The sequence below is a fragment of the Hyla sarda genome, chromosome 3, assembly GCF_029499605.1.
Source record: "Hyla sarda isolate aHylSar1 chromosome 3, aHylSar1.hap1, whole genome shotgun sequence".
Classification (NCBI taxonomy): Eukaryota; Metazoa; Chordata; class Amphibia; order Anura; family Hylidae; genus Hyla; species Hyla sarda.
In genome coordinates this window covers 280,813,867-280,885,955 of record NC_079191.1, presented here as the reverse complement: position 1 = coordinate 280,885,955, position 72,089 = coordinate 280,813,867, and positions in this window count along the sequence as shown.

Genomic DNA, 72,089 nt, shown 5'->3' with positions numbered 1-72,089 from the left:
CGTGATGATGGGGTGATACAGGGGCTGGACCACCGTGACATCACGGCTTTGGTCCCTACTGGTGTCAAGCCCCTCCCCCTTAATGTAAGTCTGAGGGAGGGGGCATTATGGCACGAAGGGCTGGAACCGTGAGGTCACGGTGATCCGGCCCCTGTATTGCCCCATCATCATGCACAGAGATTTTCCTCTGTGCTGTGATGACGGCGGGGTTCCGCTACTGAGAACGTGGGGGTCCCCAGCAGCGGGACCCCTGCGATCAGACATCTTATCCCCTATCCTTTGGATAGGAGATAAGATGTCTAGGGGTGGAGTACCCCTTTAACGTGCTCCCCATATATATAATAAGTGTCTTTCAGCCGGTAATGTGTCTTTCTGTGGTGCCAGTGATCCTGTCTGTCTTCAGGTAGACATCAGTAGAGGATCAGTTGTGGTAGTCCAATATTAGAAAAACACTGCTTCTTCATTTTTCCCAAAAACAGAACCACTTTGTTCACATTTTTTTACAAATTTTTTTCTGTGCATTTTACTTAAAAAAAAAAAGAATGTTGAAAATTTATAATGTGAACACAGGCTTTGTGGCAGTGTTTCCCAAACAGAAAGCCTCCAGTTAAATGCTTAAATGGGCACTGTCATTAAAATTATTTTTAGCAATTGATACAGCAGGTAAAATAAATAAGATTTGTAATTTAGTCCCTTTAAAAAAAAAAAATTAATGGCCTTATAAATCTGGCCACTAGGTGTCTCCCTTCTGGTCAAGACCACATTCTGTCTGCTCAAAAGCACAGACTTTGGTCTCCTGCTTGACTGGCAGGAGACAAGACTCAGGAAGTGTGGTCTGGCCATAGTCAGTGAATAGCACTCACTCTCTGCCTGTGTATGAAACAGGGATATTGAGTGCTATTCACTGTTTATGGCCAGACAGCACTTCCTGGGTTTGGTCTCCAGTAGGAGACCAAAGTCTGTGTTTTTGAGCAGACGGAATGTGGTCTGGACTGCCCAAAATCAGGGGAAAAAACTCCAAACACCAAAACTTAAAGGAGTACTCCCATGGAAAACTTTTTTTTTTTAATCAACTGGTGCCAGAAAGTTAAACAGATTTGAAAATTACTTCCATTAAAAAATATTAATCCTTCCAGTACTTTTTAGGGGCTATATACTACAGACGAAATTCTTTACTTTTTAGATTTCTCTGATGTCATGACCACAGTGCTCTCTGTTGACCTCTGGTGTCCATTTTAGGAACTGTCCAGAGCAGGAGAAAATCCCCATAGCAAACATATGCTGCTCTGGACAGTTCCTAAAATGGACAGCAGAGGTCAGCAGAGAGCACTGTGGTCATGACATCAGAGAAATCTAAAAAGTAAAGCATTTCCTCTGTAGGATACAGCCCCTAAAAAGTACTGAAAGGATTAAGATTTTTTAATAGAAGTAATTTACAAATCTGTTTAACTTTCTGGCACCAGTTGATTTAAACAAAATAAAATAAAAAGCTTTCCATGGGAGTACCCATTTAAAGGGGGTTTGGCATTTTCTAATTACCTACTGACTCCTTGCCAATATTTGTCCACAGCGTATTTGACGCAAAAAAATGCTGTGCTGCAGTTGTGGGATTTTTGGGACATTTTTTCCCACTGAATTTTGCACCAATATTTGTAAGCCAAAACCAGGACTGATCCTAAAAGGATGGGGGTGAATATACTGGGATGATTTCCACTTCTTACCTCAAGCCTTATACTTTCTGTTTACTCATGTTTTTGGCTTCAAAACAGGAATGCAAAATCCTGATTATATCTGCTTCCTCTGCTACCTCTATAGCTACGCCCCTGAATGGAATCGGTATATCCATTAAAACTAAGACTGGCAAATTTCAAAGGCAGTAGAGGAATCCTATGCAGAGAATGGAAAATTTAGAAATTTACAGCCTATTCGCCGTTTAATGGCAGACATTGTAGATATTTCCACAGAAAGGTCAGGTATCTTTTATGAAGGGACAAGTACACAGAGCTGCGCTGAATACGGTTTAGACGCAGTAAGTGCTGAGAGAGCTGTAAAATGGGAATCATTAGGAATAATTGCAAGTACGAATTTTGTTTTCTTCCTTCAAAATCAATTTCCCTATAAAGAGAATACGTGAGCGGACTGACATGACACAGCTTTATCAATTAGTTTTTTTTCAAGGTTTTATTTATTATTTTTCAGAAAAACCAATAAACATTAGAAAAAAGACATAAAGATTTTGCCAGAGTTCTTATTTCATGGCATCAGTGTACTGAGTCCACAGACAGGAGTAAGTACAACAGATTCAAGCATAGTAGATAAGAATACAATAAAAAGATTATCTATCAAAAAAAACAGAGAACCTCCAAAGGATCAATGCATAATACAAAGTCCAGCAGGAAAATCAAATTCAAGCCATGACACACACAGTCTCCTTCCCAAGACTCTGTAAAAACTAGAATAAAACAATATACAGTAGGATAATACTCAGCAGTATTTGAAAGGCAGCTCATGGTGCCTAAACCTTATCAAGTTTTTGCAGGCACAAAGGTACGTAAGAATTAACAGGTTAAATCCAGCCATTCAAGGAAGGAGTAGCATTAGCCTTCCAATAAAGAATAATAACCTTTCTAGTACAGTACAGAAGGAAACTGCACGAATTGCAGATCAAAGACCAAAACAGCACAAGATTATGGCAGGATCATACAGAATGAAGGAAGGTCCCCACCTCCAGATCACAGCTTAAAGGGGTACTCCGGCGCTTAGACATCTAATCCCCTATCTAAAGGATTGGGGATAAGATGCCTGATCGCGGGAGTCCCGCTCCCGCCCCCCTCAATGCAAGCCTTTGGGAGGGGGCGTGACAGCTGTCACGCCCCTCCCATAGGCTTGCATTGAGGGGGGCAGAGCGTGACGTCACACGGGGCGGAGCCTTGACATCACAACGCTCCTGCCCCGTGATCGACATTAATCAGACCCGGAGCAAACACGCTCCGGGGAATGATTTTAAACGGGGTGCGGCGTGCAAGATCATGGGGATCCCCAGCGGCGGGACCCCTGCGATCAGTCATCTTATCCCCTTTCCTTTGGCTAGGGGATAAGATATCTAAGCGCCGGAGTACCCCTTTAAAGATCAGTTTCCCCAGCCAAAATTTCCTAAATCTAACTGGTGCGTTAAATATCCTATTCAAACCTATTTTCCTTAAATCATGAGCAGTGACAATAGTCTCATATTAGGAATTTTCCACCTCCTTCTTTCCATTAATAGACACAGTAGGAATATCCACAACCACTGATCATAGCCTCTATCAAAGGGTTTAATATGGGAAGGAAAAAACAGAGTGTAGTTCTGTGGGATGTACAGGAATGAGGAAAGACCTTATGAGCAAGAGACCATACCCGCACCACTGTACATAAAGGGTAACCACTCAGAAGGAGGGCATACAGTATATCTATATTATTAAGGGTTTGATAAGATCCCAACAGGGCACCAATACCGTCCGTCCTCCTGACCATCAGTTTTCTGGGAGAAATTGCTCACATAGGAGATATGTTTTATATATATATATATATATATATATATATATATATATATATATATATTACAATGCTAAAATCAAATGAAAATCAATGGACAACCAAAGCCTCAATAAAACAAATGCAAGTGTCTTATCTTGATGGGACAACCCTGTGGAATACATACTATAGAGCTGTATTGAGCTTTATTTGGTGCTGGACAAAGCTCTGCAATGTGACATTTATATTGAGCTTTTCTTCATTAGCAGCTGTTCAGTTAGAAACCTCTGATATCTCTATATGAAATTGCAAACTTTTTGAGGTAGAGTAAAGACCCCATATATCTATAGGAGGTCTCTTACAGCTTGGTAGAAAACAGTATGTCTAATACCCGAAACTGTGATGCCTGGGCCCAAAGTGGTATCGTGGCCCAGAGTGTCACACTGTCCCCTAGCCAATTACAGGCCGAGGCATCGCTGTGGCCAGTTACTGGCTGAGAGGCAATGTGAGTGTGACACTCTGGGCACCGATGTCACTTCAGGCCCAAGCGTTACGATTTCTGACAGAATGAGGATCGCAGCCAGGGACTACAGCCCCAATACCCAAGCAGAATACAATCTACATGACAACTTTTAGGGTCAGTTAACATGTCCTTATTTTTGCTGCAGATGTGCTGGGGATTTGCTGTAGCAGATTCTGCTGCCCATTAACAGTTTAGTTTGCACCCTGTGCAAAATGTCTTTTTATCACCCCCTCTGGATAGGTGAAAAGATTTCATCTTGGGATAACCCAATTAAAGGGAATCTGACAGCAGGGTCTCTCACACTAACCTGAATACACAGGAAAATAGTGCAGGTGACCCTGATTTTAATGCTCCTTACTGGCCGTTCAGAAGAAATCCATCTTGTTGCTAATGTGTTAACTTCTAAGTGGGGCACCTGGTGCAATATGTGCAATGCTCTCTCCTACCTGCTCCAGATGATAACTCCGCCCCTTCGGTCAATAACTCCGCCCCTTCACAAATACTCATTGTCTCTTCCTCAGCATGTCCATGAAGGGAGAAATATTGGCAGAAGGGACAGAGTTATTGGACAGAGCAGAAAGCATTGCATATACTGCAGCAGCCCACCTCCATTGTACAAGGAATTCACAATTATGAGTATCTCCTGAACGGCTGTGGAGATCTTCCCCCTGAAAAAGTGTTAGTAGCAGGGTCACTCGCCCTATTCATCTGTATGTTCAGGTTACTGTGGGTGACCTTGCTGTCATTTTTCCTTGAAAAGGAGATTTCCATGTCAGGAACTGTCCAGAGCAGGAGCAAATCCCCATAGGAAACCTAACCTGCTCTGGACAGTTCCCGACACAGACAGAGGTGTCAGCAGAGAGCACTGTGAGAGCACTGTACAGCAGCTGATAAGTACTGGAAGGATTATGATTTTTAAATAGAAGTAATTTACAAATCTGTTTAACCCGACAGGGATAATGTCACAGTGCCCGGGAAAGAAAGTGGAGCTCCGCCTGTGCCCTCAAGCAGCTAATTTGCATACCACTAAAAAGGTGGATAATGGTGGAATGCAGTGAAGGATGGGGACCAGGTAAGTATCATTTTAATCAGTGTCGCCTGCACTATAAGCCTGTATAACAGGTTAGTGCGGGTGATACTGATGACAAATTCCCTTTAACCCCTTAAGGACCCAGGACGTATGGGTACGTCCTGGGTCCCGGTCCTGCGATATAACGCGGGGTCACACGGACCCCGCATCATATCGCGGCGGGCCCGGCGTCATAGTGAAGCCGGGACCCGCCTCTAATAGCGCGCGGCACTGATCGCGGTGCCGCACGATATTAACCCTTTAGCCGCGCTCAAAGCTGAGCCGCGCGGCTAAAAACGAAAGTGAAAGTTGCCGGTTAGCTCAGGGAGCTGTTCGAGATCGCCGCGATACAGCTGTAGCACAGGAGGAGGTCTTCTTACCTTCCTTCCTGCAGTTCGATCGCCGATTGAATGCTTCAAGCCTGAGATCTTGAGCATTCAATCACCGAAAACACTGATTGATCCATTCCTATGGAGATGGATCAATCAGTGTAAAAGATCAGTTAATGCAATGTTATAGCCCCCTATAGGAGCTATAATATTGCATAAGAAAAGTGTAAAAAAATCATTAACCCTTTCAATTATCCCTTCCCCTAATAAAAGTTGGAATCACCCGGCATTTCAAGAATAAAAAAAACAGTGTAAATAAAAATAAAAATAAACATATGTGGTATCGCCGCGTGTGGAAATATCCGAATTATAAAAATATACTGCTTTTTAAACCGCACGTTCAATGGCGTACGCGCAAAAAAATTCCAAAATCCAAAATAGCGCATTTATGAATAAAAAAGTGAATAAAAAGTGATCAAAAAGTCTGATCAGAACAAAAATGGTACCGCTAAAAACTTCAGATCACGGCGCAAAAAATTAGCCCTCATAGCGCCCTGAACACAGAAAAATAAAAAAGTTATAGGGGTCAGAAGATGACCATTTTAAACATATAAATTTTCCTGCATGTATTCGTGATTTTTTTCTGAAGTGATACAAAATCAAACCTATATAAGTAGGGTATCATTTTAACCGTATGGACCTACAGAATAAAGATAAGGTATCATTTTTGCTGAACAATGATTTTTTTTCCCGTTTCACCGTAGATTTTTGGGTAAAATGACTAATGTCAGTACAAAGTAGAATTAGTGACGCAAAAAATAAGCCATCATATAGAATTTTAGGTGAAAATTTTAAAGAGTTATGATTTTTTAGTTAAGGAGGAAAAATTGAAAATGAATAAACGGAAAAAGCCCGAGTCCTTAAGGGGTTAAAGGTTAGACAATTGCTATAGGATGCCTGTGTAACCCATAATCTCTCAGTGTTGCAGGATAAACTTAAAGGATGTGAAAAATGTTTTAAACTTAAAAATCAACATAAAAGTCATCAGGTCTATAATGTGAAACTAAGATATGTCTAATATGCTAATAATATAACTTTTATATAATGGATCTATTATATGTTACAGAAAAATGTGTGTCTTTTCTAATAAGATTGTCCACCCAGGATTAGCGATGTCTGCCAATACTGTGCCAATACTTTTATAACCTGCATCTGGACATAATCAAAGATATTGATTGTTGGTCAATAGTCTACTCCCCATACATATCAACTCGATCACCTTACTTTGGATATAGACATCCAGAACCAAGGACATAGCACAACAAAGGCTGTATCAAAACAATAGCTTAATATATGCAATTAGCTAAATGCTCATCTCTGAAATTATTGCACTTGATGCTTCACTCATTGCACCCATGCAGAAATCCATACAATAAATGAATTATCATACATGGCTCATGACTCAAGACAAATATTTGACCTGTCTCATTAATGTGCTAAAACCTTTATAATGGTTTAATTAATCCAAGTGCTTCTGAATTTTTTTCTGTGACACATTGTATTCTATGTTAGTGGTAAATTTTGGTTAAAAATTTGGAAATAATAGAATTTTTTTGGACTTAAAAATTCTCTGCTTTTAACCTGTTAAAGGGGTACTCTGCCCCTAGACATCTTATCCCCTATACAAAGGACAGGGGATAAGATGTCTGATTACGGGGGGTCCCACCACTGGGGACCCCCGCAATCTCCCTGCGGCACCTCCCTGCGGCGTTCATTTAGAGCGTCGGGTGCAGCGCCGGATGCTTGTGGCATCACGGCCGTGCCCCACTCATGACAGTATGGCCACACCCCCTCAATGCAAGTCTACGGGAGGGGGCACTCCCATAGACTTGCATTGAAGGGATGTGGTCGTGATGTCACAAGCGGGCGTGATCATGACATCATGAGCCTCTGCCCCACATAGCCAGTCATCCGGCATGGAGCGAAGTTTACTCTACGTGCACTAGATGTCTGGGGTGCCACAGCAGAGATCGTGGGGGTCCCCAGCGGTGGGACCCCTGCTATCAGACATCTTATCCCCTATCCTTTGGATAGGGGATAAGATGTCTAGGGGCGGAGTACCCCTTTAAGGATGCAGGGCATGTCTCTACCTGTCTCTGATTGCTGGTTTCGTATTCTTATGGGATCTTTTCTCTGGATGTTCATTTTTAATAGCATACGAAATGACTCCTGTCTCGGGTATTTCCCAGGATGCAGTGCAACCGAGACCTGACATCACTAGTCAGGTGATGACAGGGAGCCTGTTCTGCTTCAATAGGTGGAGTGATCACAGGGAATTAGCAAAAGCTGGAGGCACCCTGGTTAGAAAGCACTGACCTTTTTCATTGAATCTAGCTTGTTTGTTGTTCAATGTGTGGGAGGTAGGAAAGTGGAGTTCAGGGATTTGTAGTAAAAAAGAAAACTACGACAGGAATTACTTAGGTTCACAAAAAGAAAGTCACAGCTTTATGGTAATCTCACAACATAGCCATTTAACCCAGAGACAAGAACAGATCCTTCCTAAGCTTGTCCATTGCTGTCTGGCAGGTAGGTGCTAAAATCATGCCCCCTTCCATAGACTTGCATTAAGGGGGCGGGCTGTGATGTCACAAGGGGCGGGGCTGTGACATCACGATGCTCCGGCCCCTGTATCGCCAGTCATTACACACAGAGCAAGTTTGCTCTGTGCAGTAATGGCAGAGGGGTGCTGCAGCCGGGATCCCCGGTGTCCCCATCAGCGGGACCCCTTTGGATAGGGGATAAGATGTCTAGTGGCAGAGTACCCCTTTAAGGGCAAAATGGCCCTTAAGCGGTTAAGAAATATAGTCATATCATATAAGTTAGTTAATAATTTACAATATGTAAATTTCTGACCATTACCACATGCTCCTGCAAGGTATGTGTTCCACTCCTGCCCACTTGTGCTACATGTGGGTCCAATCCCGCTGCCCCCACAAAAAAGTTGTCACAGCTTTAAGAGATAGTACCCCCATACTATTTAATTACTCCACATGTTATTTCATTATCCCTTGTGCCATTTCATTACCCTCTTGTTCTATTTCATCAGCCCCCTGTGGCATTTCAGAGGTTAGCGGGACTGTGCGGGATTTCACAGGACCCACTTTATGTTTTGTGTGCACAGCTTCCACCCACAATAACTTCATTACCGCCTGCAAGTTTTTTATTGAGTCTTGCAGGACCTGCAGGACCTGATGCAGGGCTCAACTTTGGACTGCCAAATATAGAAGTATCATTCATACATCATTCCAGAGTACATTTCCTTTGCTCCAGTGACTCCAACGAAAGAATGAACCTGTTCATTCCTTCAGCAGATTTGCTTATAAATGTTTTTCTGGCAAAGGGGATGCCTCATATCCTAGAGCCAACAGAGTTGGTCAGTATTGCTGTGCACGGAATGTCCGCTTTAATATCTAATATCTACTGTTCCATATTGAGTATATTAATATTAAAATCTTGTTTATTTTACCTACTTTCTAAGGAATTCTTCTGTGATTATTTTGTACTCCTAACTCAACGAGGAATGCTAAAAAGCAAAGCAATGATTTTTGCAGATACGTCGACCAACGTGTTGAACTATTTGGTTATTTGTATGTTTTCACGGGTGTACTTATTTCCCCATTTAACAGTGGGTGGTTAATGGGACTGTTATGTGCTACAGTCACAATCCAATTCTGTGGGGAGAGGAAACAGAAATGTGTTTACACTTGAAAATGTCACATAAACCAGCAGGTGGTCCTTACCCTTAACTAACGCAAACAAGTTCCTTGGAGATCTCATCTATGTTCTCACATGCTTCCCTATGCTCACGTCTATTAATTTACAATTAGTTATATTGATTTTCTTGGGACAAATAGTATTTTCACTGATAACAAGTACCAAACGATTCATTTTACTCTCCTGGAGAGATAAGCAGCACTTTTATGGACTACCTAATGCCTTCCACGTTTCTTCCCACTTTTATAATCTATTCACAGCATGAATGGGGATTTCCCCAATATTTCTTGAATAATGTGATTTCTAATAGATGGCAGCTGTAGTCAATAGAAGTCAGATTTGAGAGTGTTTAAAGACCTAGAATGAAAGGAGCTTCGTTATAAAAATAGAAAGAAATAGATTAACATCTATGGTTAAAATATCTCTCTATCTATCTATCTATCTATTTTAATAAATACCTAAACACTAGAACAAGGAGGCAGAATCTCAGGTTAGCTGCAAGGAAGATCAGAAGCAAAATAAGGGTAGGGTCACACGTGCCATATTTTGATGCATTATATTGCTGCTGCGTATTTTCCTACCCATTGAAGTCAATGGGTTGCAAAATCAGCTGCGTATTTTGGTACACTTTAACTTCAAAATATGCAGCATCAAATACGCAGCAAAATATGGCACATGTGACCCTACTCAAAGAGAATATTATTTTGCTGACAGAGTAGCAAACTCTTAAAACAAACATCCAGGGTTGGTAAATCCACAGTAAGGCTAGGTTTCCACACAGATTTTTTTCTGGTGTTTTTGGAAAGCTGCCCTTGAAGTTTTTTTTTACCCACAGTCAGAAGGGGATCCAGTAGGAAAGAGAAGTAAAAAAGTCCTTCCTTGATATTTCCCATACCTTCTGAATCCACTTCTGGCTTTGGCATAAAAACGGCAGTGGCAGTTTAACCTCTTGGGGACGAAGGGCGTACGGATACACCCTTGCTCCCTGGTACTTAAGGACCAAGGGCATACCTGTACGCCCGTGTACGCCCGTGCAAATGCCTAGGGGAGGGGGTCCTGAGAACCCCCATGTCGGTGATCACTGCAAATCAGCAATCAATTCAAATTGGTGATTTGCGGCTATTCCGTGCTGATCAGGTCTCTGATGACCAGATAGCCCAGAAAATAGGGATGATCGGAGCTGTCAAAATTCCTTTATAATCAGAAATTGTCAGAATACCACCTGACATTCAAAATAATAAAATTATACATACGTTCTCTGAAGAAAAGGATCCTTCATTACATGACAATATTGGTATTGTGTGTTCCAGTGACATTAGCTCATCGGAGGAACAGGAAAACATGATACAACTTAATTCTGCAACTGAAGAACCAAGAAAGAATGAACGACTTAAAGCCTACTGGAACTGAGGAACTGGAAAATGGTAAATCTACCACCTGGGATAATCAGTCAGTTCCAACAGCCGGTGGTCAGTATCCACAGTTCCCTGTTTCTGCTAGTCCTTGGCAATATTCCTTTTATTAGTGGTCTGGTATCAACATGGCAAAAATGCTGGGAGAGTAACTCAAGGATACCCACATGTTTCCTACAATACACAGTCGACATATGGAGACCATATAGTGGCTGAATGACACACCCTGGAGGTGGCTGAAGCATGAGGAGACCATATAGTGCATATATTGTCTGAATGGCACAGCCTGGAGTTGGCTGAAGCATGAGAAGAGACCATATAGTGGATGAATGGCACATCTAGGAGTTGGCTGAAGCATGAGGAGACCATATAGTGGCTGATGGGCACAGCCTGGAGGTGGCTGAAGCATGGGGAGACCATATAGTGTCTGAATGGCACGGCCAGGAGTTGGCGGCAGATGAGGAGACAATAGGGCCTCACAATCTCTAAAAAGAAAAGATGAATTTTGAAATTTCCATTGAAGATGTATGTTACCTAGAGTTACCATAAACATATTTAGGTAATAGGCCCAGCAGCATCACTAAACCATGTAGTTGTTGAATGACACAGAATGGAGTTGGCTGAAGCATCAGCAAACCATGTATTGGATGAATGGCACAGCCTGGAGGTGGCTGAAGCATCAGCAAAACATCTATTGGATGAATGGCACAGCCTGGAGGTGGCTGAAGCATGAGGATACCATGTAGTGTTTGAATGGCACTGCCTGGAGTTGGCAGAAGCATGAGGAGACCATTGAAATTTAAGATTTTGAAATTTAAATCTAAGATTTTGAAATTTAAATTGAGGATTTTGAAATTTTAATTTTAACTCCCAAATTTTAGTGTCCCAGACCCGGCATGTGGGTAGAAAGGACCAAATCTAACAATGAGTCACATGTCACATGGCAGCACAATGACAGAGCCTGGAGGTGGCATCAGTATGAGGAGACCATATAGTGGCTGAATGACTGCTTAGAGTTTGTGGCAGTATGAGAAGACCATATGGTGTCTGAATGGCACAGCTTGGAGGGGGCTGAAGCATGAGGAAACCATATAGTGACTGAATGGCACTACAGTACACTTAATAAAGTATCTGAGTACACCAACAGCCGGTGAGTACTTTTGCCTGGACTTTCACAGTATCTAGGCCCTTGACAGTTTAACAGGTTTAAAATAGTACACTACTTAGACGTAGGTTTGTGGTATGCACTTATGAGGGCAGAAAATGCGGTACAGTACGCTTAAAAAAATTTATTTTAGTAAAACACCAACTGGTAATTACTTTGCCCTGGACTTTCACAGTATCAAGGCCCTTGATAGATTAACAGGTACAAAATAGTACACTACTTAGATGTAGGTGTGGTGACCCATGGTGTATGGCAGGACTACGGGGTGTAGCGGTGTAGGTGGTGGGGCCAGATGGTATTAACCCCTGGGGCAAGATGTTGTTAATCCCTATTGTTCGTGATGCCAGGATGTGGTTGTATGGTGTAGGGAACTGCCGACAATCAACCAAAAACGGCATATATTAAAAGAGAGTCCAAAGTAGGTTTTGGAGCAACTGGAACTTTACTGAAGAAGGCAGTATAACAGTCTTTACATATAGCCAATTTCCACAGAGGTGACCAGGACACAGGGAACCTCTCAGGCTTGCTTGGACTTGTAGTGATAATAATGATGATGCAGGCCACTGTGCTACTGTGATGGCTTTGGTAGGGACAGTAGAGACTTGACTTGTAGACATTGAAGACTTACAGATTAGATGCGGCTGCAGATTTGTAGGCTTTGGCCTAGCTTGACTGAACTTGTACAGGACTTGTGCTTGCTTTGTACAGGACTTGTGCTTGTGCTTGAATTGAGGGAAAGAGAGCTAGTGTGGAGACTACAGCCCCTTATATATCAGGGGGCTGGACTAAAGCCCATTGGTAGCTGATTGCCTGTGGTTACCTGTGCCTCTGGAACTCTGGATATCAGGTGATCACATATCACATGACCATGTCACATGAATTTAGGAAGGTCCTATACAGTTTAAACATCCTAATAACCTTTATACATAGCTTATATTCATTGTACAATACTTTCAATAAATGTACATAATTAATATACAATAATAATGACCTAGGGGGATCCTGCAGGAGAGCCCTGTGGACTTGAGGGACTCTACCTGAGGGGACTTTAGGAACTGTACAGAACCACGTTCTGTACCGGGACACAACACAGGTATGTGATATGCACTTATGAGGGCAGAAAAATGTGGTACACTACGCTTAAAAAATTTATTTTAGTAAAACAACTTCTAGTGATTACTTTGACCAGGACTTTCACAGTTTCTAGGCCCTTGACAGATTAACAGGCACAAAATAGTACACTACTTAGATGTAGGTATGTGGTATGCACTTATGAGGGCAGAAAAATGCGCTAATGGACGCTTAATAAACGCACTGGAGTAAAACACCAGCCGGTGATTACTTTTGGATGTCCTTTCACAGTATGTAGGCCCTTGACAGGCACAAACTAATAACAGGCACAAAATAATACACCATTTAGATGTTGGTATGTGGTATGCACTTATAAGGGCAGAAAAATGCTGTACAGTACGCTTAAAAAAACATATTTTAGTAAAACACCGGCCGATGGTTACTTTAGTCTGTCCTTTCACAGCATGTAGGCCCTTGACAGATTAACAGGTATAAAATAGTACACTACTTAGATGTACGTATGTGGCATGCACTTTTGAAGGCAGAAAAATGCGGTACAGTACGTTTAAAAAAACGTATTTTTGCACATCACCAGCAGAACACAACAGTGCTGCAGCACAAAAAAGCTGTGTACTAAACACAAAATTTCACTCTGTCAAAGACTATTAGGAATGGACTGCTGGGTATTATATACAGACTATATACATACTAGTATAACTAGCAGATGAGTTGTTGTGAAAGACACAGAATTGCACTGAAAAATTCTTCCTGCCTCCTCTGCTAAGGTTTATGAAGTTGATGCAGCTTGTTGAAATTATTGAGGCTACACACAGCAATCTGCCCCTCTCTGTAATACAATGCTGAAGAAATTAAATGTGAGGTTAATGGCTGCAGTAAAAATCCTTTTCAGTGAAAAAAACACTGCTCTCTGTCCACCAGATGTGACTAGGAGGATGTTAAACGCTGCTGGAATGAGCTTTTCTGTGTAACACACACACAGAGATGTCCGTCCCATCTCTATGCAGTGTAATGAATGATATGACGAGCCGCAAAATGGCTGCCGATTATATAGGGCTGTGACATCACAGGGGTTATTGGCTGCTGATTGGCAGCTGATTGGCTGCACCCTGCATGTCATTCAGGGTCATCTCGCCTACTTCACTTCCCGCCTTGCCTTCCCGCCTTCTCAGCGTTCCTTGCCACATGTGCTGACATGTGGATCCGCCATTTTAAATGCCCTGGAGCCTGGACTGCAGGAAATGGAGTTTAATGAAGCGATTTGCGCAATAGAAACATAGATTGTGTCGGCAGATAAGAACCATTTGGCCCATCTAGTCTGCCCGATAATCTGAATCCTATCAATAGTCCCTGGCCCTATCTTATATGAAGGATAGCCTTATGCTTATCCCATGCATGTTTAAACTCCTTCACTGTATTTGCAGTGACCATCTCTGCAGGAAGGCTATTCCATGCATCCACTACTTTCTCAGTAAAGTAACACTTTCTGATATTACTTTTAAACCTTTGCCCCTCTAATTTAAAACTATGTCCTCTTGTGGTAATTGTTCTTCTTTTAAATATGCTCTCCTCCTTTACCATGTTGATTCCCTTTATGTATTTAAAAGTCTCTATCATATCCCCTCTGTCTCTTCTTTTTTCCAAGCTATACATGTTAAGGTCCTTTAACCTTTCCTGGAAAGTTTTATTGGGGCGTTATTCGCGTTATTCGCATTCGTTGTACATCGAATATTTCATGAAATGCGTAACAAATTCGGGTTCATCAGCTTCGATTCGCTCATCTCTACACCTCACCTTTGAGTGATAATGCTGCCATTTAACTGTTGGGTCCCTTAGCAGCTGATATGGTAATAATAACACCCATGGTTAATAATAAAATGGAGGATATATATAGTTGATCTCTTTCCATAATATGTCAACCAATTGATGGCACATGAGTAAAATAAAAACACTACTTTTGCTCATAGAGAACCTTAGATTGTAAAACTAATTTAAGCATATAAAATATTTTTAAAGCTAGATGTGTTGGTTTTTAGCGGCTGTGTGCTCGATCACTTCCAGTAAAGTGACAGTCCAGCCAGCTCAGCATCCGCCGCTGACAAGTGTGGTGAACTAGGCTTAAGAAGCTTAATTGCTGCTCCCCTGAGTCAAGTAGTTTCCTCTAAATAAACCTAATAAGAGCTGTCTTAGGAAATATAACACATGAATGCACATTTCTCTACTATCCGTTTCCATTTCCTTTCTATTGCATCCACTTTTTCTATCATCCAAACTAATGAGCTCTCTACAAGTTTTGGAAATTGTGGGGACATAGAACATTACATCTTGGTATATTATCTCTTTCCTTTTCTACCCTATTTTAACTATTTCATTTAGACCAAAAATAATGCATGGATTTTTTTTTATGCAGCTATAAAACAGATGGAGCCAAGCTTTGAGCAAGCATAAAATCTCATCTCTGTGCATAGTGTGCCATGTGGACTGGCTCTACTTTCTGTATTCTTGGACTATTCTTTTTACATAAGCATTGTCTATATTTGGTTATATACGTTTGTACTACTTGGTTCACGGATAGCACAACACAAGCATAAATCTACCACAGACAACTGATCCTTCTGTTGTATTAAATTCCTTTTCCTTAGTCTTTGCTAAATGCTTTATCTGAAATTATGCTGGAGAGAATACACAAGTTGCATTTACACCTGAGACCTTGTGATTAGAGATGAGCGAACTTACAGTAAATTCGATTCGTCACGAACTTCTCGGCTCGGCAGTTGATGACTTATCCTGCATAAATTAGTTCAGCTTTCAGGTGTTCCGGTGGGCTGGAAAAGATGGATACAGTCCAGGAAAGAGTCTCCTAGGACTGTATCCACCTTTTCCAGCCCACCGGAGCACCTGAAAGCTGAACTAATTTATGCAGGATAAGTCATCAATTACCGAGCCGAGAAGTTTGTGACGAATCGAATTTACTGTAAGTTTGCTCATCTCTACTTGTGATATAAGGGAGGGAAAATGGCTAGTTGGGCCAAATTTGGACATTTCCACTTAGGGGTGTACTCACTTTTGTTGCCAAGGTTAAGACATCAATTGTCACATCTGGGCAGGGAAGGAGTGCACACTATTCTCGCCCACTCCCCTGTCCCTGCCTACTTACGTAGTCAGAGGGCCGAGTCTAAACTAGAGAGCACGAAGTACAGTAACAGAGTATCAAATGGAAGTCAAAAGCAAATCCAAGTGTCACAAAACCAGAATAAACAGAATGAGCACAGCGATAGCTAGGTAAGTTACTAAGAACTATCACAAGCAGAGAATGACTGATATGCCTGAGCTGCAACCAGGAGGACTCTAATTGGCTCAGCAAGCTTAACCACACCCAGGAGCACAGAGGCATCCCAACAACAAAAACCAGTCATCATATAAATGTGTTGAGTTATTTTGAGGGATACAACACTAACCCCTTAAGGACCAAGCTCATTTTAACCTTAAGGACCAGGCCAATTTTATTTTAGCGTTTTCGTTTTTTCCTCCTTGCCTTCTAAAATACATAACTCTTTTATATTTCCATCTACAGACCCCCATAAGGGCTTGTTTTTTTGTGTGACCAATTGTACTTTGTAATGAAAACTCTCATTTTACCATAAAATGTACGGCGAACCCAAAAAAAATATGTTTTAGGGAGGAAATTTAAATGAAAACCAAAATTTTGCACAATTTTGAGGGTTTCGTTTTCACATTGTAAACTTTATGATAAAAATGACATGTGTTCTTTATTCTGTGGGTCAACATGATTAAAATGATACCCATGGCTAGATACTTTTATATTTTTGTACTGCTTAAAAAAAATCTAAAACTTTTTGTACAAAATCAATCATCTAAAATCGCCCTATTTTGACCACCTATAACTTTCATTTTTCCGTATATAGGGCAGTATGGGGGCTCATTTTTTTTTTGCGCCGTCATCTGTACTTTTTATTGTGCATATATAAAACTTTTAGATAATTTTTTATAAATTTTTTTGGGAATAAAATGTGACAAAAAAGCTGAATTTGGGGACTTTTTTTTTTTTACGTTTACGTCGTTCACCGTATGGGATCATTAACATTATATTTTGATAGTTCGGACGCACGTGGCGATACCAAATATGTTTATAAAACATTTTTTTTACGCTTTTTGGGGTAAAATGGGAAAAACATTTCAACTTTTCAACTTTTTTTTTTACACTTTTTATGTCCCCATAAGGGACTATCTATAGCAATCATGTGATTGCTCATACTGTTCAGTGCTATGCATAGGACATAGCACTGATCAGTATTATCGGCGATCTTCTCCTCTGGACTGCTCGATCTCAGACCAGAGCAGAAGATGCCGGGAGACGGACGGAGGCAGGTGAGGGGACCTCTGTCCGCCATTACAGATGATCAGATCGCCGCGGCAGCCCTGCGGGCGATCCGATCATCTATTTTAACATGCGCATTGCCGCAGATGCCATGATCTGTACTGATTACGGCATCTGAGGGGTTAATGGCAGACATCCGCGCGATCGTGGATGTCGGTCATTACTGGCGGGTCCCCGGGTGCTGATAGCAGCCAGAACCTGCCGTGTATGACGCAAGCACCGCTCCGATGCTCGCGGTCATACAAAGGACGTAAATGTACGTCCTGGTGCGTGAAGTACCGCCAAACCAGGACGTACATTTACGTTCGTGGTCGTTAAGGGGTTAAACACTGTTATACTGGCTGTGCACTTACTACATTGTAGCAGAGACTCATTTCTTCAGTGTTGTCACAAGAAAATATATAATAAAAAAATCTTTAAAAATGTGAGGAGTGGACTCATTTGTGTGTATTTAGAGTATCTATGGATCATATGTGGAATAAATAAAGGGTACTGTTTTAAAAAAAAATTCTCTGCCTAGGGTCAAGGAGAAATTGTCCTTGTCTGAGCTGCCCTGTTATGACTGCAAGGTGAGCAGTTCTTGCATGAATCCAGTTACTACAAGCTAGTAATCTTGTGATGATTGGACATACAACTTGACATACTGTTTTTTAGTATAAGTGTATAGGCCCAGTCGAGGTCCAACCTGTGGACTCCAATCGATCCTGAGAGATTATGAGCCAACATGCTGATTTAGTGCTGCATCTCAATGTAAAAACTATGGACAGATGCTGCACATGGGAATCCCCATGTGCAACATCTATCTTGTGAATCTATTTCCTTGTGTTCCAGACCTCTAATACCTTTGCATTAAGGAAAAAAAACAAACATATTAACTCTCATTTTATGTTAACCAGTAGCCACAAGGGTCCCCTGCCTTCCCAATCAGTTTTCTTCAGTAGCCAGTCAATCAAAGGGATAAAGATCTCTCTGTCCCATTCCTTATTGTTGAGAAACATGGCTGACTGAAACAACCAAACGCACCTAAGATTTCTTATTCGAAATAAAGTGACATTTATGGGATTTTTAATAAAGAATAGCAGTGGTTTTATTATTAATTCTGATCCATATATTCTGAAAAGGTTCTTGTCCATATCTTTATAAATACACTTAAAGATAATGCAATAAATGTAACTGTATTCCCCTATAAAATTACTGTCAATCCATTACCACATTCTTTGATGTGTTTTATCAAGTTATATCGTAAACCTAACCTTCAGCTTTTGTTACAATGACACCCAAGTTCTGCTCTACAAGACGCAGTATTTCCACTTTAAACTATTAAATTGCTTGCAAGAAAACAAGCGCTGTTCCAGAATCCTTAAACGGAACAGGTCTGACTAATTACTCAGCGTCGCCATTGACAGCATGTCCTTAAGTTGATATGTTCGCTTTGGGCATTTTGTGTTTCAAAACACTCTTAAATCTTTCTTTCCCTTTTGGTGGTATTACAAGAGAGACATTTGTTTAAGTGAGTCTGAGAGATGTGTGTACTTAGTCCCATTTTGGTTTCTTTTGTAAACAAGAATATGTAATCAGGGCAGGCAGTCATGCATTGCGCCAAACACAATCATTCCTCCTGAACATTAAATAGGAATGAAAACCTTCCAGCTAATTTCCCAAAGAAAATAAATAACAATTCTATTTTCTTACCATTTGGCTTATTTTATTTTTTAAAAAGAAGAAAAAATATATTTAAAGAAAAATCAACTGAACAAACACACCCTCACAGTCTTGTTTTACTATTAAAACCAACATATGTGCCAAGGAAAAAGAGGGATAGTGTTAACTGCTAGCCTATGACATGTCGTTTGGATGCCTTTCTATTGCCAAATGTTGTAATGAAGTGATAGACTTATTTAAGGATGTGTCATCACATATTATCTGCTTTGCTGTCATTTTCATATCATCCAGTGACCAGTATGAAGTATTTCATCAATCATCCTGTTTATGCGCATCAGATAGAGCCCTGGAGATGATAAGAGGTCACAGGGGCTGCAGATAATCATTGCCTACTTGATAACAGCAAATGCAACTGGGAATTCAGGCACAGAAATGGGCAGCTGCATAGCAGATTGTAATCGGATTGTTTCAGTGCTGCAGAAATGTCAATTATATGTGCGAAAATTGTGCACCGCAAATACATTAGAAAAATGTATGTGTGAATATGTATATGTGTATATAAAATAAGGTGATATGCAGTTTGTGAAATTTTGCATTATTAATGGTTTATCAAAAGGAGGAAAAAAACACGCACTGTGTGTTGATGGCTCCATCATATTGGTCTATGGGTGTTTCTTGAAAGGTTGGTCTTATGGTGACAACTCCCCTGTCCATATGCCCAGTTATGGCATAAGTAACAGCCACAGACTGACAGTTGCTACCGCATTGAAGGACTCGACCCAGCAGTGTACCAATAATACAGTATAAAAGGAGAATTGTTATCCCCATTCATATTATCATCTTACTATTACTGATCAAATCCAGTATACTAAGACCATTAAAGGGGTACTCCGGCACTAAACATCTTATTTTCTATCAAAGGGATAGGGGATAAGATGTTAGATCATGGGGACTCCCAGGAACCCCCGGGATCTCTCCTGCAGCATCTCAATTTTTCAGCTTGGCTGTGGCTGATCACGGACGGTGCAGGGGAAAGAGTATTGTGATGTCACACCCCGTCCCCTCAATGCAAGTCTATGGGAGGGGGCATAATGGCCACCATCCCCCCTCCCATAGACTTGCATTGAGGGGGCCGGATGTGATGTCACAAGGGGGCGGATCCGTGACGTCACGATACTCCGTCCCCTTCAGAGCCCGTCATCAGCCACAGAGCGATCCTCGCTCTGTGCAGCTGAAAAGTGGGGGTGCTGCAGGAGAGATTGCGGCGGGATCCCGCGCGATCTAACATCTTATCCCCTTATCCTTTTGATAGGAGATAAGATGTTTAGCGCCGGAGTACCACTTTAATACTATTATTAGTAGAACAAAAAACTAAAATTGTCAGCATCTCCAAACACAATAAAATATGTGCACAGGTGCACACAGGTAGTTTTGCGTTTTACCAAAAGGGGACAAATAATACCACCACAACATGACTACAATTACTATTACAACTAACTAATGCCGCTATATTTTTACTAAATAAAATCCACTATACAAAAGACAAATTTTTCCACATACATTTTGACATCTTCCAGCCAAAACTCTTCTCGTCTGCATCTTAAGGACAAACATGTTAGACTCTGCATTTTTCCAGATTCCTTCCTACCTCTACACAATCTCATCACCTATAGGTCCCAAACTGTAATAATGCCCCCTTGGTGTAATAAAAGGGCAGGTAGGTAGTTAGGTAGGTAACTAGCCAGGTAGGTAAGAAGCCAAAAAGGTAGTTAGGTAGCCGGATATGTAGGTAGGTAACTAGCCAGGTAGTTTTGTAGCCAGGTATGTAAGTAGGTAGCAAGCTAGGTAGTTAGTTAGCTATGTATGTAGGCAGGTAGCTAGCAATGGTTTTAGGTAGCCACATATGTAGGTAGCTAGCTAGATAATTAGATGTTCAGGTATGTAGGTAGGTAGCTAGGTAGCTAGGTAGTTAGGTAGCCACATATATATATATATATATATATATATATAGGTAGGTAGATAGTTAGATAGCGAGAAAGCTAGTTCAGTAGTGAGGTAACCTGGTATCTAGGTGGGTAGTCAGTTAGGTAGGCATGTATGTAGGTAGTCAGGTAGCCAGCTATGTAGTTAGGTAGAACCCCCTCACCCCTTTGTGCCACATTGAAAAAAAGTTAAAAACCAAACAAAAAGAGCTTCTCGCCTCCTATCCAACTGATCAATCAGCAGAACAGCCCAGCAGTGTGCTTTCACAGACAGCTGAAGCAGTGCTCGCTCACCTAGGGATCCAGGGCAAGTGTCTTGGATAACCATTAGTGAGCGAGTCTGGGTCAGACTTGGGGCTATGGGGCCAGACCCGAGGTTATAGCCCCATAGGATTCCCCTAGCGACACCACTGCTCTTATCCATCAAGATGATTATGTGATTTAAGTGGAACAAGTTGTCACTTGATGGCGAATAACACATTAATAAAAGCAGCCTACATGGAATATGTGTAATTGAAAGATGCAAAAGCTACACAAAGTTATGGTTAGCTGTACAAATAGTCATTAACTTTAAAAATTATTGAAAAGAATTTACTGTGAATACGAATGTTCAAATATTTTCTAATATCGTTTTGCTATTCAATTTATGTTCCATACCGCTCCCAGGGGCTTTCTGCTGCCTGAATGCTTAAATAATGTTTCCTGGCAACACATTGCACCCTGTTGTTGATTAAGTATAAACATATGCAAATGAAATGCCAGGTTGCCTCTGGAAGAGCACATCCCTTTTACATAATAGAGCTTGAATAATCTGTCCTTGTCTTCGGTGTGTATCTAATGCAAACTACAGCCACATTAACACCCTCAGAAATGCTGCTGTGTTCTTCAAACTTCATGCAAATTCTTATAATCTCTTGGGCTTTCATTTAACTTAAGGACAGTTGTCTGCTTGACAATTTGGCTTGAATCATTGAAGGCATGGTGGCACATTATTAATAAATACTTATTTCTAAAGAGATATCTCATTTTTCAGTTGTCTCCTCTGCCTTTAGAATGACCTATTTCATATTTTAGCTTTTCGGAAATGACTTAGCTTTGTGAGAAATATTATCATTTGTAAAGGATTAGCCCGCCATATGTAATGATCCTATTAAACAGTCAATGAGTTATAAAATAATGGTGCATCTATTAATGCACTCTGCAGTCTTTGGGTTTGTTCATACAGCCACTATGGCTTCTATAAAAACCATGACTAGTATGACAGGTTTTCAATAAAACCTGTTGAATCCCATTCAAAGGTGCATCTTTGGCTACATTTACTCTACGTTTTGGGTATACGGCTGCTGTATCTGGCGAGGAAATTGAAAAACCGTCCGCTGCCTTATCCCAGCAGGACCCGCACCACATACCATTCATTTAAACGAGCCAGACCCGCACCACATCCTATTCATTTAATTGAGCCTGCCGGAGTTAGATTGTGACTTTGGTCGGCTCATTTTTGTACTGTATCCGGTTTTACTGCCAGACTGATAACCATGGTCTGCTGCGTTTCAGTCCGGCAATAAAACTGATACGGTGCAAAAATGAGTCGACCAGAGTCACTATTTGACTCCTGCTGGCTTATTTAAATAAATGGTATGTGGCATTGGTCCGGCAGAAATACGGCAGCGAACGTTTTTTTAAATTTCCCCTGCGAAGCCATATGCCCAAAACAGTGTGAATGCACCATTAAAGCATATGGGCTTCAATACAAAATCTCTAACAGATAATAAAGAAGAGTACCCCCTCAGGCAACAAATGATCATGGGCTAGATGAATAGGAAAGCGCAGCAAAGTCTTAAAGTGTACCTGTCATCAACATAAACTTTTTATGTAATGTAGATAACAAAATAATATGTATATTTTTAATATACATTGGTTAAAAAATATGTATATTTTTGTCACTGCAGCTATTGCATGTGTGTCTCTATGAGGAATCCAAATACAGGAAGTGAGGGTGGACAAGCAGGGCTCTGTACAGTGAGGCTCTGTGACATGCTATGGGCTCACACATGAGGATGGTTGACAAGCCAGGAGCCTGCACAGAGCCCTGCTTCTCCTGCCCTCACTTCTGGTATTTTGACTCCACACAGAGACAAACATGCAATAGCTGCAGAGACAGTGTTTTTTCACCCAAATATATACACATTTTTTAACTATATTGTATATTACAAATATACATAAAATGGTATTATCTACATTATATAAAAAGTTTTTGTTGATGACAGGTACACTTTAAAACATTCTAGGGGGCAAAGCTGCGAGTCTGCCAAGTGTCAATTGAATGATACCGTCCATGCTACAGGTGGACTGGCAGTAGGCAGTATTCATACCGATTGTGGAGGATTGCCAATGATAATGAGATCAGGTTAGGATAAAGAGGGCAATCATAATAGGACCATGGCTTAATAAAATTCATGGAGACAACAATTAATCGTCAATCCAAGGGAAGTGTTTGCTTAGTAAATTCCAACTTTATTAGGTATGTCACAATTGGCCATGTTCAGAAAATCCAATCTGTTTTGTAATGAATTTGTACAGCATTTGGCAATGTTTCAGCCTAGGCCTTCTTCAGGCTAGAAAGGTGACAAAACAGAAATAGAAATTAATCCTTTGTTATGATTTTAGGTACGAGGTAAAAACAAAGGTGGAATGTATCATTGGTTTTACACAGTTTTTTTGGTGATAAATAGCCACGAAATGTTGTGCAACATGAAAAAGGTTGCAAACTTTAGTGAAATAAAAAAAGGATGTACTGAAGAAAAATTTTAGGAAATGTGCACCTGCACTAAATGTATTAAATGCCTTGTTGCTATAATAAATTTCATGTGCATACAAATTAGCACCACATTAAATAAAGGTGGACAAAGAAATACAACCAAAAAACAAGGTATAAAGTAATGTAGAATAACTACACTAACTACACCTAAAATATCAATGGACGCTTGTTAAAGAATAACATCTTATTCAATCAGGTCTTGAGGAAGCCATGAGATGCAGTAGTGAGGTCCATGTCCACTTGGCTGGGTATCAATTGTTAAATGCTGGACAGTGCATATGTAAATATTGGCAGTAAATAGAAAAACAACATTGTTGCTCAGTGTAGATATTGGATGCCAAAACCTTGCCTTGTACCTGTCATCATAACTACTGACTAGGAAGGGTCTAGGACAAAAAGTTTCTATATACTACACTAAATCATTACACAACAGACTGGATTTTCTGAACATGACTGACTGTGACATGGCTAATAAAGTTGGAATTCACTAAGCATACACTTCGTATGGAGTGACAATTTATTGTTGTCTTTATGTTGAATACACCAGTAGAAGATATGTATCTACCTGAATCTGGCAGCCAACACAGCATCTGAAATAAAATTGTGCTAGTAAAACTAGTAAAAGCTAGTAAGAAAATCCATCAACAGGATACAGGACTTGCTGAAAAGCAGTTTTAGACAAGCAAGAAAATACAAGAAATAAATAGAATTGCATTTGCTGAGGGTCGGGTACAGAGGCTACTGGAAACAAAAGGGCATTGGTTCAATGCTTACAGAAAAGTTTTATACACTTATACATACCCAAAAGTTTTCTAGTGCTAAAAAGTTTAACTGGGAGATGTATATAGCTATAGAATAGTCACTGTTTCATTATTAAATAGTTATATAGTTATTAAAAAGAACTAGGAAAGTCTATAAGAATAACCTAAGAAGAAGCTTTCCTTATGGTAAAAATTTGTTATTACTCACTTACAGGAAAGATAACAACATTTTTTTTTGCCAAAGTTGTTAACAAAATTCTGCTGTCAATACTGAATATAAACACAAAAAGGCATGTAACAAAATGCCTCTGTCTCCACATCACATGCCCCGATAAACTAAAGTAATAGAAGATAGCATCACTTTAAATCTTAACAAAATAATGAAGATTTATTTACACAAAAGTACAACATTACAGAAGAACATATATGTACTGCTTAGTCTTTTCTGTTAGTAAAGTTTTTGGTAAAATAAAGTTTTTATAAAGTTACTCTTTAGGGATAATTTTTTATTTCCTTCACCGGTTACAAAATTGCACCCATTTTTTGTTCAAGCCCTGTCATTTTGCAAAAAAAAAAAATGCTGCACAAACTCCCATTTTGTGGGAAAAAAAATTAAGAAAACCAGGGGTTGCACAAAAATGCTGCACAATGTTGCCACTCTGCACTGGTGCAGGGAGTGAAAACTTCCCCATTTTGGAATACAATTAAGACAAACAAAATTATTGTGTCTTCTTTGCTTCAGGTGCTCTACATGGCCAGACTTTTGGAAAGAAAGTAGTGGGAAGAGATGTCAACCCAGGGAAGTTAGAACATCCCGCAGCTACTTTTCAAGAGACTGTATGGGCAATTTACATTATCTCTCCATATAATCCCAAACATTAATCAAGTATTAACAAAAATGTCATCTTTTCCAATGGGAATATGTGATATCATTTCAGTAAAAAATATAAGTCTTGTGATATTTACTTTCAATGATAGCCATTTTGACTTTCCATTTAATGACTAATGGGGACTGTATAACTATCAAATTGTGAAATAAAGAGGCTGGGTGTTTAGATAAACTGTTTAGCGCCATAGGCAAAAATGTTATATTTTTACAACAAGAAACAGGTTATAAGGTTGATGTTTGGATGTTGTAGGAAGATAACAAGTGACAAGAAATCTTCACATCTGTGTCTTGTAGATTCAGCTTTGTAGGTTAATTAAATTCAAACAGCAAATATATCTGTCACATCTGTTTACATCCACACATCTAAAGGTTTAACAATTCATCTGTCCTAATATTGACTTGGAAAAAGCAATCAAACTACACGCCGCATAAGGGGAAGAACAATAAGCCTTGCTAGCACATATCTAGTGTCATGCTTTGCACAACACCATTTATGTAAAAATGTAATACAAATTCTGTCACATTACCAGATACTGCTCTGTATAACGATTGCTTTATTAGCTATATGACAAAAAACAGTATTCCAAAATATTCCTACCCAACTCCAAATCTGGTACTTGGATTAACTCCTCTGGATTAACCTAACCTAACCTAACAGAAATCTAACAACCATAGCAAGAAGAAGGTTTTTAGGCCCCCCTTGAACTGGTTCAATGAATCAAGACACCCACGACACCCACGATCCCCCTGAAGGGATAGGAGTGAGGTGGCAGGGGAACCACCCCTCCTATCCCTGCTATTGATCGTTCAGAAGTGACGACCAATAGAAGATCGGGGGGCGGAGGGGTTAACATTCGGTTCCCCTGTTCGGACAGAGCGGGGGAAGCGACGGTGAATGTCACCAGAGGTCCACTTACAATCGGTGGCGGTGATCAGTGGGCGGCGATAACGTTCGGCGTGCTGCAGACTACGGAAATTGGTGAGTTGCCTAGCAACATCTGGAGGGCTACAGTTTGGAGACCTCTATACAGTGGTCTCGAAGCTGTAATGCTCCAGATGTTGCAAAACAACAACTCTCAGCATGCCCACACAGCAGTTTGCTGTTTATGCATGCTGGGGGGCCACAGTTTGGAGATCACTGTTTGGTGGTTTCTAAACTGTGGCCCTCTAGATGTTGCAAAACCACAACTCCCAGCATGCACGGTCTGTCATTACATGCTGGGAATTGTAGTTTTGAAACAGCTGGAGGTTTGTCCCCCCATGTGAATGTACAGGGTACATTCACACGGGCGGGTTTACAGTGAGTTTCCAGCTTCAAGTTTGAGCTGTGGCAAATTTTCCACCGCAGCGCAAACTCCTAACGGGAAACTCACCGTAAACCACCCCCTGAATGTACCCTTAAAACACTACTTTACCACACAATAAAGGGTAAAATACTACATATACACCCCCTTACACTATTCCCCCAATAAAAATTAAAATGTATCGTACGTCATTGTTTCCAAAACGGAGCCTCCAGCTGTTGCAAAACAACAACTTCCAGCTTTTCCGGACAGCCACTGACTGTCCAGGCATGCTGGGAGTTTAGCAACAGCTGGAGGCACCCTGTTTGGGAATCACTGGCGTAGAATACCTCTATGTCCACCCCTATGCAAGCCCTAATTTAGTCTTCAAATGCGCATGGCGCTCTCTCACTTTGGAGCCTTGTCGTATTTCAAGGAAACAGTTTAGGGCCACATATGGGGTATTTCTGTACTCGGGAGAAATTGTGTTATACATTTTGGGGGGCTTTTTCTCCTTTTACCCCTTATGAAAAGGAAAAGTTGTGGTCTACACCAGCCTGTCAGCGTAAAAAAAATGAAACATTTTACACTAAGAGGTTAAACTAAAAAATTTGTAACACAATTTCTCCTGAGTATGGAAATACCCCATATGTGGGCGTAAAATGCTCTGCGGATGCACAACAAGGCTCAGGAGTGAGAGCGCACATGTACATTTGAGGACTAAATTGGTGATTTGCACAGGGGTGGCTGATTTTACAGCGTTTCTGACATAAATGCAAAAAAATGAATACCCACATGTGACCCCATTTTGGAAACTACACCCCTCATGGAATGTAATAAGGGGTATAGTGAGCCCTAACACCCCACAGGTGTTTGACGAATTTTCATTAAATTTGGATGGGAAAACGGCAAAAAAAAATTTAACTAAAATGCTGGTGTTACCCTAAATTTTTCATTTTCACAAGGGAAACTACAATGCTCAGAAGAGAGGGAGCGCCACCGGGCTTTTGGTGAGAAAAATTGTCTGGAATTGAAGGCCATGTGTGTTTACAAAGCTCCCATAGTGCCAAAACAATAGACCCCCTCACATGTGACCCCATTTTGAAAACTACACCCCTTACAAAATGTTATAAGGGGTACAGTGAGCATTTACGCCCCACAGGTGTCTGACAGATTTTTGGAACAGTGGTCTGTGAAAATGAAAAATGTAATTCACTGTTCCAAAGACCTGTCAAACACCAATGGGGTGTAAATGCTCACTATATTATTCAATTCTGTGAGGGGTGTAGTTTCCAAAATGGGGTCACATGGGTCACATGGGGTCCACTGTTTAGACACCACGGGGGGGCTTTGTAAATGCACAAGGCCCCCAACTTCTATGCCAACCAAATTCTTTCTCCAAAAGATCAATGGCGCTCCTTCCCTTCTGAGCATTGTAGTGTGCCAGCAGAGCACTTGATGTCCACACATGGGGTATTTCCATACTCAGAAGAAATGGGGTTACAAATTTTGTGGGGCATTTTCTCCTATTACCCCTTGTAAAAATGCATTTTAGTGATTTTTTTTTTCATTTACACATCCAACTTTAATGAAAAGTTGTCAAACACCTGTGGGGTGTTAAGGCTCAATGTACTAACTTGATGGACGTATGTCTTTTATCAACCGTACTAACTATGTACTATGTACCCCTTGTTACGTTCCTTGAGGGGTGTGTTTCCAAAATAGTAGGCCATGTGTTTTTTTTTTTGCACCATAGGGGCTTCCTAAATGCGACATGTCCCCAAAAGCCAAACGTGACTCCTTCTCTTCTGAGCAATGTAGTTCGCCTGCAGTGCACTTGACGTCCACACATGGTGAATTTCCAAACTCAAAAGAGATGGGGATAAAAATTTTGGGGGACATTTTCAACCATTACCCCTTGTAAAAATGTTAAATTTGGGGAAAAAACTGCATTTTAGTGAAAAAAAATAAAAAATTAATTTACACATCCAGCTTTAACGAAAAGTCGTCAAACACCTGTTTGTTCACTGTACCCCTTGTTACGTTCCCTTAGGGGTGTAGTTTCCAAAATAGTATGCCTTGCGTTTTTTTTTTGCTGTTCTGGCACCATAGAGGCTTCCTAAATGTGACATGCCCCCCCAAAAACCATTTCAGAAAAACTCACTCTTAAAAATCCCATTGTTGCTCCTTCCCTTCTGAGCCCTCTAGTGCAGTTGAAGGCCCCTCAAATCAACTTCAAAACTGAACTGATCCCTGAAAAATTCAGATTTTAAAATATTTTGAAAAATTGGGAACTTACTGCTGAACTTTGAAGCGCTCTGATGTCTTCCAAAAGTAAAAACATGTCAACTTTATGATGCAAACATAAAGTAGACATATTGTATATGTGAATCAAAATATAATTTATTTGAGATGTCCATTTTCCCAATAAGCAGAGAGCTTCAAAGTAAAAAAATTCAACATTTTCTAATTTTTCATCCAATTTTGGAATTTTTCAAGAAATGATGCAAGTATTGACAACATTTTACCTTTAACATACATTAGAACATGTCACAAAAAAACTGTCTTGGAATCAGAATGAAAGGTAAAAGTACCCCAGAGTTATTAATGCTTAAAGTGACAGTGGTCAGATGTGCAAAATATGGCCGGGCCCTTAAGGTGAAAATGGGCTTATCCCGTTAAGGGGAAAAGAAGTCCTTTAGATATGTGAAAAGTTTACATGCATCGGGTCTCAATCCTGAGACCCAATGCAACTATAAATTAGAACACGGTGGCCAACACCGGCAACCATATCTATATCATTTACTTCCTTTTAGACTATGGGGATTGAGCTATATGATCTGAAAATAATAGAGTTAAACATTTCACACCCTGCAGACAGGTAGATCCCTTTTTGGGCTCATAAAAGCATGGTGTTTTAACTCCTTCCTTTTCAGAATGCTTAGTGACACTGGTCTGGGGGCCCAGCATATCCTTGCTTTCCATGAACAGTCTAGTGAGAAAGTAATGCTTCTGTGCTTTATTCCTGCGGTGTTTACTGATTGCATGCGACTACCTGGGGTTTCGGCAGTGGTATACCCTGGGAGAAACTAATCTTTCTAGACCGTTCTATTGAAAAGGAATTGAGGGGAAACCATTTAAGGTGGTCAAGATGTACATTTGTGTTCTTATTGCTATGTGTATTCCAGGAGTAAGAATACAATATCCTTATTGTCATATGTGCTCTGATCGCCAATGTTAGTTTACCAAAACATTTGCTTCTTTGAATTAGGAAATAGGTTCCAACTGTCTGTGATGTCTTCTGTCAAGGATTTGTCATTCTACATCCTATGTAGGAAAAACTATAAAAACATTTTTATACCAGCTATTTTTCTCTGCGGAGCTCTATTCCTGTTTTTGGATGAAACATGGATCAATAATAGATTGTGTAAGGGTCTTGCTCACAGCAGTCAATGCTCAGTGGGGAAGAAAGCATGCAATGTTGCTTCGATGTAGAAAAAAAGAGCTAATTCTCTAGTGCCACTTACCTGGAGGCTACCTCTAAATAAAATTTCTACAGGTCTGTATACCCAAAAAGTGCTTATTAAAATGTAACGTTTATTGGCCCATGCAATAAATCAACACCAAAAATAATGTTACCAATGAAAAAAAACAGAACACAATTGTTACGCCGAGCGCTCCGGGTCCCCGCTCCTCCCCGGAGCGCTCGCTTCACTCTCCCCGCTGCAGCGCTCCGGTCACATCCTCTGACCCGGGGCGCTGCGATTCCGCTGCCAGCCGGGATGCGATTCGCGATGCGGGTAGAGCCCGCTCGCGATGCGCACCCCGGCTCCCGTACCTGACTCGCTCCCCGTCTGTTCTGTCCCGGCGCGCGCGGCCCCGCTCCCTAGGGCGCGCGCGCGCCGGGTCTCTGCGATTTAAAGGGCCACTGCGCCGCTGATTGGCGCAGTGGTTCCAATTAGTGTGTTCACCTGTGCACTTCCCTATATCACCTCACTTCCCCTACACTCCCTTGCCGGATCTTGTTGCCATTGTGCCAGTGAAAGCGTTCCTTGTGTGTTCCTAGCCTGTGTTCCAGACCCTCTGCCGTTGCCCCTGACTACGATCCTTGCTGCCTGCCCCGACCTTCTGCTACGTCCGACCTTGCTTCTGCCTACTCCCTTGTACCGCGCCTATCTTCAGCAGCCAGAGAGGTGAGCCGTTGCTAGTGGATACGACCTGGTCACTACCGCCGCAGCAAGACCATCCCGCTTTGCGGCGGGCTCTGGTGAAAACCAGTAGTGGCTTAGAACCGGTCCACTAGCACGGTCCACGCCAATCCCTCTCTGGCACAGAGGATCCACTACCTGCCAGCCGGCATCGTGACAGTAGATCCGGCCATGGATCCCGCTGAAGTTCCTCTGCCAGTTGTCGCTGACCTCACCACGGTGGTCGCCCAGCAGTCACAACAGATAGCGCAACAAGGCCAACAGCTGTCTCAACTGACCGTTATGCTACAACAGTTACTACCACAGCTTCAGCAGTCATCTCCTCCGCCAGCTCCTGCACCTCCTCCGCAGCGAGTGGCCGCTCCTGGGCTACGCCTATCCTTGCCGGATAAATTTGATGGGGACTCTAAGTTTTGCCGTGGCTTTCTTTCCCAATGTTCCCTGCATCTGGAGATGATGTCGGACCTGTTTCCCACTGAAAGGTCTAAGGTGGCTTTCGTAGTCAGCCTTCTGTCCGGAAAAGCCCTGTCATGGGCCACACCGCTCTGGGACCGCAATGACCCCGTCACTGCCTCTGTACACTCCTTCTTCTCGGAAATCCGAAGTGTCTTTGAGGAACCTGCCCGAGCCTCTTCTGCTGAGACTGCCCTGTTGAACCTGGTCCAGGGTAATTCTTCCGTTGGCGAGTATGCCGTACAATTCCGTACTCTTGCTTCAGAATTGTCCTGGAATAATGAGGCCCTCTGCGCGACCTTCAAAAAAGGCCTATCCAGCAACATTAAAGATGTTCTGGCCGCACGAGAAATTCCTGCTAATCTACATGAACTTATTCACCTAGCCACTCGCATTGACATGCGTTTTTCCGAAAGGCGTCAGGAACTCCGCCAAGATATGGACTCTGTTCGCACAAGGCGTTTCTTCTCCTCGGCTCCTCTCTCCTCTGGTCCCCTGCAATCTGTTCCTGTGCCTCCCGCCGTGGAGGCTATGCAGGTCGACCGGTCTCGCCTGACACCTCAAGAGAGGACACGACGCCGTATGGAGAACCTCTGCCTGTACTGTGCTAGTACCGAACACTTCCTGAGGGATTGTCCTATCCGTCCTCCCCGCCTGGAAAGACGTACGCTGACTCCGCACAAAAGTGAGACAGTCCTTGATGTCTACTCTGCTTCTCCACGTCTTACTGTGCCTGTGCGGATGTCTGCCTCTGCCTTCTCCTTCTCTACTGTGGCCTTCTTGGACTCTGGATCTGCAGGAAATTTTATTTTGGCCTCTCTCGTCAACAGGTTCAACATCCCGGTGACCAGTCTCGCCAGACCCCTCTACATCAATTGTGTAAATAATGAAAGATTGGACTGTACCATACGTTTCCGCACGGAGCCCCTTCTTATGAGCATCGGATCTCATCACGAGAGGATTGAACTTTTGGTCCTCCCCAATTGCACCTCGGAAATTCTCCTTGGACTTCCCTGGCTTCAACTTCATTCCCCAACCCTGGATTGGTCCACTGGGGAGATCAAGAGTTGGGGGTCCTCTTGTTCCAAAAACTGTCTAAAACCGGTTTCCAGTAACCCTTGCCGTAACTCTGTGGTTCCTCCAGTAACCGGTCTCCCTAAGGCCTATGTGGACTTCGCGGATGTTTTCTGCAAAAAACAAGCTGAGACTCTACCTCCTCAGAGGCCTTATGATTGTCCTATCGACCTCCTCCCGGGCACTACTCCACCCCGGGGCAGAATTTATCCTCTCTCTGCCCCAGAGACTCTTGCCATGTCTGAATACGTCCAGGAGAATCTAAAAAAGGGCTTCATCCGTAAATCCTCCTCTCCTGCCGGAGCCGGATTTTTCTTTGTGTCCAAAAAAGATGGCTCCCTACGTCCTTGCATTGACTACCGCGGTCTTAATAAAATCACGGTTAAGAACCGCTACCCCTTACCCCTCATCTCTGAACTCTTTGATCGCCTCCAAGGTGCCCACATCTTTACTAAATTGGACTTAAGAGGCGCCTATAACCTCATCCGCATCAGAGAGGGGGATGAGTGGAAAACGGCATTTAACACCAGAGATGGACACTTTGAGTATCTGGTCATGCCCTTTGGCCTGTGCAACGCCCCTGCCGTCTTCCAAGACTTTGTCAATGAAATTTTTCGTGATCTGTTATACTCCTGTGTTGTTGTATATCTGGACGATATCCTAATTTTTTCTGCCAATCTAGAAGAACACCGCCAGCATGTCCGTATGGTTCTTCAGAGACTTCGTGACAATCAACTCTATGCCAAAATTGAGAAATGTCTGTTTGAATGCCAATCTCTTCCTTTTCTAGGATATTTGGTCTCTGGCCAGGGACTACAGATGGATCCAGACAAACTCTCTGCCGTCTTAGATTGGCCACGCCCCTCCGGACTCCGTGCTATCCAACGCTTTTTGGGGTTCGCCAATTATTACAGGCAATTTATTCCACATTTTTCTACCATTGTGGCTCCTATCGTGGCTTTAACCAAAAAAAATGCTGATCCCAAGTCCTGGCCTCCTCAAGCAGAAGACGCCTTTAAACGACTCAAGTCTGCCTTTTCTTCGGCTCCCGTCCTCTCCAGACCGGACCCTTCCAAACCCTTCCTATTGGAGGTTGATGCCTCCTCAGTGGGAGCTGGAGCTGTTCTTCTACAAAAAAATTCTTCCGGGCATGCTGTCACTTGTGGTTTTTTCTCTAGGACCTTCTCTCCAGCGGAGAGGAACTACTCCATCGGGGATCGAGAGCTTCTAGCCATTAAATTAGCACTTGAGGAATGGAGGCATCTGCTGGAGGGATCAAATTTTCCTGTTATTATCTACACCGACCACAAGAACCTCTCCTACCTCCAGTCTGCCCAACGGCTGAATCCTCGCCAGGCCCGGTGGTCTCTGTTCTTTGCCCGATTTAATTTTGAGATTCACTTTCGTCCTGCCGATAAGAACATTAGGGCCGATGCTCTCTCTCGTTCCTCGGATGCCTCAGAAGTTGAACTCTCTCCGCAACACATCATTCCACCTGACTGCCTGATCTCCACTTCTCCTGCCTCCATCAGGCAGACTCCTCCAGGAAAGACCTTTGTTTCTCCACGCCAACGCCTCGGAATCCTCAAATGGGGTCACTCCTCCCATCTCGCAGGTCATGCGGGCATCAAGAAATCTGTGCAACTCATCTCCCGCTTCTATTGGTGGCCGACTCTGGAGACGGATGTTGTGGACTTTGTGCGAGCCTGCACTATCTGTGCCCGGGATAAGACTCCTCGCCAGAAGCCCGCTGGTTTTCTTCATCCTCTGCCTGTCCCCGAACAGCCTTGGTCTCTGATTGGTATGGATTTTATTACTGATTTACCCCCTTCCCGTGGCAACACTGTTATTTGGGTGGTCGTTGATCGATTCTCCAAAATGGCACATTTCATCCCTCTTCCTGGTCTTCCTTCTGCGCCTCAGTTGGCTAAACAATTTTTTGTACACATTTTTCGTCTTCACGGGTTGCCTACGCAGATTGTCTCGGATAGAGGCGTCCAATTCGTGTCTAAATTCTGGAGGGCTCTCTGTAAACAACTCAAGATTAAATTAAATTTTTCTTCTGCATATCATCCCCAGTCCAATGGACAAGTAGAAAGAATTAACCAGATCTTGGGTGATTATTTGCGACATTTTGTTTCCTCCCGCCAGGATGACTGGGCAGATCTCCTCCCATGGGCCGAATTCTCGTATAACTTCAGGGTCTCTGAATCTTCCTCCAAATCCCCATTTTTCGTGGTGTACGGCCGTCACCCTCTTCCCCCCCTCCCTACTCCCTTGCCCTCTGGTCTGCCCGCTGTGGATGAAATTTCTCGTGACCTTTCCATCATATGGAGAGAGACCCAAAATTCTCTCTTACAGGCTTCATCACGCATGAAGAAGTTCGCGGATAAGAAAAGAAGAGCTCCTCCCGTTTTTTCCCCTGGAGACAAGGTATGGCTCTCCGCTAAATATGTCCGCTTCCGTGTCCCTAGCTACAAGTTGGGACCACGCTATCTTGGTCCTTTCAAAATTTTGTGTCAAATTAATCCTGTCTCTTATAAACTTCTTCTTCCTCCTTCTCTTCGTATCCCTAATGCCTTTCACGTCTCTCTTCTCAAACCACTCATCCTCAACCGTTTTTCTCCCAAATCTGTTCCTCCCACTCCTGTTTCCGGCTCCTCGGACGTCTTCTCTGTCAGAGAAATCTTGGCTTCCAAGAAGGTCAGAGGGAAAACTTTTTTTTTGGTGGACTGGGAGGGTTGTGGTCCTGAAGAGAGATCCTGGGAACCTGAGGACAACATCCTAGACAAAAGTCTGCTCCTCAGGTTCTCAGGCTCTAAGAAGAGGGGGAGACCCAAGGGGGGGGGGGTACTGTTACGCCGAGCGCTCCGGGTCCCCGCTCCTCCCCGGAGCGCTCGCTTCACTCTCCCCGCTGCAGCGCTCCGGTCACATCCTCTGACCCGGGGCGCTGCGATTCCGCTGCCAGCCGGGATGCGATTCGCGATGCGGGTAGCGCCCACTCGCGATGCGCACCCCGGCTCCCGTACCTGACTCGCTCCCCGTCTGTTCTGTCCCGGCGCGCGCGGCCCCGCTCCCTAGGGCGCGCGCGCGCCGGGTCTCTGCGATTTAAAGGGCCACTGCGCCGCTGATTGGCGCAGTGGTTCCAATTAGTGTGTTCACCTGTGCACTTCCCTATATCACCTCACTTCCCCTACACTCCCTTGCCGGATCTTGTTGCCATTGTGCCAGTGAAAGCGTTCCTTGTGTGTTCCTAGCCTGTGTTCCAGACCCTCTGCCGTTGCCCCTGACTACGATCCTTGCTGCCTGCCCCGACCTTCTGCTACGTCCGACCTTGCTTCTGCCTACTCCCTTGTACCGCGCCTATCTTCAGCAGCCAGAGAGGTGAGCCGTTGCTAGTGGATACGACCTGGTCACTACCGCCGCAGCAAGACCATCCCGCTTTGCGGCGGGCTCTGGTGAAAACCAGTAGTGGCTTAGAACCGGTCCACTAGCACGGTCCACGCCAATCCCTCTCTGGCACAGAGGATCCACTACCTGCCAGCCGGCATCGTGACAACAATAATGATGTTGAACATGAGCTATAGTATATTAGTTTGTGTAGAAAGACTGCAATGTCTTTGTAAAGCTGGCGTCATAGTCAGAAAAACATAAGCCAGATTATGCCATGCTTCAGATGATGCTTCTAGCCTCCGTGTGGTATCAAATCCAGGCACCATGGAACAATTTGACATCAACACCCGGACATCGTAATGCCAGCTTTGTGGAGACATGGGATTGCAGCTAAGTAACTACCTAGCAATTTGGGGTCAACCTTTTCAGGGCAAAGCAACACTAGCTAAGAAGGTTGTAAAAGGGACAGAGGGTAAGGCAAATTAGAGCCCCTCCCCTTCCCATTAGCCCCACCAGTTGTCATTACACAAGTGCTAATATACTATAGCCAATATTTAGTATCATTATTGTAATTTGAAGCAAAAAGCAAAGGTGCCAGCTCACTCCTGTAAGCGCGCGGATTGGATTTGGACTAATCCAGGTAAGTAGTAAGCAGAGAAAGGAATATCCAGCGCAGACTCTTTGTGCAAAGGAACTTCTTTTATTGGCTAAAATGCATGTTGCTATAGGATACAGCAGGGATTCATGCGGTGTGACGCGTTTCAGCCCGTTGGGCCTTAGTCATACACATAACACATGTGTATGACTAAGGCCCAACGGGCTGAAACGCGTCACACCGCATGAATCCCTGCTGTATCCTATAGCAACATGCATTTTAGCCAATAAAAGAAGTTCCTTTGCACAAAGAGTCTGCGCTGGATATTCCTTTCTCTGCCTATTATTGTAATTTGGTTTTCATTGGTTGGTATGCAACAATTTTGGTGTGGATTTTATGCATAGACCAAGAAAAGTAATTTTTTGAAAAGCACTGTACTGTACTGCAGTATAAGCCGACCCGAATATAAGCCAAGGCCCCTAATTTCACCCCAAAAACCCAGGAAAAGTTATTGGCTTGACTATAAGCCTAGGGTGCGAAATACATCATCCCCCATGTCATCATCCCCCCCTGTCATCATCCAGACCCCCATCATTAACACCCCCATCATCCTCACCCTGTCATCATCCCCCCTTCATCATCCCCCTTTCATCATCCCCCCCTTCATCATGACCGCCTGTCATCATCACCCTGTCATCATGCCCCTCCCCTTCATCATTACCCTGTTATCATCCCCCCTTCATCATCACTGCATGTCATCATCACCGCCTGTCATCATCCCCCCCTGTCATCATCTAGACCACTTTCATCATGCCCCCCCCCCTCCTATATCATCACTGCCTGTCAATCCCTTCATCAGTGGTCTTCAACCTGCGGACCTCCAGATGTTGCAAAACTACAACTCCCAGCATGCCCGGACAGCCATCGGCCGAGGGGAGGTGAGTAGAAAAGCCGACGAAGGCCGCAGTGGTCTTCAACCAGCGGACCTCCAGGTGTTTCAAAACTACAACTCCCAGCATGCTTGGACAGCCGATGGCTGTCCGGGCATGCTGTGAGTTGTAGTTTTGCAACATCTGGAAGTCTGCAGGTTGAAGACCACTGAGAAGGGATTGACAGGCGGAGAGTTCAGTCGAGTATAAGCCGAGGGGGGGCGTTTTAAGCACGAAAAATCGTGCTGAAAAACTCAGCTTATACTCGAGTATATACGGTATATAATCTATGTATATGGATGCTGGAATGGAGAGCAGTGTCTGCCATTTATATTACACATATTCAATATCTACAGATCTTTTATACTTAATCTTTTATACTTAATTATTGTTGTTGTTGTTAATATTATTATTATTAATAATATTCTTGTTATTGTATTAGAATTATATGTGCCTCAACAAAGTCTTGTTCCATAAAGCAACGACATCTATCTTTGTAAAACTGAATGTAATGGAGTGTGCCACAATTTCTTCTCATAGATTATATAAGAAAAAACTCTCTATGTGCCTCTGTGCAAAGCTTTAGGCGCACAGAGGTAGAAAATGGCCACTAAGCATAATAATGCTATAGTCAAGGGCATCAAACATGAATGTATGATGAAAATATAGGTTGATATAACTGTACATACTTGTGCATTGTAGAAATATATAGAATTTATTACTCAGACCAGTTCAACCAGTATTTGATATGTGCCTATGTCTTTGCTATGTTAGGTCAAATACGAACACGTAAAACTAGGAAAAACTCTTATCCTTGACTATAAACTTGAGCGCCGGCATTGAACTTTTGCTTTAAGGGGCAGAATTTTATTTGGTAGCAATCAGAAAGTTTTTAATAGCTTTGAAGTTTCAGGTCCATAAAATTAAGAAATTGCTGTTCTGACCGTAAACCATCAGTAGAAAATTACTTTTTTGAATTTTGAAATTGTTAAAAATTATAGAGTAACTTTTAGAGCTGCATAAGAAAGTTCCACAACATGGCTGCCAAGAATTTCATTAGGGTGTAGAATGTGTGAAGAATATAAAAGAGACTTATGAGACTAAGAAAACATTGCATTACCATTCTTACACCATTGCATTTAATTCCTCTTCACTCTGACAATGTGAAGTTAACAGAAAAGCACATAATAGGACTATCATATTGCAAGGGCTAATTTAAGTCATCAACTGTTCCAGAACATCTAATGGCTCCATGAACATCACTTTTAGTAAAAATATTACATTATATAAGAAACTCAAACCAAAATAGTGGGCAGCTCTTATTTTGCCTAACCATTAATCTGATTCTAAAAAATGCAGTCTTATTATTGCTTGTATTAATGGTTAAGTACAAGGAATATAGATAATACAGTCCCATTCTTAAAGGGGTACTCCACTGACCCAGCATTCAGAACATTTCGTTTGAAACACTGGGTGTGGGCTGCGGGGGTTGTGACATCATGCCACACCCCCTAAATGTAAGTCTATGGGAGGGGGCGTGGTGGCCACCATGCCCCCTCCCATAGACTTACATTGAGGGAGCCTAGCGTGACATCATGAGGGGCATGCCTGTGACGTCATGAACCTCGTATCACGCACCCAGCGTTTGGAACTAAATGTTCCGAATGCTGGGGCAATGGAGTACCCCTTTAAGTTCTTCTCTCTGCTCCATACCTGGCTGAATGGTAGACTCTTGCTGGAATCAATTTAGGGTGGTATCAAATTAAAGAGGTTATCCACCATAAGATGACTTTAATACTTATCTGCCAGACAGCAATGGACATGCTTAAGAAGAATAAATGCTTGTCTTGGGGCAAAATGGCTGTTTTGTGAGTCAACCATAATGCTGCTGCTTTCTTTTTGTGGAATTGCAATATCCTGTTGGAGTTCCTTATCTCCAAATTCAAGTCCCAGGATCCCTTGTTTGTAAGTGTGAGGTCATTTTTCTTCCTCCCACACATCAACCACCCCACCCATTGCAGCACAACTGCACCCCAGTGGAAAATGATTTCCCCCCATCCAGCGTTTGCTCCATTAACAAAAATGAAAACAGGTTCTTTAATCTTCTGACTAGTGATGTAATGTTTCAGCCAGCACTGCAACCCTGGAAAAACTGAGAGGACACTCATTTTGTATACTATATCCAAATGAACATTGGGGCAAAGATCACATAAGAATTGCGTGACCACCATCAGAACACAAGTACAGACAATGTGTTATGAACTGTACTAACTTTATAGCCCCTGTACCACAGTCAAATCAAATCCCAGAATACCCCTTTAAGTTCATAAGTGGATTTACTGCAAAAAAATTGACCTGTGGAGTAAATTTTGAAATTTGCGAGTTGTAAACATTTGATGCAGATTTAACCTGTCCTTAATAAAGAGGGGTATGATCCACAGTAAAGTCTGCATCAAAATTAACATTTTTACACATACAGATGTTGCAGCATATTTGCAGCGGATTGGTGGCACAGAAATCCAGCATATATGGATTTACTGTTACGATGATTTTTAGCACAATAGTCTTCTCCCCATTCCATCCCATTCCATGTCTAGAACAATTGCCTATAGAGTCTGCTCTAGAGTAATGGGGGGAGATTTATCAAAACCTGTCCAGAGGAAAAATTGCCCAGTTGCCCATAGCAACCAATCAGATCGCTACTTTCATTTTTGAAAAGGCCTCTGGAAAATGAAAGCAGCGATCTGATTGGTTGCTATGGGCAACTCAGCAACTTATGCCTAGATCCATGGGGCTTGCTGCAAATCAAAATGCTATTAAAAAGCTCAGACAATATGGCAGACCCAATAATGATAAAATTTAATGATAACATTTTAAATAAAATGTACATCACATTAACAAACCCAGAAGACTGCTACAACAGAGCCCAGAGCTGGCAGGGGAGTGAAGAAATAAGTACGTGATTTTTTTATTATTAAAAATAATATTGCCCAGGCAACCCCTTTATGGCTTTATACCATACTACAACTGCTACATTTCCAACCCCACTTTGATGTTTTCCTAAGACACTGTAAATACTTTTTAGTAGCCCACATATTTTGGTAAGAAATGTCTTCACATGTTAGTCACTCTGGCCAAATGTATATTTTATCTGTTCATAGTCTTTGTTTTTTTGGTTATACTTGCTCAGCCACTATGAAGGAGATTTATCATTCTTTTCAAACGTATAGCTTTTATATGGCAATTTTTTTTAACTTACTTTTGCTTACATGCGGCATATTTATCAAATAGTTGCACAACCTTGATAAATAAATTGTACATAATCAAAACCCAGGAACCCCGCTTACAAAAGCATTTTTTAAGGCAGAAAAGTTTCCCCTTATAATAATAGCCAAAGTTCTTTAACAACCCTTTATTACCCATAGCATTGCTAGAGGGTGACTGGGAGGGGGGGGGGGGGGGGGGGGAGGTGTACCGCATCGGGTGACACCCTGACTGGCCTGCCTGGCACTAAATAGCTGCACTCCAACTATCCAGCAACAACCCATCCACCCTCCTCAGAAATAAAAAAAATTGTAAAAACATACTATGCAGCACCATGAATATCTGTACTCTGGAGGCTTTTTTGTTCAATTTTGAGCCTGCATTTTGTGAGGTTGATGGGCGGAGCCTTGCGCTGAGGCCAGAGTTTACATCAGGAAGGAAGACAGCCCAGCACCAACAGGCACATAAACAATAGTGAAGCCACAAAAAAAAAAGAAAAACAGCTCAGTACATTACCCACCCCAAAATGTGCACGAAGCTGTATTACTATGGATGTTTCTTTTTTTTAAGGAAAAATGTTAGTGCCACATATGGGTTATTTACATAGTCTGTAAAAATTCTTACACAATTATTTGGTGCTTTATTCTCTTTTAAGACCACATTAATTAAAAAATTTAGTGGGTACACCAGAATGTACGTGTCCTAAATTTATCAAGGTGTGCAGTGTGTATTTTCAACCTTAAAATTAATAGTTATTAGTTGTATAATAAATTTTTTCTAAAATTAACATTAATGTAGTAGTTTTGTTTCATGATGCAGAACAAGAACAGTTGGTAAAGTGGGTGTTAATGTGTAATAGATGTGTCACGATGCCGGCTGGCAGGAGGTGGATCCTCTGTGCCAGAGAGGGATTGGCGTGGACCGTGCTAGTGGACCGGTTCTAAGTCACTACTGGTATTCACCAGAGCCCGCCGCAAAGCGGGATGGTCTTGCTGCGGCGTTAGTGACCAGGTCGTATCCACTAGCAACGGCTCAACCTCTCTGACTGCTGAAGATAGGCGCGGTACAAGGGAGTAGACAGAAGCAAGGTCGGACGTAGCAGAAGGTCGGGGCAGGCAGCAAGGATCGTAGTCAGGGGCAACGGCAGGAGGTCTGGAACACAGGCTAGGAACACACAAGGGAACGCTTTCACTGGCACAATGGCAACAAGATCCGGCGAGGGAGTGCAGGGGAAGTGAGGTATACATAGGGAGTGCACAGGTGAACACACTGATTAGAACCACTGCGCCAATCAGCGGCGCAGTGGCCCTTTAAATCGCAGAGACCCGGCGCGCGCGCGCCCTAGGGAGCGGGGCCGCGCGCGCCGGGACAGGACCGACGGAGAGCGAGTCAGGTACGGGAGCCGGGGTGCGCATCGCGAGCGGGCGCCACCCACATCGCGAATCGCATCCCGGCTGGAGGCGGTATCGCAGCGCACCCGGTCAGTGGATCTGACCGGGGCGCTGCGGGAGCGAGAGTGTAGCGAGCGCTCCGGGGAGGAGCGGGAACCCGGAGCGCTCGGCGTAACAGTACCCCCCCCCTTGGGTCTCCCCCTCTTCTTGGAGCCTGAGAACCTGAGGACCAGATTTTTATCTAGGATATTGTCCTCAGGTTCCCAGGATCTCTCTTCAGGACCACAGCCCTCCCAGTCAACCAAAAAGAAGGTTTTTCCTCTGACCTTTTTGGAGGCCAGTATCTCCTTTACGGGAAAGATGTCAGAAGAACCGGAGACAGGAGTGGGAGAGATAAGTTTAGGAGAGAAACGGTTGATGATGAGTGGTTTAAGAAGAGAAACGTGAAAGGCATTAGGAATACGAAGAGAAGGAGGGAGAAGAAGTTTATAAGAGACAGGATTAATCTGGCACAAAATTTTGAAAGGACCAAGATAGCGTGGTCCCAATTTGTAGCTGGGAACACGGAAGCGGACATATTTAGCGGAGAGCCATACCTTGTCTCCGGAAAAAAAAATGGGGGGAGCTCTTCTTTTCTTATCAGCAAACTTCTTCATGCGTGATGAAGCCTGTGAGAGAGAATTTTGGGTCTCTTTCCATATGGTGGAAAGATCACGAGATATTTCATCAACAGCGGGTACACCAGAGGGCAAGGGAGTAGGGAGGGGGGGAAGAGGGTGACGGCCGTACACCACGAAAAATGGGGATTTGGAAGAAGATTCAGAAACTCTGAAGTTATACGAGAATTCGGCCCATGGTAGAAGATCTGCCCAGTCATCCTGGCGGGAGGAAACAAAATGCCGTAAATAATCACCCAGGACCTGGTTAATTCTTTCTACTTGCCCATTGGATTGAGGATGATAAGCAGAAGAAAAGTTTAATTTAATCTTGAGTTGTTTACAGAGAGCCCTCCAGAATTTAGACACGAATTGGACGCCTCTATCCGAGACGATCTGCGTGGGCAACCCGTGAAGACGAAAAATGTGTACAAAAAATTGTTTTGCCAACTGAGGCGCAGAAGGAAGACCAGGAAGAGGGATGAAATGTGCCATCTTGGAGAATCGATCAACGACCACCCAAACAACAGTGTTGCCACGGGATGAGGGTAAGTCTGTAATAAAGTCCATACCAATCAGAGACCAAGGCTGTTCGGGAACAGGCAGAGGATGAAGAAGACCAGCGGGCTTCTGGCGAGGAGTCTTATCCCGGGCACAGACAGTGCAGGCTCGCACAAAATCCACAACATCCGTCTCCAGAGTCGGCCACCAATAGAAACGAGAGATGAGTTGCACGGATTTCTTGATGCCCGCATGACCTGCGAGATGGGAGGAGTGACCCCATTTGAGGATTCCGAGGCCTTGGCGTGGGGAGACGAAGGTCTTCCCTGGAGGAGTTTGCCTGATGGAGGCTGGAGAAGTGGAGATCAGGCAGTCAGGAGGAATGATGTGTTGCGGAAAGAGCTCTACTTCCGAGGCATCCGAGGAACGAGAGAGAGCATCGGCCCTAATGTTCTTATCGACAGGCCGAAAGTGAATTTCAAAATTAAATCGGGCAAAGAACAGAGACCACCTGGCCTGGCGAGGATTCAGCCGTTGGGCAGACTGGAGATAGGAGAGGTTCTTGTGATCGGTGTAAATAATAACTGGAAATCTTGATCCCTCCAGCAGATGCCTCCATTCCTCAAGTGCTAATTTAATGGCTAGTAGCTCTCGATCCCCGATGGAGTAGTTCCTCTCCGCCGGAGAGAAGGTCTTAGAAAAAAACCCACAAGTAACAGCATGCCCGGAAGAATTTTTTTGTAGAAGGACCGCTCCAGCTCCAACTGAGGAGGCATCAACCTCCAATAGGAAGGGTTTAGATGGGTCAGGTCTGGAGAGCACGGGAGCTGAAGAAAAGGCAGACTTGAGCTGTTTAAAGGCGTCTTCCGCTTGAGGAGGCCATGACTTAGGATTGGCATTCTTTTTGGTTAAAGCCACGATAGGAGCCACAATGGTGGAAAAATGTGGAATAAATTGTCTGTAATAATTGGCGAACCCCAAAAAACGTTGGATAGCACGGAGTCCGGAGGGGCGTGGCCAATCTAAGACGGCAGAGAGTTTGTCTGGATCCATTTGTAGTCCCTGGCCAGAGACCAAGTATCCTAGGAAAGGAAGAGATTGACATTCAAACAGACATTTCTCCATTTTGGCATAAAGTTGATTGTCACGAAGTCTCTGAAGAACCATGCGGACATGCTGGCGGTGTTCTTCTAGGTTGGCAGAAAAAATCAGGATATCGTCCAGATACACAACAACACAGGAATATAAGAGATCACGAAAAATTTCATTAACAAAGTCTTGGAAGACGGCAGGGGCGTTGCACAGGCCAAAGGGCATGACCAGATACTCAAAGTGTCCATCTCTAGTGTTAAATGACGTTTTCCATTCATCCCCCTCTCTGATGCGGATGAGATTATAAGCACCTCTTAAGTCCAGTTTGGTAAAGATGTGGGCACCTTGGAGGCGATCAAAGAGTTCAGAGATGAGAGGTAGAGGGTAGCGGTTCTTTACCGTGATTTTATTAAGACCGCGGTAGTCAATGCAAGGACGTAGGGAGCCATCTTTTTTGGACACAAAGAAAAATCCGGCTCCGGCAGGAGAGGAGGATTTGCGGATAAAGCCCTTTTTTAAATTTTCCTGGATGTACTCAGACATAGCAAGAGTCTCTGGGGCAGAGAGAGGATAAATTCTGCCCCGGGGTGGAGTAGTGCCCGGGAGGAGGTCAATAGGACAGTCATAAGGCCTGTGAGGAGGTAGAGTCTCAGCTTGTTTTTTGCAAAAAACATCCGCAAAGTCCATATAGGCCTTAGGGAGACCGGTTACAGGGGGAACCACAGGGTCACGGCAAGGAGTACTGGTAACCGGTTTAAGGCAGTCCTTGAAACAAGAGGGACCCCAACTCTTGATCTCCCCTGTGGACCAATCCAGGGTTGGGGAATGGTGTTGAAGCCAGGGTAGTCCAAGGAGAATTTCGGAAGTGCAATTGGAGAGGACCAAAAACTCAATTTTTTCGTGGTGAGGTCCGATGCACATTAGGAGGGGTTCCGTGCGGTAACGCACGGCACAGTCCAATCTTTCATTGTTAACGCAATTGATGTAGAGAGGTCTGGCGAGACTGGTCACTGGGATGTTGAACCTGTTGATGAGAGAGGCCAAAATAAAGTTTCCTGCAGATCGGGAGTCCAAGAAGGCCTTAGTGGAGAAGGAGAAGGTAGAGGCAGATATCCGCACAGGCACAGTAAGACGTGGAGAAGCAGAGTTGACATCAAGGACTGTTTCACCTTTGTGCGGAGTCAGCGTACGTCTTTCCAGGCGGGGAGGACGGATAGGACAATCCTTCAGGAAGTGTTCGGTACCGGCACAGTACAGGCAGAGATTCTCCATGCGGCGTCGTGTCCTCTCTTGAGGTGTCAGGCAAGACCGGTCAACTTGCATAGCCTCCACGGCGGAAGGCACAGGAACGGATTGCAGAGGACCAGAGGAGAGAGGAGACGGGGAGAAAAAACGCCTCGTGCGAACAAAGTCCATATCCTGGCGGAGCTCCTGACGCCTTTCGGAAAAACGCATGTCAATGCGAGTGGCTAGATGAATGAGTTCATGTAGGTTAGCAGGAATTTCTCGTGCGGCCAGAACATCTTTAATGTTGCTGGATAGGCCTTTTTTAAAGGTCGCGCAGAGGGCCTCATTATTCCAGGAAAGTTCTGAAGCAAGAGTACGGAATTGCACGGCGTACTCGCCAACGGAAGAATTACCCTGGACCAGGTTCAGCAGGGCAGTCTCAGCAGAAGAGGCTCGGGCAGGTTCCTCAAAGACACTTCGAATTTCCGAGAAGAAGGAGTGTACAGAGGCAGTGACGGTGTCATTGCGGTCCCAGAGCGGTGTGGCCCATGACAGAGCTTTTCCAGACAGAAGGCTGACTACGAAAGCCACCTTAGACCTTTCAGTAGGAAACTGGTCCGACATCATCTCCAAGTGCAGGGAACATTGCGAAAGAAAGCCACGGCAAAACTTAGAGTCCCCATCAAATTTATCCGGCAAGGATAGTCGTAGGCCTGAGGCGGCCACTCGCTGCGGAGGAGGTGCAGGAGCTGGCGGAGGAGATGATTGCTGAAGCTGTGGTAGTAGCTGCTGTAGCATCACGGTCAGTTGAGACAGCTGGTGGCCTTGTTGCGCTATCTGTTGTGACTGCTGGGTGACCACCGTGGTGAGGTCGGCGACAACTGGCAGAGGAACTTCAGCGGGATCCATGGCCGGATCTACTGTCACGATGCCGGCTGGCAGGAGGTGGATCCTCTGTGCCAGAGAGGGATTGGCGTGGACCGTGCTAGTGGACCGGTTCTAAGTCACTACTGGTATTCACCAGAGCCCGCCGCAAAGCGGGATGGTCTTGCTGCGGCGGTAGTGACCAGGTCGTATCCACTAGCAACGGCTCAACCTCTCTGACTGCTGAAGATAGGCGTGGTACAAGGGAGTAGACAGAAGCAAGGTCGGACGTAGCAGAAGGTCGGGGCAGGCAGCAAGGATCGTAGTCAGGGGCAACGGCAGGAGGTCTGGAACACAGGCTAGGAACACACAAGGGAACGCTTTCACTGGCACAATGGCAACAAGATCCGGCGAGGGAGTGCAGGGGAAGTGAGGTATACATAGGGAGTGCACAGGTGAACACACTGATTAGAACCACTGCGCCAATCAGCGGCGCAGTGGCCCTTTAAATCGCAGAGACCCGGCGCGCGCGCGCCCTAGGGAGCGGGGCCGCGCGCGCCGGGACAGGACCGACGGAGAGCGAGTCAGGTACGGGAGCCGGGGTGCGCATCGCGAATCGCATCCCGGCTGGAGGCGGTATCGCAGCGCACCCGGTCAGTGGATCTGACCGGGGCGCTGCGGGAGCGAGAGTGTAGCGAGCGCTCCGGGGAGGAGCGGGAACCCGGAGCGCTCGGCGTAACAAGATGTATATATGTGTATATATACTTGTATATGCTTATGTATGTTTATACAAAAAATGTTCATTTAGGAGCCACCCCTCCCCTTAATGCTATTTTGCTCCTTCCTGTCTGACCCCTCTTATCGTATAGAGATTCTGGACAAATAAGCCCGGCAAACTTTTCAGGAAAGGCATACCTTTCCCCCTAGTATGGGGTGGGAACTTATGTTAATTACAAAGGTGATATAAGGTTGAAAGGTTTGAAATAAAGCTCAGAATAGAGCACAAAGAACTTTAAAGCATTTGAAACTGACAATGGCTCTGTTTGATTTACTTCGGTATATAAATTATGTATACAGATTTGGCCGGGAGTAAGATAGCTACAAGAGCACTGAAAAAATTCATATCAAATGTACTTTTCTGCGGACGTATGCACTTTCTGTAAGCCAGGTTGGACCTGGAATACATATGCGACATTTAAATGGAGATGCAACTTTTTTCTTCCTAAATAGCGACTATCGCATTTGATAAATGCATGACCACTGCAAATAAAAATTAAAAATAATACTACATGAGCAGATTTCAGAAATGTGCTTTGGAGTAAGCAAAAATCAAAAAGTCGCAAAAAAATATCTATTACAGAGCTTGATAAATCCTATATGTTTTTTTGTCAGAAACCTGTAACCTCTGTATCGTAAAAGAAAAGAATGGATATGAGCAGACCTGCAATAGAGCTGAGGGATTTAGTTATTCCATGCTGTGGGCTAGCAGTTTGACACACACCCTTATAGCATCTATCGGGGACATTTATCATAATATCTTTGGTAAGCAAGTTCTGTGAGCATTTTCTTCTTGCTTTTGCTTATGTGTGACATATATATATCTTACTATCACAGGGGATTAATAAATTTGGCTTGCATAAGCAAAAAACAATAAATCACTTTTGAATATTTTTTTTTTTTTTAGCACACATAAGTAAAAACCAATAAATGACTCCAGAACACCACTTTGTAACCCCACCTCCTCTCCTCTGTAAAAAATGTGTGATGTACAGTCATGGCCGTAAATGTTCAGACCCCTGAAATTTTTCTAGAAAATGAAGTATTTCTCACAGAAAAGGATTGCAGTTACATGTTTTGCCATACACATGTTTATTGCCTTTGTGTGTATTGGAACTAAACCAAAAGAGGGCAAAAGAATAGCAAATTGTACATAATGTCACACCAAACTCCAAAAATGGGCTGGACGAAATTATTGGCACCCTTTCAAAATTTTGGAAAAAATAAGGTTGTTTAAAGCATGTGATGCTTCTTCAAACTCAAGTGGGCAAGTAACAGATGTGGGCAATATAAAACTAACAAGCAGATTAAAAGGAGAGAAGTTCACTTAGTCTTTGCATTGTGCGTCTGTATGTGCCACACTAAGCATGGACAACAGAAAGAGGAGAAGAAAACTGTCTGAGGACTTGAGAACCAAAATTGTGGAAAATATCAACAATCTCAAGGTTACAAGTCCATCTCCAGAGATCTAGATTTGCCTTTATCCACAATGCGGCAATGGCCGGAGGAAGCAGACATACTGTGCAAAACAGGAGCTCGGTCGCACATCACTATCCCCCCACTACCCTCTCCCTCTGTTAAATTGTAACTTGAGTATGCTTCAATAAAAGAAGAATATACCAGCTGAGATGGTGAGTTGCCAATTTCTTTACTTCTCTTCAAATGCTATAGGAAGAGAAAAAATGATGAAAGGTGTCAACATAGGATAGTCCGGATGCTGGATAAGCAGCCCTAAACAAGTTCCAAAGATATTCAAGCTGTCCTGCAGGCTCAGGGAGCATCAGTGTAAGTGTAAACTATCCGTCGACATTTAAATGAAATGAAACGCTATGGCAGGAGACCCAGGAGGACCCCACTGCTGACACAGAGACATAAAGCAAGACTACATTTTGCCAAAATGAACTTGAGTAAGCCAAAATCCTTCTGGGAAAATGTCTTGTGGACAGATGAGACCAAGATAGAGCTTTTTGGTAAAGCACATCATTCTACTGTTTACCAAAAATGGAATGAGGCCTACAAAGAAAAGAACACAATGCCTACAGTGAAATATAGTGGAGGTTCAATTATGTTTTTGGGTTGTTTCACTGCCTCTGGCACTGGGTGCCTTGAATGTGTGCAAGGCATCATGAAATCTGAGAATTACCAATGGATTTTGAGTCACACTGTACAGCTCAGTGTCAGAAATCTTTGCGTCCGAGATCTTGGTTCTCCCAGCAGGACAATGACCCCAAACATACATCAAAAAGCACCCAGAAACGGATGGCAACAAAGCGCTGGAGAGTTCTGAAGTGGCCATCAATGAGTCCAGATCTGAATTGAACACCTGTGGAGAGATCTTAAAATTGCTGTTGGGATAAGGCGCCCATCCAATAAGAGAGACTGGAGCAGTTTGCAAAGGAAGAGTGGTCCAACATTCCGGCTGAGGGGTGTAAGAAACTTATTGATAGTATGTATATATATATATATATATATATATATATATATATATATATATATAATTTTTTAACCCCTTTAGGACACTGTTTTTTTATTTTTCCCCCCCTCACCTTCTCATAATGCTTTTAATTTTCCACATTACATTTAAGGCTTTGTTTTTTGCACCACCAATTTTACTTTGTTATGACATAAATCATTTCATCATAAGATCTATGGCGAATCAAAAAAAAAAAAAAATTTGCCATTTAGTAATTTTTAGGACCTTCCGTTTCTACCCAGTGCACTTTTACGGTAAAAAGGACACATTCTATTTATTCTGTAGATCCATACAGTTGAAGTTATATCCATCTTAGGCTTCTTTCACACTGCCATTGTGACACATCAGTGTGACGTCCGTGGGGGAACCCGGGGAGAATATCAGGAGTAAACATAAAAAAACAACAGTGCCCGTCAGACCCCATAATAGTGAATGGCATCTGTCGGGACCCGTTGTTTCCCATTGTGCCCCATCCAAAATAACGTCTGTTAATGCACAACAACAAAAAAGTGGCTGACAGACATTTGCGGCAGTGTGAAAGGGGCCTTACATAGGTTTAATTTTGCTTTACTTTAAAAAATAATAATAATAAAAATAAAAAAAAATATATATATATATATATATATATATTTATATGAAAATTAAAAATTGCTCTCTTCTGACCCCTTTAACTTTTTTTTTCCGTATACGGAGATGTGTGAGGATAAATGTTTTCATCACAGGAGTTGTAGTTTAGAAACAGCGAGACTCCAGTTGTTGATAAATTACAACTTATATCTTTCCCAGACAGGCTGTCTGAAAATGATGGGGATTGTACTTTAGCAACAGCTGGAGGCTCCCTGTTTATGGGCGTTTTCCCTAAGGGAGGACACCATAAATATACTAACTAATTTTCCATGTTTTATTTTCTTATAATTTTAGATTCGTGTATGCAGAGGACTTCTTCGGATTTGGTAGACTATGTCGATGAGCAGGTTTTTTTCATATTAATAAAATGGTTAACGAGGGCTTGTCGGGGAGTGTTTTTTGCAATAAAAGTTTTTAAAAAGTGTTGTGTTTTTTAATTTTATTTACTTTACAGGCTTAGTAGTGGAAGCTGTCTTATAGAAGGAATCCATTACCAAGCCGGGGCTTAGGTTAGCCCCAAAAACAGCTGTCGCTAACCCCCAATTACTATCCCGGTACCCACCGCCAATGGGGTGCCGGAAATAGCCGATACCAACAGGCTTGAAGCGTCAAGATGGCGCTCATGGGCCTAGGTGGTAACAGGCTGGCGTTATTTAGGCTGGGGAGAGCCAGTAACAATGGTCCTCGCCCACCCTGGTAATGTCAGGCTGTTGCTACTTGGTAGGTATCTGGCTGAGAATGAAAATATGGGGAACCCCCACACATATTTTCAATAAATAATAAATAAAAAACGCATAGGGTTCCCCCTATTTTTATTCTTAGCCAAATACCAACCAAGCAGCAACAGCCTGATGTTACTAGGGTGGGCGAGGACCATTGAAACTTGCCCTCCCTAACCTAAATAACATCAACCTAGTTACCGCCTAGGCCCACGAGCGCCATTTTTGATTCTCTGGGCCTGTTGGTACCGGTTCTTCCCCGCACACCTGTGGCGGTGGGTACTGGGGTAATAGTTGGGGGTTAGCGCTAGCTGTTTTGTGACTAATGCTAAGTTCGGCTTAGTAAAGGACTCTGTCTATAAGACAGCTTCCACTACTAAGCCTGTAAAGTAAATAAAATAAATACACTTTTTGAAAAATTTTATTTAAAAAAACACTCCCACAAGCCCTCATTAACCATTTGATTAATTTTAAACAAAAAAAACGCTGGTCATCAACGTAGTCCACCAATTCTGAAGAAGTTCCCTGGAAACACGGATCTGAAATGAAAAGAAAAAAAAATTGAAAATTGGTTAGTACATTTATGGTGCCCTTCCTCAGGGCAACGCCCATAAACCAGCGTTTCCAAACGGGGAGCCTCCAGCTGTTGTTAAAGCACAACTCCCATCATTTCCAGACAGCCTTTGACTCCTTTCATGGGAGTTATAGTTTAGCACCAGCCGGAGGCACCCCGTTCCTAAACTACAACTCCCGTCATGGGAGTTGTAGTTTAGCAACAGCTGGAGGCACATCGATTCTAAACTGCAACTCCTGTCATGGGAGTTGTAGTTTAGCAACAGCTGGAAGCATCAGCCGCTAGCTGTTGCAAGACTACAACTTTCAGCATGCCCTAACAGTGAGGACATGCAGGGAATTGTAGTTGCAATGGCTAACAGGCTGGTTGTAGTTGTGGGTGAGTGGCCGGGTTGCGGAGGCAGTTTCTGTCCTAGGAATGTGAAACTACACTGTTATTTCAAATTTATCGGCCCAGGCCGGGAAATCTGAAATTACAGTGTAGTTTGAGATCCCTGGGGGCCAGCCGGCTCTGCTCTCCAGCCACCCACTAGCCCGCAAATACCACTAGAGTGCTAACCGTTGCGACTACAACTCCAACCATGTCCTTTCAGTGAGGACATGCTGGGAGTTGTAGTTACAATGGCTGGTAGTTGCGGGTGGTGGGGGGTAGAGCAGAGAGGGACATGAGTGGAGGGGGACATGAGCGGAGGCTGGGGAAGATGAGGGGCCGGGGCAGCAGAGCCAGATGACTCCCAGAAATACTAAACTACACTGCAATTTCATATTTCCTGGGTGGTGCCATGATTGGCCGAGACCAACCTACCAATCACGGCACTGCCAGGGAAATATGAAATTACAGTGTAGTTTCATATTTCTGGGAGCCTGGCGGCTCTGCTGCCCCGGCCGCTCATCTCTCCTCTGCCGCCGCCGCTCATCTCTCCCACTCCACCACCACTCATCTCTCCCCGCCGCCGCTCATCTCCTGAAGATGATGCATTCTATTGGGATGATACAACAGGTAAAATTTTGTTTGTTATGTGTAATAGCCAGGCCATCTTTTATAAAATGAGCCTGTCACCTAGTCAGTATCTGTGTAGGCAAAGATATGATGTGCATTTAGGTAGAAGTAGTGTAATAGATGCCTTGCGTTCTAGTGATCAGACCCTGACCGATCAATACTTTTGACAGGTCCCTAGGACATGTCAAAAGTTGTTTTTTTAAATGACAGGTACACTTTAGGGAATGCTGTTGTGATGACTGGTTCTGACAGAAACCTTAGGGTTAATGCTTAGTAGCTCTGAGAGTTTGTTTATCTTGGTTGCTGGGACTATCCCTCTGTGCTTCTGGGTATGGTTCAGTTTGCAGAGTCCTCCTGCTAGCTAAATAAGGGATAAATAAGGTAGCCATTTCCATTCATTCCTCGCCTGTGAAAGTTCTTGTGACTCTAATTAGCAATCTCTGTACTCATATTGTCCGATCTGGTTCTGTGACTTATTGGCTTGGCTTTTGACTACTCTCCTGGCTTTAACACGGCTCGTTGACTTCATATTAAGAGTGTGTATGTGTTTAGGTTTGTTTTCTGTTAGTTTTGTGTGCCTCCAGCTGTTCCCGACCTTTTTCAGTTTTTGTAGTTTATTGTTTTGACCACTGACTGCCCATTACTTATTTAGGAAGGGACTGGCACTGTGGTTGTGGACCCACTGCCTAGGGCGGGTACGCAAGTAGGCAGGGACAGAGGGAGCAGGCGAGATAAGGGCTGCACTCTATCCCTGCCCGACTTGGCAGCTGTAGGCCTGTCTAAAAAAAAGACATGCATAAAATTGGTGATGTTGAGTTCCAATGGTACTGCATTCCAGAGGAGCACTTGGGGATTCTTAGAGATGAGATTTGGGGTATCAAAGATGTTACTCTGAGATCATTGTCAGAACATAGAGCACAAATAGAGTTGTTAAGCGGTAAGTAAACTATAAACAATGTAAATGTGTAAGAAAAATGTGGAATTTTGCTACTTTTCAGTGCACCTTATGGTAAAAATGATACATTATCTTTATTCTATAGGTCAATGTGAATAAAACGATACCCAATTTATGTATTTTTACTATTATTGTACCACTTTTAAAAAATGCTAACTTTTTTTAACAAATTTCACATGCATAAAATTGTCCTTTGTTCTTGTACTTTAACTTTTTAACTTTGTCCTTGTCCTCTAAAGTTTAATTATTTTTGTTTGCTTTCATGGGACCACTGATTTTGGCAATAGACATGATATGGAAGGATTTTATCAACTGTGCCTTTTTGTGAAAAGGAGGAAAAAAGGCGCAAAGCCACTGAAAAGTCTCTAAAACTACACCAGCCCAGACATGGTGTAGCTTTTTGGTGTATGTGAAGAGAGAAATTTCAGAAAATGTGACCTGCACAAAATTTATCAAATGCCCTTTGACCATTTAATAAATTTGTTTCTCCTACACATTACCAGCACACACAAAAAAAGGTGTAAAAAAAATGCTTCACTTACACTACAATGATAAATGTGGGCCAAGGTGTTACCAAATATGTTAATTTTTTTCCCATTCTTTTGTACAATGGGAAAATAAGGGTAATACAATTTTTTATTTGGGGAGGGGGGGTTTATATAATTTTAGAAACTTAAAAAATTTTTTTTTTTTACACTTTTTAAGTCCCCAAAGGGGACTTTTATATGCAATCATTAGATTGCATTTACTGTATAATGCAATGCCTATGCAAAGCATTATACAGTGTGATCGGCTATTCACTGGCCGTTGCCTGACATTAGCAGTGAGTGTCTGCCTACTGATAATAGCTGACACTCACTGTTCTGAAGTGGGCGCAACTCCTGCACTTGCTTCAAAGCCATTTAAGGATTCAGGGTGTACAGGTATGCCCTTTGCCCTTAAGTATCAGGACACAAGGGTGTACCTGTACGCCCTTGGTCCTTAATAGGTTAAGTAGCATAGCTCCGTGCATCTAATACTAAGCATTTGTAACTAAGCTTCACCAATGTATTTTCATGTTATACAGCACCCATTTATTTATTATTACACATCTGCAACAGAATGGTGCCACACGAAGGAGCATAGGGCAGTCCTTGGTAATGTAATTTCTGACATGACAATGTGGGTTACTGGTTACGTGTTATTGACTCTGCTGGACCATTTCAGCCTCTAAATGGAAAAAAGAAACTGAGGCTACAGAGTTTAGAAACAAGAGAAGCGAGGAACCTGCCAAAACAGAGGACCACATGGTGGACATTCACAGGAACTTTATTAAGGTAGTCGGAGCTCAGAATAAATGTTTGGACTTGGGACAATCCCTTAATATTCTGTTGAGCTGTATCTCAATTATATGGTTGCTATTACAGTACTGTGATTGTCTACCTTGATTTCTCTGACCTCTGAATTTCATATCTGTATATAACGCATTCTATATCTAATAACTAATAACGCATATATAATAAATATCACATTGTGAATGTTTTCACTTATGTTTCATCTCCTATCTGTTCTCAGGGAGATGTATCAATGACAGGGATTAAGTAGGGGACAACAGTTTGCAAATGTTATGCTCTTTAACCTTCTCACAGTGTGAATGCGTGAAGGGAATTTTCTTTTCATGGGGTCTTAGGGTATAAGGCAGGCAAGACTTATATATGGGAAAAGATTTCTGCAAAGCAGCAACAAAGACAATCTATGGTGTTAGAAACAGCTTTTGTTTCCACATTAAACCGTAGAAATATAAAATAGCAAAGCCTGCCTAAACCTTGAGGACCTCTGAAAGCGTTTGTGCGTGAGAAAGGAAGCAGAAAAATCATTTATATAAATAAGGCCAATGTGGGCTGTTAGGCACTACGTTATTATTTTATATCCTTTCTATGTTGTTTTTATTTATTTACGGTATAAACAACTTTAAGGTGGCAACAAGAGTTCTGACAATTCGGTGCACTATGTCCAATATCCTGTTACAGAGGATGACAAAGGAAAGAAGGTTTTGATTCCCTGTGGAAATGCTTTCTGCCCGGTCAAGACATAAGATTGAACTGAACGTTTGTTATGAAGCAACCTCTCCATAAATACAAAGGGAGGTCATTAGAAATACAGCACAGTCCTGTGATAAGAGAAATTAAGAATTGCTATGCATGAGCATGCTGAAGGATTTTCTCCTGAGAGCTGAAGACATAGTGAATCAATACAGAACAAAGACAATGCTCCTAAGGACATCATAGATTAAATTAGATAGTCTGGTGTTAAAGCAGGGAAAATAAGACAAACACTTGGTTGACAGACAGGAATATGGACAAATATGTCTCCATTCATGCAGATCTGTACACCCACTGGTGATAAAGCACCTCATAAACTGGTGCAGAAATCGACATAAAAGAGAAATGATAAAGGATTTACATTTATATTATGTATATAGTATTATAAGAATATGGCTACCGCTGTCACTATGAACCCTAGGTTCTCCGTGCAGTGCTAAAGTATACCGCATATAAAATCATAACATTGTACTGCTGACTATTATGCAAGGTTTTCAAGTCTTTGCACCTGTGTATGGAGATGAATGGAACTTGGTGGGGTTGTGGGAAAACAAAGCATATATTTCCCTTCTTCAAAATGCCTAAATCTATCAAGTGGTTCTGGTTAAATTGGATGCCATCGCGACTAGAGCCATGAAATTGAGTGCTTTGTTCTTAGTGAAGCATGCATCTTCCACTCCTAGTGCACCCGTATTGTTTTATCTACTTCTCGTGCTTGTAACAATACACTTTTTCCAGAACAGTATAACAGAAATCATTTGCACTGCTTTACTTTTGTTGTAATTTATTGTTAAATAATCTCCCCTCGTCCAGCAGATTTTTCTCCCTAAACCAGACTAGAGAGTCAATTCTTGCAAATGGTAAAAATCTACAAAGGTTTGAAATATCTAGAAAGTTGGAAATCATGCAACTTATAACATGTCATAGTAACACGAAAGGATGACATTAGTAAAATCCATGACCCAAACATTTGATGCAAAACAGTACACTATTGATTTGAATGACCTTTTTGTGTTAACCCCCTAATGACGCAGCCTATTTTGGCTGTGAAAGGGTTTTCCTGGTGGCCTGGAGTTTACAACTTTGCCCACTGCACATGATATAAACAAATAAACCTTTACTTACTTCCAGCGTTCCCACGGTGCCTTCGTTGTCCCGCTACAGTCCCCAGCTTTGATCCTATTCCCGTCAGAAATTGAGACCTACACTGGGCCCTGAGTGACATAGGGGGGCCCCACAGCCAATCACTAACAGAGTTGGGACATCACCAAATCCAGTGATTGACTAAGTGGCAGCATGACACGTGGGATCAAATCTTGGGATAGTTCCTTTAAGGTCAATTGGTCAAGAGGGATGTGTTTCACTACAATGTATATTATTATATCATGTGGGTGTATTAGAGCACGGCTGTATCTTTGAGCCACTTTAAAAATGTATTAACATACATGATACATGCATAGATAGATATCCTTGGTATTTGACTTATCTGGTCAGCTATTAGTAGCAATTACATGGGAGAGAGAAGCATGAGGCTGCATGTAGGCAAAGAGGAGAAGGCAGTAAGAAGCATGTAGGCAGGGATTAAGGGGGTGGGGCACAAAATGTCTGCAAAGAGGGTGTATTACACCCAAAAATGCACTTTCTTTGTCCCTATCTATCTCACTGCAATGAAAGGCTGAAGTGACTGGCTGCAATATGGCTGCCGATTATATAGGGCTGTGACATCACAGGGGTGACTGGCTGCTGATAGGCTGCATGCTGCATGTCATTCAGGGTCATCCCCCCTACCCTTGTTCCCGTCTTCTCAGGATTCCTTGCCCCATGTACTCACATGTGGATCCGCCATTTTAGATGCCCTGAAGCCTGGACCGCACTAAATGGAATTTATTGAAGTGATTTGCTCGATCGAATCGCGCCGATATTTGCATTTTTTGCTAATCAAATTCTTCCTGAAATTCGTAATGAATTTGGATTCTTCAGATTCGATTTGCTCATCCCTAATTAGATATATCACAGAATACATTTTCTAGTATGGGATTCATTGATATTCTCTATTTATTCTTTTCTCTTGGAAAAAAAACTGTAAGAATAATGCAGCAGTTCAAAGCTGGAAATTTAAACCATAAAATTGCTCATTTCATATTTTTTTAATTATTTTTTCAGTTTATCTAGGGGGTTCAATATCTTTCATTTGATCTTTAATTAAAATCTGTACAGAATGTTTTTCAATCATCAGGTATGCACAGAAAACACTTATCTTTTATGTATTTTTCTTACTGTGGTGGATGTTATGGGGAAATGTGGGTCAAAATAATTACCTTTATGGCTTGAGACACTTCCTGTAAATTCAAAAGGCAGCAAAATGACCACAAATTAACCTGTGAGGCAATGATAATGAAACATGAATTGTGCAGAGCGGCTAGGAAGCTGAATACAGCAGCTTTTCATTTACCGTTCCATATGCAATTTCAGCAGCCGGAATGCAATCTAAATAACCATGCTTACAGCTTGAGGAGAAGAATGTGAGGCACCTGAATATCTGCTGTTTAAATAGCATTATTGAGGTTAACATTGCAAGTGTGATAGCTTCCCGAAATTCATAAAATGACTGATAATAAAAGTTAGCCATTTGCCGAGCAGAATATGGCAAAGGTTATCCTGTGTGTGCAATGCATATTACCCAGGTTATCAGTCACAGATGACATATTCCAGAGGTGTTCAGCCTCCTACAGCAGCTTATATATTAGTCTTCAGTCATACGACCTGCGAAAAACGGGAGGAAATGTTGTAGATGAGGTGATCAGTCTAAAATGACACTTTTCAAAGGTTGTGACTCTGGGAAAATGGCATAAATTGTCTGCTCCATCTCAATTTGTTTAGAGGTTACATAAATGACAATGACTTGTCACTAGAAGGGAAAAATGTATTGTACATGTTTTCCGAAGTAATGCCTGATATATTGCGAACATTGCTATATGAATGTACCTGTCAGCCATAACACTAAAACTACCATCCTAATGTAGAGTACTTCCCACTCATAGCACTGAATCAGTTCTAAACCTTGAGGCATGGACTCCACAAGACCTCTAAAGGTGGGATGTGGCATTTGAAGACAACTTTGTTATGTCCCTCCAACCATTGCTCAATAATATTTTCGGTGTGACAGGGCATATTAACCTGCTGAAAGAGGTTACTGTCATTAGGGCATACTGCTGCCATGAAGTGTATCTGGTCCTCACCACTAGTTAGCCTGCTGGTACATGTCAAAATAACATCAATATGAATGGGTCCAGACCTGAGGTTTTCCAGAGCTTATTGACCAGAGCATTGCACCAGCTGCCTTTGTCAGCTTGTCTTCTTCCTATAGTCTTCATTCTTGGCACACACATACCTGGCCATGCATATTATGAGAAATAACTGTTCTTCATCAGACTCTTCATGGTCCTAGACAGGGGCCAGAATGGACACTCTGAAGCATTTTTAGCTACGTAGCCTCATATGAAGCAAGTTGCTATTCTATCTGTGTTCTTTCAGCTTTCTTTTCCACTATTCTATGGAATTCCCATCTGCACCCTTAGACACCTCTGTCGCTGACGCACCAGTTGACCTTCCATGGACAACTTTCGGTAGATATTGACTACAACATCCTACAAGGTCAGTCATTTTGGAGATGCTCAGATCCAGAAATCTAGCCACAACTTGGCCCTTGCTCAAATCCATATATTTGCCTTTTTATCCTGTTACAAACACATCATTATCCAATATGTACTTTCTACCTAATATATTCTACTTATATTCTACCCATTTACTTCTCCTTTCAGGGGTTTCATTTTATGAAAGGTTAATAAGTGTATATTGTGGATGGAGGCAAAAAGATGGACTATCCCCTGGCATTAAAGAATTATAAGCATGGCTATTTATCTTATAGACATTACAAATAGGGAACAAAAGAAAAATTCCCAAATGTGTGTTATTGGGTTTTAAATAAATTACAAAACAATATGTGGAAGTAGTCATGAAAAGATTGCACTCAGCCCAAGAAGTAACTAATAACTAAGTAACTAATAACAACATTATGTAATTGTAATACAATCAAGTAATCTACAGCACTGAATGAGGTGCATATACTTTTATGAAGTATTACATTGTACAGTAAGTACAGTGATGAGTACTATTGCAAATGTAGTGCCTTGATTTCTGGCCAAAAAGAGGGCACTTTGCTTTTTCATATTTCAGTTGAATAATTTCTTTATCTTTTGCATTATTATGTTGCATATGTCGATTATGTCTAACAAACATTGGTTTTACAGAAATATACTAACTCTTCAAAACTACATGAGGCCTTATGAAGATGCTCAGAGATTCACAGCTCTGCAGGCACCATCAAATTATCTGCACATCAAGGCACAGTAGGATTACATTTGGGGGTTTGGATGCTTTCAGTTTTTCAGTGTTTACCAAGGAGAATATGCAATATGAAATATTGAACTTATTGTACACATAGCTAAAGACTGATGTGACTACGGGTTCTGAGCTTCCACACTATGTAGCAACTTGCCAACAGAAAACTGTCATACTGTATAAAATAAAAGTGATTTTTCATGAAGACACGTTTTGGAAAGAGATTTTTAAGACCTGGAAAATATACATTAAAAAGTCCCAGTGGGACCAATAAACCCTGTAACACAGTAAAATGAAGTTTGGTAATATTTATGAAATGCTGTTGGTTGATCTGTTCTCAGCTGATCTTTAATGTACCGTATTTTTCGCCGTATAAGATGCACTTTTTCTTCCCCAAAACTGGGGGGGAAAAGTTGGTGCGTCTTATACAGCGAATACACACCTTTTGCGGCTGTCCCTGTGGCCATCAATGGCCGGGACCCGCGGCTAATACAGGAAATCACCGATCGCGGTGATGCCCTGTATTAACCCTTCAGACGCGCCAATCAAAGCTTACCGCCATGTCTGAAGCGAAAATAACACTAACCCGGCTGTTCAGTCGGCTGTTCGGGACCACCGTGGTGAAATCGCGGTGTCCCGAACAGCTTACAGGACACCGGGAGGGACCTTACCTGCCTACTCGGTGTCTGCTCCGTGCCGGGATCCCCTGCATGGCCGGCGCTCTCCTTTGTCGTCATCACGCCGTGACGTCATCCAATAGGAGCGGCGTGCATAGTGACATCATGGCGGCGACGGAGAGCGAGGATACCAGGCAGCAGAGACATTCCGGAGCAACGGGGACACCCCGGGGACGCTGCGACAGCGATGGAGGGCGACATCCAGGGCAGCAGTGACGAGCGGTGACGGGTACGGAGCAGCAGGGACACGTCAACGGCTGTCTGGGCATGCTGGGAGTTGTAGTTTTGCAACATCTGAAGGTCCGCAGGTTGAAGATCACTGTCCTATACTTTACATTGTATTTGGTTCAGAATCTTTATTTTCTAGATTTTTATCCTATAAAATTAGGTGCGTCCTATATGCCGGAGCGTCTTATATGACGAATACGGTATATGGACACATGTAGTGTTGCATATTCTTATCTGTGTTTTTTATAAAACATGACAGAATTTCTTTATAACTAATACTATAGTTTATTATTATTCTTGCATCATTGTATATATATATATATATATATATATATATATATATATATATAAATATATATATATATATATATATATATATATATATATATATATATATATATATTATAAATAATGTTGTTGGACAGTTAAACTTAATCTATTGTTTGCATTCCTTTGCTCCAAACTATTGGAGGGTCCAAAGGGACATTCACTTTAAATGTTTGCCACTGAAAAACAAAAAGTTTTTTTAGTGCTTGCTCCAACTCCACACTTTACTCACATGAATGGCACAGCCCCTTTAAACAGTTGATCAGCAGGGGTGTTCAGAGTTAGACCCCCTGCTGATGTAATAATCATGGTCTATCTGGAGGAGAGATCAATCAATACAAAATACATTTTTGACTTGATATCCCCATAGTATAGGACCCTTCTCTTCTTCTTTCACTGCATCGGATGCTTAAAGTGTACCTGTCATTTGAGGTGACTTTTCAGGATAAACTTCCCTGTGTTGTGTACTTAAAGGGTTACTTCAGTGGAAAACAATTTATTTTAAATCAACTGGTGCCAGAAAGTTATACAAATTTGTAAATTACTTCTATTAAAAATATGAACCTTCCAATATCAGCTGCTGTATGCTTCAGAGAAAGTTATTTTCTTTTTGAATTTCTTCTCCGTCTGACCACAGTGCTCTCTGTTGACACCTCTGCCCATGTCAGGAATGGTCCAGAGCAGTTTACTATGGGGATTTCCTCCATCCTGCTCTGGACAGTTCCCAACATGGACAGAGGTGTCAGCAGAGAGCACTGTGGACAGACAGAAAAGAAAATCCAAAAGGAAAGAACTTTCTCTGTAGTAAACAGCAGCTGATACTGGAAGGGTTAAGATTTTTTAATAGAAGTAATTTACAAATCTGTATAACTTTCTGGCACCAGTTGATTTAAAATAATTTGTTTTCCCCTTTAAGGAGCAGCACTATTTTTGGCCATTTCATAACTGGTATATGGTATTTTTCAGCAGATTTCTGCTCTGCAGGCTTCTTTTTTAATTTGCATTTCTTTCAGAGCCGGTGGGCGGAGCTCCCTCCTCCACCACGCCATAGACTTATATTCACTTGTCTTGCAGACACAGGACAAAGCTGAGCTGATATTCAGAGTTGAACACAGTTTCACAGAAAGGAGGATAGGGTAGAAGTTTGATAACAGGAGAAAGAAGTGTTTTTGTCTGATAAGAAATATTACAAAGTTTCTTATATTCACATGTACTATTGATTTACACACAATTTGTTCAAATGACCTTGTCTATTTAACTTAAAGAATCATAGCTCTTTAGTATTCATGCAAAACAAATGTTAAGACCATGGCCCACATTTATGATTGTAGGTGTACATGAAGCATTTTTCTACCTTTTTTTGTGTGCTGATAATGTGTAGAATCACCAAATTTATTAAATGGTCACAGAGCATTTGATAAATTTTGTGCAGGTCACATTTTCTGAAATTTCTCTCTTCACATACACCAAAAAGCTAAGCTAAGTCTGGGCTGGTGTAGTTTTAGAGACTTTTCAGTGGCTTTGCGCCTTTTTACAAAAGGCGCTGTTCATAAATCCCTTCTATATCATGTGTATTGCCAAAATCAGTGGATTGCAACTCAAAATCAGCAGAAATGTGTAAACAAAAAGGCGCAAAAAAGGCGCAAATAAGCCCTGCTTGCGCCTTTTTACGCCTCTTGTAGACACAAAAAACTGTCTAAAGACAATGATAAATGTCGGCCTATATCTTTCAGTTTTGTAATATTTGATCTCTATGTAACAAAATCCCTTTGCTTTGTCCACACTTGTGAGAGGTGCTATAACTTGAAATAACTGATAACCCATACACTTGTCAACCAGTATAACGACAAGTAAAAGAGTATGCATTATGTGAAATGGCCATACAGCAATGGTCTCCAACCAGTGATTTATGAGCCATACATTCTATACTTGGGCAAATTAGTCAGGGCATCAAGGTCTACCCATCTCATTACACAGAATTTAATTGCGATATATTGCATATTGATTCAATCTATCCCACTATAAACTGTAAATATAGATTAAGGCTATAAAAAGAACAACTCTAAAGAAGCAATGTCTCTTTAGAAATATAAAAAAAAATATTGAGCGCTAACAATGTGTTTACTCTACATCTAAAATACACACAGTAAAATAATTAAACTAGAAGCTCATCTAAAATTAACTAAGTCACTGACTTTATCTACATTTCTTCTTAGCGCTCTACTGGGATTGTTTGATTTAAAGTATAAGAATATACCAATTAAAGGAAAATGATCAGGTATGCAGAGCAATATAATTGTGCATCCATTATAAATGCTCCTTAGAGTCTCTAAAAATATTACGTCTGCATTAAATGCTAAGTAGTACGAGGTTATGCTGCAAAAGAAAATAACACCTAAGAAAATGTTTAAATTGAGCACGTAAATGAGCATTTCATACTACTTTAAATCGATAGGCCTGTAGGATAGTTTTGGAGATTTAATTTTGTTTATCTGTTTAAAATGTCAGCTAAGATTTTTTTTTCCATTTTGAGTTCTTAAAGGGGTTATCAAGGAATAAAAAAACTGCAAATTTCTTCCAAAATCAGTACCACACCCGTCCTCAGGTTATATGTGGCAATAACACACAGGCTGAGGACAGGTGTGGTGCAGTTTTTGGAATAGATAAGCTCTTTTCTTCTAATCCTGGATACCCCAATAAGAGTTTGTGAAAATTACATATTGTCATATTATTATGGCTAGATGTACTGTAGCTTGGAAAAATAATAAAGCTATTGTCCTGAACCTACCCAGCTCAATTCCAGCATTTCCCCAAAAATTTTCATATCAACTGACTCCAGAAAGTTGAACAGATTTGTAAATTACCTCTATATAAAAATCTTAATCCTTCCAGTATTTATCAGCTGCTGTATACTAAAGAGGAAGTTGAGTTGTTATTTTCTGTCTTACCACAGTGCTCTCTGCTGACACCTCTGTCCATGTCAGGAACTGTCCAGAGTAGGAGCAAATCCCCATAGCAAACCTATCCTGCTCTGGACAGTTCCTGACATGGAAAGAGGTGTCAGCAGAGAGCACTGTGGTCAGACAGAAAAGAACAACTCAACTTTCTCTATAGTATACAGCATCATAGTACTGGAAGGATTACGATTTTTAAATAGAAGTAATTTACAAATCTGTTTAATTTTCTGGCACCAGTTGATTTTCCCACCGGAGGGCCCCTTTAAAGCATGGCCTGAAATGGCCCAGAATCCATAAACCGCCAAATGGGCTGTTTTATGCAGTTTTGTAAGATGGTAATACCCCTTTAAGCTGAATTACAGACTCACTGAACTCCCCCCTTAGAGTTTAATGACAGCTACATGGTCCTTTGTACCCCTGTTCTGCTCCGATGATCAGTGCCGAGAGGGATCAGTAGTTTAACCCCTTTGTGAAAGCTACAATGCCTGGGCCTGGATACAAGGTAGTACATACTAATATCTTCCTAGACCACCACCAGGAATGCATACACTAACCCCATTTTTGCTGTAGATCCTCAAGGATTCTCACATTAACTTATTTAACCCCTTAACCACCAAGGACGTATATTTACGTCCTTGGCCGGCTCCCGCAATATAACGCGGGGTCACACAGTGACCCCGTGTCATATCAGGTCGGTCCTGGCATGTATCTGAAGCCAGTGCCGCATGCTATTAACCCTTTAGACGCAGCATTCAAAGTTGAACGCCGCATCTAAAACTAAAGTGAAAGCTGCCCGGCTGCTCAGTGGGGCTGATCAGGACCACCACAGTGAAAATGCGGTGTCCCGATCAGCTGGGACATGAGCGGAGGTCCTCTACCTTCCTCCGGTGTGTCCCTTTGGCGACTGATTGCTCCAAGCCTGAGATGCAGGCTTGAGCAATCGACCGCCGATAACACTGGTCAATGCAAAGCTATGGCTTTGCAGTGAACAGTGTATAAGATCAGTGTGTGCAATGTTATAGCCCCCTATGGGAGCTATAACACTGCAAAAAAAAGTATAAAACAAAAGTCATTTAACCCTTTCCCTAATAAAAGTTTGAATCACACCCCTTTTCCCATAAAAAAAAAACCATGTAAATAAATATAAACATTTGTGGTATCGCCATGTGCGTAAATGTCTGAAATATAAAAATATATCATTAATTAAACTGCACGGTCAATGGCGTATGGACAAAAAAATTCCAAAGTCCTAAATAACTTATTTTGGTCACTTTTTATGACATGAAAAAATTTATAAAAGCGATCCAAAAGTCCGATCAATACAAAAATGGTACCGCTAAAAACTTCAAATCACCAGCTCTCATACCACCCCATATGTGGTAAAATAAGAAAGTTATAGGGGTCAGAAGATGACAATTTTAAACGCATACATTTTTCTGCATGTAGTTATGATTTTTTACAGAAGTACGACAAAATCAAACCTATATAAGTAGGGTATCATTTTAACCATGTGGACCTACAGAATAAAGATAAGGTGTCATTTTTACCGAAAAATTTACTGCGAAGAAACTGAGGCCCCCAAAAGTTACAAAATGGCGTTTTTTCTTCAATTTCGTCGCACAATTATTTTTTTCCTGTTTCGCCATAGATATTTGGATAAAATGATTAATGTCACTGCAAAGTAGAATTGGTGGCGCAAAAAATAAGCCATCATATGGATTTTTAGGTGCAAAATTTAAGGGGTTATGATTTTTAAAAGGTGAGAAAGAAAAAACGAAAGTGCAAAAATGGAAAAACCCGTGGTCCTTAAGGAGTTAAAGGGTTATCTAAAGGCACATGAAATTGTGCTCAAGCAGTGCTTAGAAATAAAGAAAGGTGTACTTACCTGCCCAATTTCCCCACCGCCACAACCAAAGAAGCCTGGTCCTACTGCACAGCACTTTCTGGTCTAAGTCTATACTCAAAAAAGTACCCATGCAGCCAGTGACGGGTCGGAGTTGTGTCCTTCCTCAGCCATTGATTGGTGGAGCAGCACTTCCGTGTGCCTAGACTGAGATTGTGAAGTGCTGTGCAGTGGGACCAGGCTCTGTCTGAATCGTGGCAGTGGGGAGTGATAAGGCTAATCAGTTGGGCTCTATAATGGCTTAAAGAGAATATTGACAAGGACATTCTTATATGCTCCTGAGTCCTACAATTTCTCTCTATAATTTTGTTGTGTATTTAATGAAATATCAATGTGATAATTTTCATTATAAACAAAAATATAAATTCCAATATTATTATTCCTGAAAGTAAAGCTGTTGCTGTATCAAATGTCTTCACTAATGGACTTGTGTCTTCCCTTGGCCCCTATTATTATGGCTTTCATAGTAAACACATGATACATGTTCATACATTTCATATCATTGAGGCATCCTCCTTTCACCTCTAGAGGAGCCCTATTAGATTGTAACAAAACCAATTATTGTCTACATTCTGCAAATATTACTACACATATTGAGAATATGAATAATCTACAGGATAATTGATGGTTTTAATAAAACACAAATCTCCTAGACATTGAACATATTGTTATTGTTAAATGCTGTGATTTTTTATTGCTTTTACATTTTATAATGCTTAAAGGGAACCAATCATCATATTCTACCCTATATAACGCTTGGCAAAGCGTTATATAGGGTAAAATCTTTATTTTCACCATTCCCGGGGGACGCTCCTGCCCCCAGGGATGGTGAAGATATGAAGTTATAAACTAGTCACCGCCGCTGCCGTAAGTAGTCACCCGGGCGGGGAGCTCCTCTTACCTACTCCCATTCTTCTGCAGGCAGTGATGCCCCCTCCGCTGCCGGAGTAGGTGAAATGAGCTCCCCGCCCAGGGGACTACTTACGGCGGCGGCGGTGACTAGTTTATAACTTCATATCTTCACCATCCATGGGGGCAGGAGCGTCCCCCGGGAATGGTGAAAATAAAGATTTTACCCTATATAACGCTTTGCCAAGCGTTATATAGGGTAAAATCTGATGATTGGTTCCCTTTAAACATACCATTTTCTAGTTAAAGACAGATTTTTTTTAGGTTGTTCTCCCTTAAAGGAAATCTGTCAGTAGTATCACCCACACTAAACCTGTTACACAGCCTTCTAGTGCGGGTGATGCTGATTAAAACGGTACTCACATTTTGTAGATTTGCCCAGCCGTTCCGCCACAAATTGCGTATATATATATATATATATATATATGCTAATGAGGGCCTTGGGGCATGGGTAGAGCTCCGTTCCGAGCTTCGGGCACCCTGACATCATCTTTGCCGGGCGGCCGCTGTGCCCGGCTCTTCAATATTCATAAAAACTCTCCCTGCTCCTTCAGCTGTGTTACAGTACTGCGCAGATGTCGTTACACAGTAAGCGGCACATGCGCAGTACTATAACACGGCTGAAGGAACAGGGAAGGGATTTATGAATGTTGATGAGCCGGGCGCAGCATCCGCCCAGCGAAGATGACGTCAGCGTGCCCCAAGCTTGGATCGGAGCTCCGCCCATGTCCCAATGCCCTCATTAGCATATATAGAAAACCGAAATTTCAAGCGGAACGGCTGGGAGAATCTACACCAGGGGCGACATTTATCAATGTTTGCTTATGTATTCCTTTTTTTAGTTATTTTTTTCTTACTATTTTTTTGCTTATGTGCGACTTATTTATCAACTGCTTTTAGCCTGTTGATAAATGTATTTCACTTAAAGGGGTACTCCGCCCCTAGACATCTTATCCCCTATCCAAAGGATAGGGGATAAGATGTCAGATCGCCACGGTCCCGCTGCTGGGGAGCCCTGGGATCCCCGCTGCGGCACCCCGCTCTCATTACAGCACAGAGCAAGTTCGCTCTGTGCGCAATGACGGGGGCAATACGGGGGACGGAGCAGCGTGACGTCATGGCTCCACCCCTCGTGACATCACGGCCCGTCCCCTTAATGCAAGTCTATGGGAGGGGGCGTGACGACCGCCGCAATCCATCCCATAGACTTGTATTGAAAGGGCGGGCCGTGACGTCACAAGGGGCGGAGCCATGACATAACGATGCTCCGGCCCCTGTATCGCCCGTCATTACGTGCAGAGCGAACTCGCTCTGTGCTGTAATGAGAGCGCAGTGCCTCAGCGGGGATCCCAGGGCTCCCCAGCAGCAGGACCGCGGCGATCTGACATCTTATCCCCTATCCTTTGGATAGGGGATAAGATGTCTAGGGGCGGAGTACCCCTTTAAGCAATTTTTCCGTTTTTTGCTTTGGTAGGGGCTTTTTCTGCTCCATGTCTGAGCTGGAGTAAATTTTGTAAGTTTTTTCATGCGAACGACTTTTTTGCGACTTTCGCACTTGATAAATCTCTTACCACTGCAAGTCAAAAATTACTTTTTGCTTTGGTAAGCAAGATTTTTATTTTTTGCTTAGAACACTGAACATGCAAAAAGTCGCAGAAAAAAGAATATAGTCGCACGTGCGACTTTTTTGCAACAATTTTAAGCAAAAAAAAAAAACTACTAAATGCTTTGATAAATGTCCCCCAATGTGAGTACCGTTTTAATTTGCATCACCCGCACTGCAAGCCTGTGTAACAGGTTTAGGGCAGGTGATACTGCTGACAGATTTCCTTGAAATCCAGGAACATGTTTTTCCTGCACAAGAAAATGTAAAATGTTGTTTCAGCTGGCTCACTGACTTGTGATACTAAAAGGGGCTATGCTAAAAATTTTCATGAGGACCTTCTTTACAACATACAGACATTAAAAAATCCTTCCCATACCTGACGTGATCTACTTTTATCTATAGTTCTCTAACACACACAAGAGGAAAGAATGTATCTAAATATTTTACTGGGGAAAAGCATTGCCGAACACTACAGCAAAGAACTTGGCGGTATTTATTTATAATCTTTTTTTCCTTTTAAATCTTTGGTTTCAAACAGTGAGAAAACCAGGCAGAATTGAAATTATAAGCACTTATAAACATTGAATAAGCGGCTATGCTTGCATGTGCATCATGAGGGGTGTTGGGAGTTTAATCTCATTGATTTAATATTGATGTCTTATCCTGAGAGGGGGCATTAAATTTTAAACTCTGGATTACCAATGGGGCTTTCAACTAGGAAAAGTAAGTAAAATGGGGCGGATCTGAGACTAGAGCAGTGTGGATCAGGTAACTTTTAAGCATAAAGCCTCATGCACATTCCAGAGCATTTTTTTTGGGTAGAGAAAAGCTTAACCCCTTAAGGACGCAGGGCTTTTCCGTTTTTGCATTTTCATTTTTTCCTCAACAACTTCTAAAAATCATAACGCTTTAAATTTTGCACCTAAAATTCCATATTATGCGCCACCAATTCTACTTTGCAGTGACATTAGTCATTTTACCAAAATATCCACGGCAAAGTGGAAAAAAATAAATTGTGCGACAAAATTGAAGAACAAATTCCATTTTGTAACTTTTGGGGGCTTCTGTTTCTACTTGGTGCATTTTTTTGTAAAAAAAAACAACTTACCTTTATTCTGTTGGTCCATACGGATAAAATGATACCCTACTTATATAGGTTTAATTTTGTATTACTTCTAAAAAAATCATAACTACATGGAGGAAAATTTATACGTTTAAAATTGTCATATTCTGACCTCTATAACTTTTTTATTTTTCCGTCTACGGGACGGTATGAGGGCTCAATTTTTGCGCCGTGATCTGAAGTTTTTATCTGTATCATTTTTATATTGACCAGACTTTTTGATCGCTTTTTATTCATTTTTCATGATATAAAAAGTGACCAAAAAGACACTATTTTGGACTTTGGAATTTTATTGCGCGTACGCCATTGACCGTGAGGTTTAATTAACAGTATATTTTTATAGTTTGGACATTTCCACACGCGGCGATACTACACATGTTTATTTTTAATTACACAGTTTTTTTTAAATGGGAAAAGGGGGGTGATCCTTACTTTTATTAGGGAAGGTGTTAAATGATCTTTATTAATTCCCTCCCCCCCTTTTTTTTCTTTGCAGTGTTATAGCCCCCCTAGTGGCTATTACACTTCACACACTGATCTGCTACACAGATCATTGCCGTGCATTGACACGGTAAAGATCAGTGTTATCGGCGGTCGATTGCTCAAGCCTGAATTTCAGGCTTGGAGCAATCAGTCGCCGATCGGATGCGATTTCACCACGATGGTCCCGATAAGCCCGACTGAGCTGCCGGGAAGCTTTCATTTTCATTTCAGATCCAGCGATCAACTTTGAACGCCGCTTCTAAAGGGTTAATAGCGATCAGTGCCACGCACTATTAGCCCAGGGTCCTGGCTTTCATTAGCCGCTGGGAACGACCTGGTATGGCATGACCCTGCATTATATATACTGGGACCAGGCGCAGTCCTGCGTCCTTAAGAGGTTATAGGCCATCTGTGTCCGAAATCAAGGATAGGGGATGATTTTTGGATCGCTGGGGGTCCAAACGCTGGGACCCCCGCGATTTCCTGCATGGGGCCACGTCTCTGCCGCGGCTCTCCCATGCAGGAGGCATGCCAGCCGCAGAATGACATTGCGTTTGTATGGGGAGAAGCGTGGAGGGGACCTCTCTAGGCCGATGCTATGTGCATTAGCACTCTCAATGAGCGTTACTGCGGGGGCCCTGTTCAGGAGATTGTGGGGTGTCCCAGCGGTCAGACCACCCCAGCAATCAAACACTTATCCCCTATCCTGTGGATAGGGGATAAGTGTTCGATCGCTGAAGTTGTCCTTTAAAAAGTACCTGTCATCAAAAAATAATTTTAATGTGGTTTATTATCCTATTCTAAACAACTTTTCATTTGCATGTTATTAACAAAAAAGTATATTTCTACCTTTACATTTCTAGAAAATTACCATTAGGGGTCTCTCTACATGTCCCGGATGCAAGTCTCTCATAGAGTTAGGACTTCTGCTGGCCTGGCATGAGTCAGAACCCTCATAGTGCAGCCAGGACACTGAGAAGCACAGTGCAGCTCCCTGCCTGTCAATCAGACAGTTGGGAGCGAGCTCTGTGCCCGCAGCACGGCGCACTCCTGACATGGACAGCTGGCCACGTCATCAGGCTCTGCAATTATAAATAATTTATATAGTAATCCCACCATTGTGTTTGAGTAAGCTTGATTCCAGCAGGGCATGGCACCTCTGTGCTCCCATCCTCCTCCTCTCTGTATGGCACATGCAGTGCTAAACAGAGAGGAGGAGACTTAGCTGCCGGCCGTGCTGTGTGCTGAGTCTCTATGCGTGCTCCCCAGAGGGAGCTCAGCATAGAGGAAGAAGGGTGGAAGTGAGCCCAGGCAGGCTTCAGATGACTTTGCACCTGCCAGGCCACATCCCCCTTCCTCCCTCACACAAGGACCAAGATGTGAGCAGCCATACAGGGCTGAAAACAGTATTGACATTAGTGTCAGGAAGAGTCAGGTACAGATGGTGGGGGTGGAGAGGTGGGATAAGGGACATATTAGTTCATGATATATATATATATATATATATATATATATATATATAATATATATACAGCATGAGCTGGAGCATGACAATATTTCTTCCTATCAAATTAATACAAAGGCACATTAAAAGCCCCATGCACTAAAATGGGAATTCTAACATGGCTTTGGAAAGCAAAACTGTATCACAGAGTGCATTAGGCCTTAAGGGTATTTAAACATAACACAGAAAATCATAGATCTATGCAAAAAGTTGTGTACATCTTGTGCTAATGGTTACATAACTCCTTGCAAATATCATCTAAGAACTGCTATTGCTACCATAACATCCCCTTAAAGGTGGAAAATATTTTTTTTCCATATCAACAGAAAGATAAACAGATTTGTAAATTACTTATATCAAAAAAATCTTATTCCTTCCAGTACTTATCAGCTGTTGTATGCTACAGAGGAAGTTGAGTTGTCCATGCTGTGTTGTCAGCAGCACACACTGA